Source organism: Vitis vinifera, chromosome 17 (assembly GCF_030704535.1).
Source record: "Vitis vinifera cultivar Pinot Noir 40024 chromosome 17, ASM3070453v1".
Classification (NCBI taxonomy): Eukaryota; Viridiplantae; Streptophyta; class Magnoliopsida; order Vitales; family Vitaceae; genus Vitis; species Vitis vinifera.
Genome location: NC_081821.1, coordinates 12224097 through 12296185, shown reverse-complemented (window position 1 = coordinate 12296185; position 72089 = coordinate 12224097). Strand labels below are relative to the sequence as shown.

At 35.0% G+C, this 72089-nt stretch overlaps 3 protein-coding genes across 3 annotated transcripts; 1 reads left to right on the top strand and 2 right to left on the bottom strand.

Annotated features, from left to right (window-relative positions):
- The first annotated feature begins 41949 nt into the window (after positions 1-41949).
- Positions 41950-45453, top strand: LOC100253525 (CBBY-like protein). Its single transcript, XM_002277614.4, has 8 exons — positions 41950-42370; positions 42817-42887; positions 43040-43198; positions 43802-43868; positions 44256-44351; positions 44663-44709; positions 44928-45008; positions 45127-45453. Exons 1-8 carry the CDS (start codon positions 42041-42043, stop codon positions 45248-45250), a joined length of 975 nt encoding a protein of 324 aa, XP_002277650.1. The 5' UTR covers positions 41950-42040; the 3' UTR covers positions 45251-45453.
- A 1113-nt stretch (positions 45454-46566) lies between these two features.
- On the bottom strand, positions 46567-47677 carry LOC100248419 (uncharacterized). The gene has a single exon (XM_002277655.5). It carries the CDS (start codon positions 47569-47571, stop codon positions 46813-46815), a length of 759 nt encoding a protein of 252 aa, XP_002277691.2. The 5' UTR covers positions 47572-47677; the 3' UTR covers positions 46567-46812.
- A 1381-nt stretch (positions 47678-49058) lies between these two features.
- On the bottom strand, positions 49059-61250 carry LOC100256924 (probable UDP-N-acetylglucosamine--peptide N-acetylglucosaminyltransferase SEC). Its single transcript, XM_002275575.4, has 11 exons — positions 60884-61250; positions 59878-60097; positions 59274-59366; positions 59083-59184; positions 58786-58953; positions 58626-58714; positions 58123-58244; positions 57748-57929; positions 56806-57090; positions 49647-49794; positions 49059-49546 (listed from the first exon to the last, which is right to left on the bottom strand). Exons 1-11 carry the CDS (start codon positions 61075-61077, stop codon positions 49173-49175), a joined length of 1977 nt encoding a protein of 658 aa, XP_002275611.1. The 5' UTR covers positions 61078-61250; the 3' UTR covers positions 49059-49172.
- Between the last annotated feature and the right edge of the window lie 10839 nt (positions 61251-72089).

Below are 72089 nucleotides of genomic sequence, written 5' to 3'. Positions count from 1 at the left end.
TGTCATCTGACTTTCCAACCTGTTACACATTTGATTTCATACTGGGGCATATTTCATTTTCGATCGAGATTTGTAAATCCCCACTGATTTGCATGATCACCACTAGTTACGAGATACAAGTCAAGTTGATGATTCGATTATATTTTGTCATGATTCTCCAATGGAGCATTTCTTGAGTCATTTAGTCAGACTCATACTTTCTAATATCATCGTGATTCTTGGATGTAGTTATATTGGGTGCATAGACTCTCATATCATCGTTTCAATGGAGTACATGTTAGATCTTTTATACATCACCATGGAGTTATTTTTGAGTTATCAGGACAGACCTGATGCACCGATTGTTATACTGGGGCATATTTCCTTCATTTAGCTGTGGAGATGATGGTTTTCTCACAAATCTATTACAATCGTCATTACTCGATTGAGGGATATTTATTTGCTCTACTGGTCACTATTCCTGTGATTTTCGTCGAGACGAGCCTTCAGTAGAGCACGACATTCGGGTGTTGACTGCTCCACTATCTATGACTCCTCAATAGATTGTTGTGTTGAGATCGTGGTGGTTACCCCAACAGACTATTTTCTTGGGACTCCCCATTGGATCATTCCTTTGAGACGACGATGGATTCTTCCAGCAGATCATTTCGAGTTAGAGGCGTCTGACTCATTGTGACATCTCGCTAGGCATCGTGATCTAGTCGGATAGGTTATGAGGTCATATTTATAGTTGATTGGACCATCCTAACTCACTAGCAGAGCATCTTTTTAGACTCATGGAGTCTCATTTAGACCATTCTAGTGGATTGAGAGTTGTGGTGGCATGCTACATTGGGGCATATTTTCCCTTCATCATCTCCTCGCATTTTCAACTTGGCGTTCAGAGCCACCATCCATTCTTGGTTACGATGTTCAGAGTCGTCTTTCTCAACTTGATAATCATAGTTATCAGTTTAGTTTGGCGTTCAAAGCCGTTGTTTCCGCTTGGCATTCATAGCTATTGTTTTAGTTTGGCATTTAGAGCCACCATATCTTCGTAGTTTGGCATTCAGAGCCGCATTTTCAATTTGGCGTTCAGAGCCACATTTTCATTTTGGCGTTCAGAGCCACATATTCTGTTTGGCGTTTAGAGCCGCATTTTTTTCCATTTGACGTTCAGAGTCGCATATTCAGTTTAGCATTTAGAGCCACATTATTCAGTATGATGCTCATAGTTGCGTTCTCAGTTTGATATTCGGAGCCACCATCATCTTCAGTTTGACTTTCAAAGTCATTCTCCTTACGGTTGGCGTTCAGAGCCACCATCACTTCTCAGGTTGGCATTTCGAGCCATATTTTTAGTTTGAAGTTCAGAGCCACCATCCCTTGTTTAGTTTGATGTTCAGAGTCATCATGTCTTCTTTTTGTGTGGCATTCAGAGTCGCACCATTAGTTCGACATTTAGAGCCATCATTGTTTCAGTTTGGCGTTCGAAGTCGTATCTTTAGTTTGGCATCCAAAGCCATCATTTATCTTTAGTTCGACATCTAGAGCTGTCATTTGTCCTTAGTTCGACATCCAGAGCCATTAGTTCAGTTCGGGCATTTAGAGTCACATTTTTGGTAGTCAGAGTTATCAATTACTTTAGTTTCGCATTCAGAGCAGCCATTGTTTAGTATGGCGTTCAGAGACACATTTTCATCTCAACGTTCAAAGCCGCTGTGGACCCGCATTTTTCACGTGCGTCCCCACTCGATCGGCGAGACTCGCTTTTTTTTTTTTTGAAAAATAATTTTTGGAAAAGTCGGAGTCGCCACTTATTTTATTTTTATTTTTGAAGGGAAAATAAAACAAGAAATAAAAACCCTAAAATGTGACTCCATAGTTTTTGGAAAAAGCATGTCTTTGAAAAACCCGAGTCTATGTCCGGGGATCAGGTTACCTATTGGGAAGGTACCTTTAAAAGGTAGCACCCCTCTAAGCCCTATAAAGGTCTCTACTGACGAAGTTGAGGGAGATGTGGCAATTAATTAATTAACTAAGGGTACCTAGGTTGACTAAGGTGATCATAAAAAAATGGCATGTCTGACAAGATAAGATCACAACAAAGGAGAGTTAGGGTGCGTACCTGAACCGCTTCCCGAGCGCTATTATAAAACATCAATGCTTAGTTTAGATGATATATCACACAACATGCATCTTCATCAAATATGATCAAACAATCAAATAAACATCAAAACAATCAAGTATTCTCAAACGTAGGTGTAATTTACAATGACAATCATATTTATAGAATTTAGAAAATAGGTGACAGGGGACGTACCTGGATAGCATAGATATCTCGTAACGTGCTTCCAAAAGACATGAGGGGTTAGATAACAAACAATAAAATAACAAGTCCTAGCATGCTTGCTATTTAATTAGTATCATAGTATACGAAACCATCAACTATCACTTATATCTTCTCTATAATTCCTAAAAAATAAATAAACCTGATTTCACCGAATAGCAAAGGTGGCAACAAGGATGAGTTTCAAAAAAACAAAGAGACTTTATGTTGGGGTTTCACCAATTCCCCAATTGATATACACAAATTTAGCTTAGAATTATCCCATTTGTTTGGGACCACAAGCTTGGATTCATGTCTTACTTGAAATTGTAATTTTGCTCGAAATTTGAGAAAGATGCAAACCGATCAAAACGTGGTTGCGCATTATTTGAGATTTTGATTCTAGGAACTCTAAATAAATTTTTGAAATGGATTTTTAAAGGGAATGAGATTTTGATTCTAAGAATTTTAAATGAATTTTTGAAATGGATTTTTAAAGAGATCTTTTGAGAACAGTGTTATGTTTTAAAGATAAAAGAAATTAATTTGAAAACAGTAAAACGTATGAATTAAAATACCAAGCAAAACAAAAGAGAACAAAATCTCAAAGCAAAATTTTTGACAACCAAGAAAATTGAAGTAGTGAGAATGGAGGCCAACCTTCACTATTTTCCGATGACCTCCGAAAATCAAAGTAAAGATAAAATTATTATAGCAACTAACGAAAGATATTTAAATAAAATAAACTAACGTTTTAACAAATCCAACTTTCAATTTAACACCAAAATTACATGCTAATGTCGAAGAAATTTTTTTTTTTTACTTTCATTCTATTACTAAGAACTAAAAAAAAAAAAAAAAAAAAAAAAATATTCTATTTTTAAAATGAAATAATAATAATAATAATAAACTAAATGAATAAATACAGATTTCAAGAAAAACTTAAACTAGTATAAATAATCAAGAATTAATTGTTGGAATTTCGAATGCGTCTAAACTTAAGATAAATTAATCAAGCGTTTTGAAACAAGTTTTAAAATGAAACTAATAATACGGGATATTCACAATTATCGACTTAGTTTCACAGAAATAATAAACGTTATTGGGATTACCAAAACAACATCTAATAATCTAAAGAACAACATATAATGACATAGATTATCAAAATCAATAATTAACTACTCGGAGACAAACATAAATTAACATGGATCTTTAAAATCAACGGCTAAGGATTCTAAAAAAAAATCGACATGGATCAATCAAAATAACAATTATTAATTTTAAGGACAAACACAAATTTATAGGTCAATCAAGGCTGAAAACTAATAATTTGAGGAGCAATATAAGTTAACATGGGTATTCAAAATTGATAAGAAATATATGTGTTTTTATTTTTTATTTTTAAAAGAAATTAAATTATTAACTGAATATAAAAATAAAGAAAAAAAATGACCATTAGCTCTTCTCAATGTGCTTAATATTTTTATTTTTTCAAATGTTAACACCAAATTCTCGTTACGTGGCTGCACATATTCATTCCCATTAACTTTATTTTATTCAAGCATACATCCAAACCTTTTTTTACATGGGTAATAGCATTATTTTAGTTTATAGATTTTTATTCTTCTTTCAATCAAACTAAATCTCCAACACCAATCTATCCATGGCGACACGCATTGTTTCAATTCAAGGATTTTTTTTTTTGTTTATTTATTTATTACTTTTTATTATTATTATTATTAGTATGTTATTCAAACCACTAAGTTAAAATATAACAACAATTATGCTCACTTATTATTATTTCTTTTTGTTTTTGTTTTAAATTCAAACCACTATATCTTATAACACGTAACATTTCATATATGTAATTAAATTCTTAACATTCACAATGAAATTCATCAACTTATTCATGAGGGAACAAATAACCTAATAAACTAAAAAAAAAGAAACTTCAAAACTTTTGAATTAAATAAAATCAATCAAAAATAAATTCAATGAATTGAAAACATGGATATAACCACATAAGATTAATCAAACTAAATGAAAATAATGACTTGAAAACACGGATATAACCGCATAAGATTAATCAAACTAAATAAAAAAATAATGACTTGAAAACACGGATATAACCACATAGAATTAATCAAACTAACTAAAAAAAGAATTAAAATTTCAAAGCACATAGGCTAAATGGGAATACTTTAAGACTAAATCTAACCACTTGACGGCATGAATATGTTAACATTGGAATAAATTAAATTAAATAAGATTCTAAGCAACTATGAATTGAAATGGTTATTCATGAATGAAAACTTAAATAAAATGAATTAACTTACCTTTTTCACACACGCGTGGGCCACCTTCCACCAAAAATGCTAATAGGATTTTCAACAATTGTGCCAAGAATGCATGGCATGATGGCTTCTGCACAATCCCAAATGCACTGCACGTTAATGGAGTGGAATTTCCTTTGACAGCGTGCACACTTGTGCTCTTGAAGATGAAGTCGTGAAGATCCGTAGAGTGGTGGAAGCCTTTCCCTTAAAATTCTGGTGCGCTTGTGGTGTTCAGGTAGCGGGATTGACAAGCTGGTGTGGATCTCCAATGGTAGTAGGGTGTTACCGGAGATGCATGAGTATGGCACAAGGTGTTGCGGCAACACAAGCAGTGGAGGATCACGTTTCGGAACCCGATTTGTAGCTCTCTGGACAGAAGACTCTCCCCTTAAAATTCTGGTGTGACTGTGATGTCTCTGATGAGAGAAACTGGATCAAAGATTGTCTCCCCAAACCCAGCTTTCTTTTCTCCCCTCTTATTTCCAGTTTCCTTCACCTTCCTCTTGAATGCAAAAATTTCTTTCCTTTCACGGTGTGGCTGCCTCTTCCTGAAATTCCCCTGAGGGTGCGGCTGCACCTTGCACCTCCAGAAGTCGCTTCTCCTCAAGGGTGCGGCTGCACCTGTGCTTGCTTTCCAGCGGTTCCCCTCACGTCCCAGAATGGTGCCGCTGCACCCTATCACCTTCCAGAAAATAATGTCTTTTTCTCCCTTTCCTCCTCTACCCTCTTCTCCTCTCAAAACCAGCCCACTTCATCACCGAATATGCTATCTTTTCCTGCACAGCCTAACTTTCCAAAAACCAGCCTTCCCCATGCATTTTCCATGCACGTTCAGAATTTTCCTTTTTTTTTTTTTTTTTAGACCTAGCCCTCATTCCGTCCACGTACATGCTGAGTCTTTTCTTTTTCCTTTTCACTTGCCAAAACCACTTTGGTAATTTTCCCTACAACCGGCTTCATTCATCCATCAACCCGTGTGCCATTCTCCTTCCTTTCTAAAAAATTCTGGTCCTTCTTTGTATCTTCCCCAAAAAACCATCCTTATTCATCCATTATTTATATTCCGCTTCCACGCCCCGAATCCACCTTTCCAAAAAATAGTGTGGTCCCTTTCCATGAGCATCATCTGCACACCTTCCCGTTGACTCCACCTACATGGAAAAATAACAATAAAAAAAAAATTCCAAAAAAGAAAGCAAGAATCCATGAAGTCAAAACCATTCCCGTCATTCAAAGTCAAAATTCCTTTCATTAAAATTTCAAGAAGTCCTTAAATCCCAAATAGGAGAATATCAATACATAGATAAAAGGATACATACCTAAAAATAAATAAATAAATGGTAGATATATTTAATAATAATAATAAAAAGAATTAAACTAATGCAACATATAATAATAGTCGAAGTGTCAAACTCAAGCCACCAATAATAATAATAATAAAAACTCATTTCATGCAATTATAAAATAAAATAAATAAACAAAAATACAAATAATAATAATGATGAAATAATATAAATATATCAAAACTCACTTAATCTTAAAAGCAATCAATAAAATAAATAAATAAATAAAACAAGAAAACAAATCTAAGTGAAACTAAACCTTGAAAAGTGTTTAAGTGGGCCTAAGGCCGTGCCTAATGGGCCAAGTGCGTCTAATGGGCCTAAGGTGCACTAAGTGAACCTAAGGTGTCTAAATGGACCTAGGGCGATGCCTAATGGGCTAAGTGTACCTAAATGAGCCTAAAGTGTCTAAATGGGCCTAGGATGGTGCCTAATGGGCTTAAAGGGCCTAAGTGGGCCTAGGGTGGTGCTTAAGTGTATCTAAGTCTAAATGGGCTACCAGGAGTTGCAATAGAGTTCGATAAATCCCTCAACCATAGTCCCCAAGGTGGCTTAGAGTAGATAGGCTACACGAGTATTAATAGGCCACCAGGGAATTGCTGTAAACGACATGTGCGAGAAAGACAAAATAGAGGGTCTACAGCCGCATCTCTAGTCTGGCGTTTAGAGTCGTTGCTTGTTTCAGTTCGGCATTCAGAGCCGTATCTTCTTTCCTTTTGGCGTTCAGAGCCGTATCTTCTTTCCTTTTGGCGTTCAGAGCCACACTTCCAGTTAGGCGTTCAGAGTCGTTGTTCATTTTCAGTTTGGCGTTTAGAGCCGTATTTTCAGTTTGGCGTTCAGAGTCGTCATTTATTTCTAGTTTGACATTCAGAGCCATCATACTATTTTCAGCTTGGCGTTCAAAGCCGTCATTTTTTTTTTTTTTTTAGTTTGACATTTAGAGTCGTCATGTCTTTCTTCCATTCGCCCTTCATAGTCACGTCTTCATCTTGGCGTTCAGAGCCGCATCTTCAATTTGGTGTTCAGAGCCATCGTTTGTCCTTAGTTTGACATTCAGAGCCGCATCTTCCTTTTGGCATTCAGAGCCATTGTTCAGTTTGGCATTCAGTGCCACCATCTTTTTTTTGTTTTGGCGTTCAGAGCCGTTTTTCATACCCATTAAGGCATTTAGAGTCGCCATCCTTCCTTCATTTTGGCATTCAGAGCCATTGTTCAGTTCAGAGTATAGTGTCATTATCTTTCTTTAGTTTTGGCATTCAGAGCCGTTGTACATACTCATTCAGGCATTTTGAGTCGCCATCTTTCCTCTCTTTTGACGTTCAAAGTCATTTCTCCTCATCCTTGTCATTTAGAATCATAGTGTAGACCTTCCATTTTGTCATCTTAACAGGTGTGACGCCAAGTGTCTTCCCATACTTCTCTTTTGACTCGTAAGTCACCTCTTAGCTGTCTTTCGAGCTTAATTTAGGCTCACTTAGACACATTTGGCCCGTTAGGCACACTTAGCCCATTTAGGCATGCTTGGCCCATTTAGGGCTTGCTCCAACACTTCTAAGTCATTTGCATGGCTTACTTAGCTTATGTAGCTTGCATAGCTTACATGACTTACGTGGCTTGCATGAATATGCATCACACACTTATATCTATTTATTTATTTGTTTATTCATTTCTTATTCCCCTTTTATGTATGGTCATTGTATATTTTTGTTATCATTATTTTTATTATTATCTCTATTATTCTTACTATTATATTTTATTTTTTATTATTTTACCATTATTATTACTATTATCATTATTATTATTATTATTATTATTATTATTATTATTATTATTATCATCATCATTATTATCATTATTATTATTATTTATTTATTTTATGTTTTTATTTTTATTTTTTTATTTTATTCATTTTTATTTTATTTTATTTTTTAAGTTCTTATTTTATTTTATTTACTTTTAAAAAAAATTGGAAAAGGAAAAAAAAATGGGAAATGAGGAACTGCGTGGGAAAAGTAAAGAAATGGGGGGACAACTGTAGATGCATATCTCGGAACCAACATTGATCGTTCAAAGATGTATCTGGTTTCAATAAAAAAGAAAAAAATGGTGCTGAGGAAATAAAGGTTGGAGTTTTCCGAGAGTAGGGAACAAAGTTTTTTTTAAAGAAAATGAGGTTTTTGAGAACGAAGAGGAAAATGTAGAAAGGATTCTAATATATATATATATATATATATATATATATATATATATATAAACAGAGCAAGAGTGGGAGAAGAGTAGGGGAGAGAAAGGGAAACTGATTTTGCGGTGGTTTGTTGGAGGTTTAAAAAAAAAAACAAAAAAAATAGAGCAACTTGGAGCCTAGTTGTTCTTGTTGGAAGGAGCATTTCCAAGTGCATTTGTTGTAGCTTCTTTGATCATTTTCACTTATTACTCTATTTTTCTTTCATTCTCTCTAGTTATCTCTAATTTTCTAGGCATTATTCAATGGTTTGTGTATGAATTCTCTCTAGCATGGTGTTGTTTATTATTTACATGCTTTTTTTTTATACCTGCATGAATTCAGGTTCATCAACGTTACATGATGTCTTGGGATCATATTCTGGTGTCTGTTAAACCCACTTTTCTGGGTCCTTTCATTTATTTATACTAATCCCGTTGAAAAGATGATGAAATATGACTGATTTGGATATCTTTTATTAAGTTTTCTTCTTCTTTATTTCTCTAGGTCTTTGTTTCCTTGATTTTGCAACCTTTCATGAATGTTCACAGTAAGTTCTATCACTCCTTTTTGCTGGAATGTTCACAGTAAGCTCTGCATAGATCAATCAAACTCACATTTGTTGGTAGTAATTAGCACGTAAATATCCCGTCCTACATAAGATATCGAGAGGGAATTATGGCGAGTAGTGAAGCAACCCAAATGATGTTGGGTTGTTCTTCTTCTCCATGTGAAACTGTTGGGTTGACAGACTGACTTTCAAGTCTTAGAAAGCAATAAATCTTAATAAAGAGAGATGAGAGAGAGACCATGCGGTGATGATATGTGAGGAGCCCTAGGGGCGTGAAGGCGTGAATTTTGCAGTTTCTGGTTTTATGGGTTTTTGTAGAAAATTTTCATTTTTGCATGATTGATTCTATTGCATGTATGGATCTATGGTTTCCAAGTGAAAGAATCAATCTTTGATAGTGGTGTATTGATATTCTGACCTTGTGATGCTTAGTTATATGCAAGTGTAAATGTTTGTGGTCATTATTTTACTTAAGAGAAATATAATTTATGTGACAAGATTGGCAGAAACATCATCCATATTGGAGTGAAAGTCATTTCGCAGCATTGTTTGTGATGTGAGGGATGGGTTTGGGAGCTTATCACGGCGGAGTTTTGATGTTAGGCTTCCTGACCATTATAGAGGGAAATCCCATGGCTCGATCCATGAGTTGTAGGACCAGCCTTTGGTGGTCCAAAACAGTCATTGAGTTGGCCCTCCACCTGAGCTACTCCGTGATGTGATTAAGAGGTTGGAGGCAAGTGAGACTACGTGACCCTCCCGCAAGCATGTTGTTGCATACGCTGCTGTTTGTAGATCCTGGAGGGAAATGTGTAAAGAAATTGTCAAAGGTCCAATGTTCTTTGGGAAGCTTGCTTTCCCCATCTCTTTGAACCTCCATTTAAGCAATCTTATGACATCCTATTTTCTGGTCTAATTTCATATTAACTTTTTACTGGATGTCCATCCCCATAAGTCATTTCTTTCATAGTTACACATTGGGGCCCGCACCCTACATGGCCATGCATGAACCTTTGGGGCACACTTCTCTTTCACTACATAAGACCCACGACCAATGCTTTAAGATAGGAGATTCCTTTTTTGTCTTTAACTATTATAGCATTATAAGGCATCCAGAATGCACTAACTTTATTATTTAAGGGATTATTGATGCATAGTGGACATAGCATTTCGTGAAGACTTATATTATAATATGCATGAAACAATGAGGTGCTTAGTTCATGAACTGTAGTGTATTATTATTTTTATAGGCTCTTGTATTTTAGGTTCTAAGCTATTGCGTGTTTATTATTTATTTAAAGTGTTTAGTTTGATCTCATGGCATAAGAATTTTTGTTTTATTCCTCGTAAATTCATTTGAACATGAAGACAATTAAAATAATTTTTTAACATTCATTTTAATTGCTATTTCTCAATGATCCATGGTAAATTAGTTTTCTTAAATTCTCTCTTTTAATTAATTTTAGTTTGGGTCAAATTTTGAATAATAGTGGCAAATTGGAATTTTTTTTAAAAAAAATTTAGTTTTGATTAATTTTAATAATAATGGAAAATTAGATTTTTTTTTCAATAATAATATAAAATAGGATTTGTTTTTTTTTTTTTTAGTTTTGGTCTATTTCAAATAATAGTGGAAAATTGATTTTTTTTTATTTTTTTTCTTTTTTAGTTTTGGTTAATTTCGAATAATAGTGGAAGATTGAGTATTGTTTTTTTTTAATATAAAAAATTCAAAGTAAATTGATGCATATGCATATGGCCGACCATGAGATGTTTCAAGTATGTCAGTGGTTTGTTTCATTGAATCAAAAATTAAAGTGAATGTGGTGGGTCATGGTGTTATTGGTTTACATTGTTAAAATAAAATTCAAAGTGAGATTGATGTATATACATATGGTTGGCCATGAGATGTTTCAAGTATGTTAGTGGTTTGTTTCATTGAATTAAAAATTAAAGTGAATGTGGTGGATCATGGTGTTATTGGTTTACATTGTTATAAATTTAAAATGAAAGAAATGAAAACTAATATCCATGTAGCTTTATAATATTCATGAAATTTTGTTTGTTTATTTTTTTTCTTCATTTTCATAAAATCATTTGTTGTTAATTTTAAATATCTATGTTAATTTATATTGCTCCTTAAATTTTTATTCTCATTTTTGGTCGATCCACGTTAATTTGCATTGTCATTAAAATTATTAATTGTTATTTTGGTTGATCCATGTTAATTCTTTGTGGTCCTTTGAATTTTTAGTTTTTAATTTGATGACCTATGATAATTTGTATATACCTGGGAGTTTTAAATTGTTGATTTTAATAACTCATGTTAGTATATATTGCTTCTTGAATTTTTAGTTTTTGGTTTGGGTTGATCCATGTTGATATATATCGCTCTTTGAATTATTAATTGATATTTCAGTTGATCCATTGTTGTTCAATAGTTTTCTTTAAATCTTAAGGTTTTAGTTTTTATTTACCTCTTATTAGTTTGGGATTTAAATATCCTTAGATGTTAGTTTTTATTATTTTCTAATTATTCATTCTTATTAAACCTGAATTAGTTCATGTTTTTATTATCTCTAGCATTAGTTTGGTTGTTCCTCATTAATTTAGGTTTTTAATATCCCTAGTTTTCGATTTATTTTAATGTTTCATGTTAGTATATATTCTTAATAATTTTAGGATTAGTTTCCCTTAATTAATTTTCTCATGTTCTGATATTCCAGTTGTTAGTTTTCAATATTTCATATGTAAATAGTATTAAAGTATGTAAGATTGAGATTGTTTTATTATTATTATTATTATTATGTATAAGATATTCCATCCTAGGCCCACACTTTGCATGGCCACCTTTGGCATGCGAGTCTTACCGACTACATTATAACTTTTTTATTTTATTTTTTATTTTTTTTATTCTCATACGTCAAAATATAATTTTCAAAACTCTGATCTTCATGTTTCGATTTTCAAAAAATAATATTCCAAAATTCCAATTTTTCAAAAATTTATATTTTCAAAATAATTTTCCAAAATTTCATTTTTAAGTTTGATTTTCCGAAATTCCATTCTCGAAATTCCAAATTTCCAAATTTCCAATTTTTAAATTTAATTTTCCAATTTTCCAATTTTTAAATTTAATTTTCCAAAATTCCATTTTTTAAAATAATCTTTCCAAATTTCCAATTTTTTAATTTAATTTTTCAAAATTCCATTCTCGAAATTCCCATTTTCTGAAATTCAAAATTTATTTATTTATTCATTTTTTATTTTATTTATTTATTTTGAGATACCATTCTCAAATAGATTTCCAAAATTTCCAAACTTATTTTTTAAAATTCCACTTCCAAAATTCCAAATTTAATTTTTTTTTTTAAAAAAAATCCATTTCCAAAATTTCCAAATTTAATTTTCAAAATTCCTATTTTCAAATTTTTTAAAAATATAAAAATGAAGAAGTTTTCATAATTCCAAAATGATGGAATTTATGAGAATTAATTCATAGCAAAAATAAATTGGGCTTTGGTGGGGAGCCGACATTCATAACATTTCTTTCGAAAATAATTCAAGTAAGGTGTGCGCTCGATTTTGTTTGATTTTGATTTGGTTTTGTATGGGGTTTTTTGCACTTGTCATTGTACACTAACCTTGTTTTCATGACAATGCTTTATTACCTACTACTAAGGTACACTCTCACTCTCACTTTGTTTATTATTTCGTTATCATGACTTATTTTTTTAACTATGATAATTTTGGTATCCATTAATCTCCTAGTTAACTGTCATATCTGCTTCACCTTATTTAGTAGAGACTCTTTTTTATAGGGACTTAGAGGAGTGTTACGGTCTTTACTGTACCTTCCCAATAAGTAACTTGATCCCCGGACCTAGACTCAGGTTTTTTGTAGACAACTCTTCCAAAAAAAAAAAAAAAAATCAGGAGTCCATTTAAGGGTTTTATTCTTACTTGTTTTTCCCTTTAAAAATAAATAAAAGTAAGTGGCGACTCCAAGTCTTTTCTAAATATCATATTTTTCACCAAATAAACGAAAAGCGAGTCTCGCCAATAGAGTGGAAATGCATCATTAAAAATGAAGGGTCCACAAATTGGCAACTCCGTTGGGGATTGAACCCAAAATCTCTGGTTTCATAGAAGATTAAGCTTGAACTTAAGTTGAGGCAGATATGCCCTTTTATTAGGCGATTGATGGATACCTTCTCTTTGTACTTTTCTATGCTTGAGTGATCATTGCACATTGCAGATTTTAATGTGGCGTTTTGTTTCATGTTTGATTGCTATATCCATTTGCGACATTGACATGGTGATGATATTGATTGATTATCTTGCTTGTTTTAGCATATTGATTATGTTCTTGCCATAATTATCCTGCTCACTTTGACATGTATGCTCATATTGTTATATATCTTATTTGTCTTAGTGTTGATTCTTTTGTTTGTAATATTATCTTAATCATTTTTTTTAGTATGTTATCCTTATTGTTATTCATCTTGATTGTCATATTCTCGTTTATCTTGAGTGTGGACATGGATGATATATTTGTGCTTTGCTTGACTGCATGTTGTATGACTGCTCTTTTCCTATGTGATTGCATATTGCTTGTCTATGTAGGTCGTACATCTATCCCCTTACCTCCAACCCTCTGGTTTCGGTCATTTTCTTCCTTTCGGTTCTTATATTTGCAAATGTGAGGCCTTTTATGTGTTTGTTTCTCTGATCGAGCTAGTGGTTAGGAGTAAGGTCTAATGACGGGCTATATCGATGTTTGGGAGCACTCTGAAAAAGGCCGACACACTGATATTGATTGAAGTCCGATCTTTGAAGACCTGCATAGCCTAGAGCTAGGTTTTATGGATATTTGTGTGACCAGTGTGTTTCTTTTTTCTATTTTAGATTCATAGGATTTTCGGATGCACCCACACCACTCACTGTGCACTTTAATTGACTACTGAGTGCTGAGAGTTGTGAGAGCTTTCACAATAGGAAACCCCCTAGGATGTCGAGGTAGTGCATGTGTGGAGGTGATGACCACCTTGCATGGAAGCGCCCTGTCTCTTTGGGGGCGTGCAGAGGGTTGCGTACCGCTGGAGGGTATGATCGCTTCTACTAAGGATCCTTTAACCCACCTTGTTATTTTTAGAGTCACCTTGTTCTTTTAGGGTAAGCTTAGGCCCCATTATGATTCTTTTCCTACACGTGGGTGCATTTGTGGGCCTTTAGAGTCAGGTTAGTAGTGATAGGTTTAGTTACCTTCGTAGTAGTCTCTTCTATATTTACTTAGAATTGAACATCAATCTGAGTACTTCTAGGTTACCTTCCTGCATAGTTGATAGACATTCCTTGTAGAGTTTTCCTTACATTGTATCTTATCTAGTATTTCCACTATTATAGGAGTATTGATACATTCGATCTGGGTTCAGCTTCTTGGATCAGAGTTAGAGGTAGATTGATCAAAGTGTCAGATTAGTCATATAAGACAGATATGGATTCGCAGGTGGTTACAGTTGATCAGTTTGCTGTTGCTATGGCTTCGATCCAGAAGGCCATAACTAGTCTTGGTCAGAGAATGGATGGGCAACAGGCCCAACAAGTTCCAATTTAAGAGAGTGTGCAGTATGATCCCATTATTCTGCCACCTCTCCCGCCTAGTCAGACAGCTCCACAGGACACTCAGATGCCACCATCTTCCCCACTTGGTCAGACAGTTCCATAGCCTTCACCATTTACTTTACAGAGTCAGATTGAGGTTGCCCCACCGCCTGCCATGATGGTTGTTCTGACCTCGGAGGATACCCATGCATGCATGGACATGCTTGAGTAGAGGATGAGACAGATGAGAGTATCAGATGGAGGTATGGCATGGGATGATGTTGATGTACTACTAGTGGCTAGTCTGCCGGTTAAGTTTAGGATGCCAGAGATCGAGAGATACACGGGGATTGGATGCCCCCGCATTCATTTAAGACTATATAGTACTGTGATGAGGGCCCACGGCTTGGATGAGGCTCAGATGATTATGTTATTCCTTATGTTCTTGAGTGGGGCGGCCCAACGTTGGTTTACTTCTTTGGATGTGTCAAGCCGTCGTACATGAGATGATTTAGCCTAGGAGTTTCTACAACAATTTGCATTTAACACTGTCATAGATGTCTCACTGAGGGTGTTAGAGGCCTTGAGGCAGAGGCTCGATGAGATAATGATACATGAGCAACATGAAAAACACTATTTTGAACTTGATCATGAATGAAGTGAAAATCAATGGCCACATGTTTCATGCGTGAATGAAAATCTAGATAGGAGAAAAGATGAGTAGCACCAACATTGTCATAATAAATCATAGGTGTTTGTGGAAGCTTAATACCAAGTTCAATAAGAAGAGAGCACTCCCAATTGAGTTCAACAACTGTAGTAGCAATCAACTTGTATTCAATTTTTTTAGTAGATGAGCATACGATAGTATGCTACTTCTTGAAACTCCACAAGATGGGATTGTGACTAAGATAAATAATATAAGCACTTGTTGAAGTGAAATCATCCTTATTAATGACCCGATCGACATTAGAGAAGGCATGAAGCAATAAAGAAGAGTCACAAAGGAGGAGAAGGGAATGGTGAGAAGTACTGCATAAATAACGCAAAAAGTGCTTCATAGTAGTCCAATGGTCGGTAGTGGGGTGATGCACAAATTGCAAGGGTTTACTCATCACAAAGGATATTTCAGGGCGTGTGAGCGATAAATATTGTAGACTCCCAACAATGGCTCAATAGTCTGTGGGATCAGTGATAATTATAGTGGAACGTAAGTGTTTGGTTAGTGGAAAGAAGTGTGGCAATCGATTTGGCATTAATCATTTTTGTATGAGCAAGTAAATCCTCAATGTATCGGTATTGGGATAGAAGAAGCTCATGTTTGTGCGGAACAACTTCTACACCAAGAAAGTAGGTAAAAGATCCAAAGTCCTTAAGAGAAAATCGTTGGGCCAGTAGGACCACAAAGCTTTGAACCACATTGACACTACTTCTAATGATAATAATGTCATCAACATAAATGAGAAGATAAATAGTATAACTACTTGTGTTGAGAGTAAACAATGAGATATCAACATGAGAATTTTTAAAGCTAAAGACAACAAGGAATTGACGAAGCTCATGATACCAATCACATGGAGCTTGCTTAAGCCCATAGATGGCCATGCAAATTTGCACACATAAGAGGGATAGTCAAAGTTAACAAAAGTCAATGGTTACATCATATACACATCATCGGAAAGATAACCTTGCAAGAAAGCATTGTTAACATCAAGTTGACAAAAAGACTACCCATGACTAAGTACGATACTAAGAACAAGGCGCATGGTGGTGGGTTTAACCATCAGACTGAATGTATCATGATAATCTACTCCTGGTCATTGGTGGAAGCCTTTGACAACTAGACGAGCTTTAAACCTGTCAATAGAACCATCAGAGTGACATTTAGTTTGAAAAACCCATTTGCAACCAACAAGATTTTGTGTGAGGGCAGGTGGAACTAATTCCCATGTCCCATTTCAAACAAGAGCATCATGTTCCTCAAACATGGCTCGCCGTCATTTTGCATCTTTTAGAGCTTTGATCGAAATGGTTATTTAAAGGTCATAGGAGGTGGTGAGATAGGTTGTAAGACTGAGTTTTTGAATGAACTGATAAATATTATTTTGAGAACTACTAGTCATCATGTGGGTATTAGGGAGGTAAGCCGAGAGGGGAAGTGTGCGAAAGGAAGAAGCAGATGGAGTAATAGGAGCAGGGTCGAGGAAGAAAGATATGTTATACAAGTTATGTGGGGATGGATGCAAGTGGTTTGGGGTGGGATGTGGCTTGGAAGGTGCAAGTAAGGTGGATGGTTTGCATGCTGATAAGATGGCGGGTGGGTCTTGTGATAGTACATCACACAGAGATATCTAAATAGGCAGAGTTGTCGATGGTGTTGAGAGTAGTAGTGGCAGATGAGAGGGAAAAGAGATGGTAAGGACATGAGAGACCTAGGTGAAAATAGTGTTAGGTTGAGGACGAGGTAAATGACTTTGAAGACACGCGAAGGGAAACACAAACTCAACCAACTTGACATGACAAAAAACAAGGATTTTGGAGGTGGAAGGATCAAGGCCAAGATAAATGTTTTGAGTGCGAGAGTGCCCTATGAAGACACTTAGTTTAGAATGGGAGGCAAGCTTATGAGTGAAGTAAGGACGAAGCCAGGGATAGCAAAAAGACTACTAAAGACACGAAGTTTGGAGTAATTAGGAAAAGTGCCAAAGATTTTCTCAAAAGGAGAAGAGAGACTAAGGGTCGAATTGGACATGCGGTTTATAAGATAGATAGTGTGGCAAAGGCATGAGACCAAAAGGTAAGAGGAAGAAAGGCATGACAAAAAAAGGAAATACCAAGTTCAAAAATATGACAATGACTTCTTTCAGAATAACCATTGTGTTCAAGGTTGTAAGGGAGAGGAGGGAGGGATGGTGAGATGAGAGATACCTTGGGTAGCAAGAAACTTTGCAAGAGCTTGGTATTGATTTTACGATCAAAGTATTTTTCCACAAGAGGCTTAAATTGAATAAATACATTATGAACTGAGGAATTTTGCTTAAGTGGATAAAACTAAATAGACTTTGTAAAGTGATCGACAAAGATAACATAATACTTAAAATCATTATAAGAGATAACAACAGAAGTCCACACATTAGAGAAAAGAATTTCAAGTGGTTGGGATGAGACAAGTGATGAAATATTGAAAGATAATTTGTGGCTTTTATTGCAATTTCAAGCATGACATAACTAACTTGATGACGTAAAAGATGACAAATCTAAATTGTAACTAAAAACAATGTGTTTCAAAATTGGAAAAGTAGGGTGGCCTAATCGATAATGCCCCTCGGATGAGGTAGTCTTGACACTAGAAAAGCAAGTAAAGATGATGACTTAAGAAGGGAGACCGACTACTCATACACTCCATAGTTTAACCTTTCAAAAGGATTGTCCTCGTGCAAAGTTCATTCACAAGAAAAGAAGAAGGTAATAATTCAATTGATACATGATTTGATCTGCAAAATTAAGAAATTGAAATCAAATTCTTTTTTTTGCTAGGTACGCAAAGAACGTTATTAAAGGAAAGTGTAATACTAGGTGTGGTAAGAGATGTGGAACTGGTATGGGTGATAGGAAGCCTTGTGTGACCAATCATGATGATGTTGGTGCTAGTGTATGAGGAATGGAGGGATAGATTGCTCAAGTCAGCGGTAACATGGTGTGAAGCACCACTATCAAGAAGCCACGATGGAGGGTCGGAAATGGTACTGATAACAAGATGAGCACGAGGTTGCCATGGTGCCGTGGATGTAGTGTCGAAGGGTGGGAAGACGTGGAGGCTTAAACCAGTAAAAGGTGGAAGGAATGACACCTTTTAGCAATGTGACATTGGACACCACAAATTTGACAAAAAGCTTAGTAGGGGCGTGGAGGTAAGTAGTCCCCTTATGATGATATTAAATTTAGCCCGATGTTGGAGGCCACGAGAGAGTGATTGTTGGAGGGAGATGATTAACGCCAACCCCTATTATGGCTAAGGGAATGACATGGGTGCCAATTTGTGTTTTGATAAGTTGGATTAGCATTAGCTGGGAGGTGATCCAAGGTGGCTTCCTTGGTATGAAGAGAAACTTCAAAATTTAGGAGCTTTTCATGGAGCTCATCAAACATGATTAGGGTGTCATGTACTTGAACGACATAGACTAGTTCTTTGTATTCGTTACTAAGACTATCAAGGATTTTCTCCATGAGATTCTCTTCATCTATTGGAGCACCAAGGAGAGCAAGTTCATTGGCACAAGCTTTGATGGTTTGTAGGAAGGTAGTGATGCTTTGCAAACCCTTGGTGGGATTCTTAAGGTGGCTTTTGACTTGTTTAATGTGACCACACGATAGTTTGACATATTTATTAGCAATGATGGTCTATTCTTCATCAGAGGTGTTGGAAGGGCAATGAATGGAATTATCGCGGGTGAAAATGAGCCAATAAGTGCATTTAAGATCAATTAATCTTGACGAAGCCAAGAATAGGTCAAGTTGAGTATTACAGTGTTGTTGGCAATGAGAGTGGTGGGTAGACGAGGTTTGTTTCCATCAATATAGCCAAGTAGATCATAGCCATTAAATAGGGTTTGGAGTTGATGTCTTCATGATATGTAGTTGGTCATGGTTAGTTTTAGTGAGGCTTGAGCATAAACATTTATTGAGATGAGTGTTTGGTGTGACTCATGGGTGTTGTGAATATTGAAAGTATAAGTTGTAGAAGTGGTAGAGTCTTGGGTAGCCATGAGGCTATGAGGAGAAGGAGGAGAACTAGATGGATTTGGCAAAGAGAAAGGGGCAAGAAGGAAGAACAAGTGGTGGTTAGGGTTTTCAGGCCAAGGAGCTTGAATGCTCTGATACCATGTTGAAGATGAATGAGATTGAAAAATTATTGTACGTTATTCCTTTTATTTTGAAGTATATATATATATATATATACACATACAAAGAATATGAATCTTAAAACTTTCCTAATTACCTAAAATCATAACCTAGAATATAAATAATTTACAGTTAATAAGCTATTTACAAAAAGAAATAAATTAATATACAAATGAAATTATGTGAATGAGTTTTGGGATTCTTTGTAAATGGTGGAATTCAAATGGGCTTATGTGGGTACCACTTAATCCACAAATGTGATGAATGACTACAAAGTAAACCATGACAAGTGTTTAAATATAAACTATAATTTTGAAACTTCATTTTTTATGCATTAAAATATAAAATACAAAAATGAAATAGAGATGTAATTAAGTCTTTACATATATATATATATACTCTTTACTTTTTTATGCATAATTATTAATTATAATTAATATAAAAAAAAGGTTATATATATTACAATCATTAATCATTAGACAAGTTGACAATATTTTGAGTCTAAAAAAATATATTATTTTACTTATTTTTTTATATTAATTAAGACCTTATATGTATTTTCATTTTTTCTTTACTTTGTTTGAAGTAAATAAAATTGAATAATTATCAAATAAATATTTAACCTCTATATATAATTAATTACTAGACCAATTGAAAATATTTTCTAGTATAATAAAATTTATTTCTTTTTTACCTATTTTATATTAGTTTGAATGTTATTCTACATTTTAATAGTAAAATATTATTAAAGTATAAATACATTATTATGTATTTATAGAAAAATTAAATAATAAGTGACAAGTGATAATAAAAAAAATATATTATAAGTAAAAGATCTAATCAAGGCAAATGACATAAACTTTGAAATTTATCGTTCAAAATTAGGGTGTAAACCATGAAAATCAAAGTTTAAAACCAAAACCAGTATAAACGCTTTTATTATATAATTATTTTAAAACAAAAAACTTTCAATATACAATGTGAAAGCATTTATTACATATTATTATAACATTTATTTAAAGTAAAACCTTTCAATTTATAATGTGAAAGTATTTATTACATAGTAAAGATGCTTTTTGAAGAACGGATATCTCAAAAACTTTTTTAAAACTTGATTTTACACAAAAAAACACTTTTCAATCGCCATATTTTTTTTGCTTTTAATTTGACGGAAACATTATATATATATATATACACATATAGAGAGAGAAAGAGAGAGAGAGAGGGAGGGATCTATGTATATTGCAGATATTAATTAGTAAAACTAGAACTATAATTCAAATAATTTTTATTTCCCTAATTTATCTGTTTACCCCTTTCACCCCATAAGGGTGAGAAAAAAGACAAATAAATTAAATTGCGAATAAAATGAGAATAGAAATTTAATAGAATTTTCTTACTTTTTATTGCTGAATGTAGAAATTTACAACTGAAGATACAATTGACTATATTTCTCTTTATTTCTCCATTGATTGCTCTAATTGTTTGTTTGCTTTCTCTCTCAGTTTACAACTCATTACAACTCTTTTATAGACAAAATTTTTACAATACAACAAACTAAATTTAATTAGGGTTGTTGACAATTGGTAGATGACAGACAATAATATTTTCAATGTTTAACAAAGTTTTCAGAGGTTTGGTTAACAATAAATGTAAATATGGTAAGATTTATGAAATTTGACTTTTCTTTCTTCTGTACCATCTGTCTAGTGACTTCTTCCTTGTCTTTTATTTTATTTTATTTATCACATGCAGTATACATGGCTTTATTGATTCTGGACTTCTACTGTTACATTAAATTCTTGTAGTTGAAGACGCATTTACTACTTCAATGTTGTCATTGCTGACATCAACGTTCCATTGCATTTTGCATATTATAATAACTTCAGTCATCAAGGTTTTCCCAAAATGATGCATCATTGCTAAGGTAAGAAGATGGTTCTGGTAACTCTACACTGAGTTTGGTTATAAAATCTTATTTTTCAAGAGTAATGAAAGGTTTTGGAACAATAATGTGTTATAAAGGTTTGTTTCTCCATATAGACATGGTTTTTGTTTCTCCAATGAGATGAAATAATTTATTTTGGGTTGGTCTAAGATCATAAATTTGAAAGGCTCTAAAGCGAATAAAAAATTCTGGAAATTTATTTGAACGAGTCATTTCCCATTCTAGTTCTTATTGAAGGATGAGTGGTTCTTTATTGTGTTTTATATAAATATGGTGATAGGTTGGTATTATTGATCCATTGGTTTGAAATAAAGGTGGAATGGTTTTAAAAGAAATGTTGACTTGTTTTTTGGTTTTCAAAAGATATGTTAAAATATCTTTTAATTTTTCTAGAAAATTTTCATGGATTTGAGATACATGGTTTATGAAAACATTTTTTAAAATTCCTTGATCCATAAACTGGGTTACTAGATAAAAAAATTCTTTATTTACAACAGACATATTCACATAAGCTAAATATATAACAAAGAAAAATTCAGGGTCATGATATGCCATATACCTTGTTTTTATCTTGACATTTTTTGTTCTAAAATTTTTGTACAAAAGTTCTTGATTTTTAAACACTTTTTTATATTGGGTTTGCATAAAGAAGGTTTCAACTAAATAGTAGTTATCAACTCCAATTAGGTTTTTAACAAGTTTTTCATATTGTTCAGATAGAAGAATTGATTTCCTAATTAAACTAAGCATTTCGGGGTTGACTATTGAAACAACTGGTTTGATTGTTTAACACTATACTGGTTTTCAAATCTTTTATCATTCTTTCTTGATTTTCTTAGATTTTGAGGTTTTGAAATTTTTGGGTTTCTAAATAAATAAGTTGATTCTAAAGGTTTTGTAAATGTTAGGCCAGAGGTGACATAGTTTTTCCATAAGCATATTCTAGATTTTGGTTTGAAAAACTCTGTGGTTTTAAAGACAAAAAAATTATCTCCAATAACCTTATACTCTTCAAAAAGGTTTTGAGAATATGGAGAGTTAAACCTCAAATTTGGATTTAACACTCCATTCAAACATATGGTTCCAAATTGAAAGGTTCTATCTTTAGTGGGTTTTCTTTGAGCCATGTTCCTGTAGAATAAAATCAATCATTAGCTTTATCAACATTATTAATAATTATTTGTCTACTTAACCAATTTTCTAATATATTATCTTTTCCTTTAATATGTTCGAATTTAGGTTTGAAACCAATTAAAGAGTTTTGAAACTTTATCCATCTTTTGATGGACAATTTTGAAGAATTTTTATTTTCCAAGAAATTTTTAATATTCTCACAATCGGTTCTTAAAGTAAATTGTTCTTGGTTTAAAAATAATTGAAAATTTTCTAAGACTAAGATTATTGCTTCAATTTCTAAGTCTGTAGAACTAAGGTTCTTTTGATAATCATTAAAAGTTTCACTACAATATCTACAAAGTTTTTCTTCTCCAATGTTAGTGACTACTAAAAGTATACATCCTCATCTTGTTTGGTTAGTATCAGTTTGAATTATTTTGTATTTACTTTCTAAGGGTAAATGTAAAGTTGGGAGATGCTTTACAAGTTCCTTTATTTTCTATGCAAGTTTAATATCTTCTTGGTTAAAATATCTCTGTCCTGCATTTTTTGTTTTACTATAAAGGGGTACAACTAATCTACTAAGGTTTTTAATATACGATCTAACATAGTTTAATAATACTAAAAAAACTTTGAAGTATTTATAAGTCTTTGAGTTTATCTGGAAAATTATTTATTTTTTATACTATATGATCTTGCAGTTTTATTTGTCCATCCTCTAATTCTAATACTAAAAATTCTATTTGGGTTTTAAATAATTTCAATTTTTTTTTACTTACTATTAATCCATGACTAATTAGTTTTTCAAAAAGAAATTCTAAATGTTTTATATGTTCCTGAAAAGTATATGAAAAAACAAGAATATCATCAATATATACATTAACAATAGAATATTTACCAAAAATGTTATCCATCATTTGTTGAAATATTTGAGGAGCATTTTTTTAGTCCAAATGGCATTACATTCCATTCATAAAATCCACAAGGACATGAAAATGTTGTCCATGGTTTGATATCTTCTTCTAATCTAATTTGTCAAAATCCACTTTTACAATCTAACTGAGAAAAGTATTTACATCCTGGAATAGAATTAATTAAAGAATCTTTATTTGGAATTTTATAAGCATCGTCATATGTATCATCATTTAATCTTTTATAATTAATAATCATCCTAACTTTTCCTTTTTTTTCTTCATTATGGTTTCTTACTAAAAAGACTGAAGATCTATGGGAACTAAATCTTGGTTTAATGAGGTTATTCTGCAATAGTTCTTCTATTTGAATTTTGAATTCCTTTATATTTATAGGGTTACATGCTATATATGTCGTTTTTATTGTTAAATTTGGGTTTTTAATTGATATTTTATAGGTTGTTTTATTTCTATTCCAATATTTTTGTGGGTCTTCTCCTATAATTCATGTTTTTTCTACTTCCAATATAAAGTTTTTTAACTTATTTTCATTCCTTAATTGTTTTGAATAATCATTAATTATACTATCCTTTTGTGTTTCTACTTTATTAATATGATGAAAGGTTATATTATGACTTTTATTTGATGCATTTTCTATGTTTGTATAAGCAATTGTTGTGGTTTTAGGATAAAAACTAATTTGATTATTTTGTATTGTTATCCCTCCTTATAAGGCACGTACAAAATTTAAACCTAAAATGAAAGGATATAAACTTATAGTAGGTATAAGAGAAGTTTGAGGTAACACTAAGGTTTTGCTTTTACTTATGATTGGTACATTTGAAATATACTTGGTCAATATTAGTTTTTGTTGATTATATTGGACTAATTCTACTGGTTGGACTAGTGCTTGCTAGTCTTCCTGAGGTACTAAAGTTTCAAATAAAAGGTTTTTACTGGCTCCAGTATCTAACATTGCATCTACTTTTAATTCTATGGTTTTTAATTTAATTGTTGTTGGGAAAATGATAGATTTAACTTTATTTGCCATATTTACTTGTTCTATAATTTTGTATAGTTGTTTTTATAGGACTTATTGGTTCTTTTATTTCTTTAGAGTTTGAATTGCCTTTTTTTTTTTTTGAGATTTTTCCTTTGATTATTATTTGTAAGTCTTTCCACATATTATAAAGTTTTGTTTTACTTTGTAAAGGTTGTAGAAGTTTTTCTAAATTTAAAGAAGTTTTATTAGGTTGATTTTCCTCTTTTTCAATAATCATAAAAAGTTATTCTCTTTTAGTTTCACTATCATCTACACTATACACACTTGAAATGTCACTTTCAAAATCTAATTCACTAATGAGTTATTCTTCCTCACTATCTACTCGATACTCATTTATTAGGTTGATTTTTGCTTGAATTTTTCTACTTCGTTCATTTGATGGTTTTTTAAGTTTAGGACATTCAAGTCTTATATGGTCTTCCTGATCACACAAATAACATTTACATTGTCTTTTTCTTTCCTTAGTTCTTTTTCTTTTTATCCAAAACTTTCCAGGTTTTTAACTTTCTTCTTAAAAATTTATTGTAGTTCTTAGGTTTTCAGAACTTAAATTCTCTACATCCTATGTCTAGATTTTCTCATATATGTAATTTTCTACAAAGTTGTTGATTTATATCTTGTTTCTTTATTTGACTTCTTTCTCCTATACTTACACATTCTCTTTCTAACCATTTTTTTTACAAATTCTATTCTAGCACCTATATAAGGAAAGTTTTTATATTTGGAGGTTGAAAATTCATTCCATAATTTAAGTCCTATAGGTCCTTGTATTTTTAATATATATTTATTTAAATATTTAGGGGTTTTACCTACTCTAGCAATGATTGCATATTTCCTAAATTTTTGTTCATATTCTTTTGTATACGAAAGGTTACATAATTTCAATTGTTCTAACTTATGGAGATATTGTAGACCCTCAATTTTATCCCTTTAGCACATGTCTTTAAATCCATTTCCAGTGCTCCATGGTAGTTCCTTGGTGGCCCATTACTACTCGTACAACTTACCTTTTTCTGAGTCACCTCGGAGACTTCGGTCGAGGGATTGCCTGACCCCTTATTGTGACCTTTGGCAGCCCTATTTTGGACTTTGGCTTTTCATTCTTTTTAAGATAACTTTTAGATACACCGGGCCCATTAGACACCACCCTAAACCCACCTAGATTCACCTTGACTTGCACCGAGACACCTCCTCATTTACACACATGTCACTTAGGTCACTTAGACACTTTTTTCAGAATAGGTCCATTTAGACATTTCATTGAGGCTCAACATTTTATTTTATTTTATTTTATTTTATTTTTTATTTATATAATATTATTATTATTATGGCATGTATTTGATAATTACATTTATTTTATCTATTCATTTTTACTTTTACTTTTTATTATTTATTTATTCATGTATTTGATTGTCTTTATTTTTTATTTTATTTATTTTTATTTTATTTATTTATTTACTTAATAAAAAATTGCTTGAATTGTTTATACTTTAAATATGCATGTGACCTTATTATTGAACGAGAAATGATATTAGCTAATCTCTCCTTATTCCCTTGTTTTTTTTTCTTTGAAATCATATTCTATTTTATTACTAATTTCATTAGTTTCTTTAATTTTATTTTATTTTATTTTATTTTATTATTTTATTTTTTTTGATACTATTATTCTATTCTATTTTGCATGGGGAGAGGAATTTTAAAGAAGGATGAAGCTGATGCAACTGTCACGTGAGGAGGGCATGAGAGGTCAGGCATTTTTGGAGGCTCTCTGGAAGTCTCTAGAGAGGATGATCCCTCGTGATGAACACGTGAACATGGAAGCATGCACACCACGTTTGACCATAAAGTGACAGCTGGATATTCCTCCTAGGGAGCTGGGTACTTCAAGACTCGGCTATGGGAAATGCAGGAAGCATGGTAGGAAGCTAGGTCTTTTCCGGAAAGATGCATCTCTACCAACAGCGAGCATCACCTCCACAGGCACACTAGAAGTCTGACACCCACTTCACCGTTCCCAAGACCTTAAACCAAACCCTAACCTTCCATTCCTACAACATCGTAGTCTCAGATTCTCCCTCAACTTCTTCTGCGTTTCCGGTCCACGGTACCGGCCTCCATGTTTGCCGGCGTTGCCCACCTCCGGTGTGTCTTCGCCACCACCGGAGCAGCCCTCCAGACTGCCTCCCGACTTGCTTCAGATTGCGTCCGTCTCTGCTATTCTCTTCCTCGGGTTCGGTGTCCGCGCCTGCTCTGCCACTTCAGGACGTTTTCCGGTGGTTGTAGCCGCCGAGTGTCGAACTGTTCAGGAGCAGAGGATTCAAGATGAGATTTTGGTGTTGGAGTTCTCCGAGGTTCTTCCACTCGAGGTGGGAGTTTTGGCTATTGGGTTTGAAGGAACTCTAAATGACAAAATGAAGGGGTTCTACAGAAGCACTTTTGAGCATAATGGGGAAAAGAGGAATATGGCAGTTACACAGTTCGAACCAGCTGATGCCAGGCGATGCTTTCCATGCTGGGATGAGCCTGCTTGCAAGGCTACATTCAAGATCACATTAGATATGCCATCTGACCTCATAGCTCTTTCAAATATGCCTGTCATAGAAGAAAAAACTGAATGGGCATCTCAAGACAGTTTCCTATCAAGAATCGCCAATTATGTCTACATATTTGGTGGCAGTTGTCATTGGTCTGTTTGATTATGTGAAGATCATACACCTGATGGGATCAAAGTTCGTGTCTACTGTCAAGTTGGTAAGGCAAATCAAGGGAAATTTGCTTTAGATGTGGCCGTCAAGACACTTGGCTTATACAAAGAATACTTTGCTTGTCCATACTCACTACCCAGATTGGACATGATAGCAATCCCCAAGACGCTGCAAGGGCATTGGATGTGTTGAATTTCACTCCTCTCAATGGAAAGCCACTTAGGATTATGTATTCCCATCGTGACCCTAGTATCCGCAAAAGTGGAACTGAAAATATATTTATTAAGAATTTGGATAAAGGGATTGACCACAAAGCATTGCATGACACTTTTTCCGCATTTGGTAACATCCTCTCATGTAAGGAAGCCACTGATGCATCTGGAATGTAAAACGGCCATGCGATCACTAGGATTTGGACACTTACCAAAACAACATGCGGCTGCATCCTTGGGAATCTCCAAGCGAGCCATACTTCCTATATCTACCTACATCTCCAAAAGGAAAAAGGAAATATTCCATAAGGCAAGGCTGCCATATAAATTGAAGAGAGATTTTTTGTTTCAGAGGGGGGAGGATTTTTGGCTTGAGAAGGAGAAAGAAGAGATATTATTTTGAGGGAACAAAGAGAGGCCGGTGAAGGAAGAGAGTAGCAGCCGCACCACCATAGAGGAATTCTGGAAAAGGTAAGTTAGAATTTCTAAGGATTTTAGTTTTAATTTTTTTATTGGATTGAAAGTTAGAGTTTTTATGTATTAATTTTGATTTTTTTTAATCGGATGAAAAAGTTAGAATGTAGTTAGTTTGATTTTGATTCATTGTCTTGGTTTCAAAAGTTAGGTTTTGTTTAGTTTAATTTTAATTCATTATGTTTGTCTCGAAAAATTAGAATTTTTGTTTGATTCAATTTTTTATTCATTGAACTAGATTGAAAGGTTAAAATTTTATTTAATTTATTTTTATTCCTTGCGTTATTTTGAAATGTTTGAATTTTGTTTAATCTAGTTTTGATTTTTTTTTTATATATTAGATTGAAAAGTAAATTTTTGTTTGCTTAATTTTGATTCATTACTTTGGTTTAAAAGGTGAGAATTTTTTGTTTTATTTTAATTTTGATTCATTATATTACATTGAAAAATTAGAATCTTTGTGTAGTTTGGATTTGATTCCTTGCTTAGTTCGAAAAGTTAGAATTTTGCTTAGATCGGTTTTAATAGATTTAATTTTAAAAGTCAGTTTTTTTTAGGAGTCAGCTTTTTATTTAGTTCAAGTGTTTTATAATTTTTAGTCTATTATTCTAATTGATCCTATGTAATAAAGTTTATGTTTTTAAGTTTATTTTGATCATGTTTTGGTTCATCTTATTTAGTTTAGGTATTTTAGAATTTTAGCTCATTAGTCTATTTGATCCCATCTAATTAAATTTATGTTTTTTAAAAAAAAAATTGTAAATCATTTTTCTGATTCATCCTTTTTAGGATTTAAGTTGATTAGTTTAAGAAATATTTGGTCAATTCTTGGTTGATCCACTTTTAGTTTGTATGTTTTCCAAAGTTTTAGACAACTAATTTAATTAACCCTAAGTCGTATTATTCATGTTTTGAGTATACTAATCTTCATTCTTGGTTTATCAATATTTAGTTCATGCTTTTTTTCTAATAGGTTAATTAGTTTAACTAATCTTATGTTATTTTGCTCACGTTCTAAAATTGATGATTCTAGTTTTTGATTAGTTAATATGTTTTAGAATTCTATGTGCTTGTGTTACTATATTCACATTATTATAATTACATGTTTAGGTGTTTGGTTGATTTTAAATTAGTTCTTGATTGTTTATCTCAATTTATGTGTTTGATTGATCCTTATAAATTCCCGATTAATATTTCGTTAGTTTTATTTGATCTAAAGTCGTTGGTTTGTTGCTTTGGTGAATATTTATTAAATTTGATTTTTAGAGGCCATTGGAAAATCATGAAGATTGGCCTCTACCATCACCATTATCATTTTTGTTAGTTACTAAAAAATTTTTACTTTGAGTTCTCATTTTTTGTTTTGTTTGGTATCTTATTTCTTATATTTTATTTTTTCCTAAATTAATTCCTTTTATTTTAAAATAAAATACTTTTCTCAAAAAAATCATTTTAAAAATCTATTTCAAAAACTCATTTAGAGTCCTCAGGATCAAAATCTTTTTTTTATTTTAAAAAATAATATGCAACCATATTTTGTTCGGTTTGCATCCTTCTCGGTTTCTAACAAAGAGTTTGGTTTTGAACAAAAACACGAATCAAAGCTTGTGGTCCCAAATAATGGGATAATTCTGGGCTAAATTTGTGTATATTAATTTGGGGATTGGTGAAACCCCTACATAAGAAAATCTTTTCAAAAATTATTTTTGTTGCCACCTTTGTCACTTGTTGAAATTATGTCTATCTTTTTTAGGAATTGTATACAAGATGTGCGATAATTAATGTTTTCAAATACTTTGATAATTTTTGTTATGCTAATTAGATAACAAGCATGCTAGGGTTTCTTTATTTTATTATTATCTAATCCCTCATGTCTTATGGAAGTGCATTGTAAGTTATCTATGCTATCCAGGTACGTCCCCCCTATCACCTACTTTCTAAATTTTGTAAACAATCATGTCACTGTGAAGTATGCATATGTTTGATAATCCTTAGGTGTTTAGATGTATGCTTGATTCACTATGATTAAATACATGTTGTGTGTTATACTTCTATACTAACTCTGATGTTTTATGATAGCGCTTGAAGAGCGGCTCAGGTACGCACCCTAACTCTCCTTTATTGTGATTTGATCTTGTTTAGCATGCAACTTTTTTTTGAAATCACCTAGCCTACTTAGGTATCCATAATTAACCGATTAATTGCCATTTTTCCCCAATTTAGTTAGTAGAGACCTTTTTAGGGCTTAGAGGGGTGCTACCTCCTAAAGGTACCTTCCCAATAAGTAACCTGATCCCCGGACTTAGACTCGGGTTTTTCAAAGACACGCTTTTCCAAAAATTATGGAGTCATTTTTTAGGGTTTTATTTCTTGTTTTATTTTCCCTTTAAAAATAAAAATAAAATAAGTGGCGACTCCAACTTTTTTTTTTTCAAAAATCAATTTTTCACAAATAAAAAGCGAGTCTCGCTGATCAAGTGGGGACGCACGTGAAAAATGCGAGTCCACAGATATATTACGGGTTCCTTTATATCTACTTGAGTTGTTCCTAAAAAATATAGTTTTAGTACACTTATAAATACAAATATGCTAAAATTATTTCTAACTTCTTGAAAATAACTACTATTTTCTTGTTCCATGTTTGTAAAGAATTGTAATATGGTTCCTCTAAGGGTGCTTTTACAAAATTCATATATTTCTTGTTGATTTTCAAATTATACTACTACACCAGTTGAATTTAAGGATTGTTTCCAATTTTCTATGGTTTTCTTAAGGTCTTGTGTACTATTTATATCTAATATTGCTCCAGTATTCATATATTGGTTGTAAAGAACTAGAAGGTTCTGTTTTGGTTTTCCATTAAGGTTCTTTTAGCTTATTGTATGGCTTGCTATACCTTACTATTTCAATTTTACATTTACAAATTCATTTTCTACATTTATTGTATTTAATGACTCATTTATGTTTCTAGGTGTTCTTTAGCTTTTGGTTGAATAGTAAATTGATTTATTGTTTCTATATCTATAAGTTTTTTTTTTTTTTTTTATCAATTTGGTTTTATAAAGTTGTTCAGTTATTTGTTCGTCTATATAGGTTTTACATATTATGTCGATAAAGTTTTCTTGATTTACCTGTTATTATAGTAATGTTGGGTTACTAAATTCTTCTAACATTATACTAACTAGTTCTTAATTTTTGTATAGATTTTCTATTGTTTCGATGTTTAATAAAATATCTTATTGTATAACATTTACAGATTTTATCTCACAATCTCATTCTACCTCTACATTTACGGTTTTATAGTTTTCTAAAGTTATACTTACACTTCCATCTTGATTTTCATATAAACTACTAGATATTGGATATTTTATTACTGGTTTATTTATTAGGGGTAATTCTCATTCTCGTCCTAACAAATAATCTATCTTTACATGTTTTGCTTCTATCATATTTACAACCTTACTTCCAAAGGTTTTTACTATACATCAAATTCCATCATACATTTCAGACTTAGAGCATTAGTGGTTTTTCCCTATAAATCTTATAGCTATGCTAAGGTTCTTACTTCCTAATTTCATATCATAACCTTTAATATTTACAGTTATTTTTATTTTTTCTGTGAATTCCTTAAGATCTATAAAAAAATTGAGGTATACAGTCAATGACTGCATAATTTTGGTTCATATTAACTTATGCACTAGCTAAAAGAGCTCGTCCTACTTAATTATTTATAGTATCTAAAAGGTTAATATTTATAAGTGCTCCAATTTCTTTACGATGGAGTCCTATTATTCCAGTTAGAATTATTCCTAAATGCATATATTTATCGATTTTATTTTTTAATAGTTTATGTTTTGTGTCTAGATATACTAAGTCTAAATATTTCCTATTGAACTTATAGTATCTTGGTTTAAAAATCTAGTTATTTTAGAATTTTGAACTAATTGTTTTTTGTAAGGTGTTACTTCCTTTACTGTCTTTTTTATTTTTTCTTCAATAAATTCTTTTACATTATCTTTAGGGTTTATAACTTCTACTATTTCCATGGTTTTATTGCTAAACTTTTTGGTTCAAAAGGATTTATTTTTTGTTATGTTCTAATTGTTGGTTTTTCTCCTAAACTAAAGTTTTCAAATTTTTTAAAAAGTTATTTAATTTTTATTCTTCTGATGATCCTGTCTTTCTTTGGTCTAAAAGTTTATGTACTTTTTGGTTAACCTTTTCTAGTGTTTCTTTTAAATTTTGTTGTTCTAACTTTATTTGTTTTATTTCTTTTCTAACAAATTTTTTTTCTTTGACTAATTGTTCTCTAATATAATCTAGGTTATTTCTTAACAAAACTATGGTTCTTAAAGTTTTCCAACTTTTTTTCTAATTCTTAGGATTGTATTTAATTTTTTCTAAGGATTTTCTTTGTCTTTTCTGGATTTCTTCTAAACAATTGATTTTATGTTTGTTTTCTTCCTGAATTTGTTTTTAATGTTCTTGCAATACTACGTTTGTTATTTTTAATTGTGTTTCTACTAAAAAATTTAATTGTTTTACCTCTTGGGTTTGTAGATGAGAGTTCATGAATTTTTAATGTTTTCTAATTAGATGAACTAGCATATAAATTATCAATATAATGTTTTATAATTTCTCTTTTAATTAGGGTTTCAGTTCATCAAAGGATTCTTGTATATCTATTTTGTATTCGTTCAAATATTTAAGAGACGTTAGGTTTTTTATATCCGTGGTTAAATCTTTTACAATAGATAAAATAAAAAAAAAAAAACTCTTTATTGCAAACTCTATGTTGCACCTTTAGAACATTACTTCAAAAAAGACACCAAAAAGAAATAATCAAAGTAAAACTAGCCACACAAAATATTTTATTAAGGAGACCAATGTGTTGAAACTAAATAAATAAATTCCTACTCTATCACCAAAACACTTGAACTATAGTTCCAACTAATATATTATGTTTATCCCAAAATAAGGAAAAAATGTACTTACAAATTTTTAAAAAAAAATTGTGTTTTATTCAACAAAATAAAAGAAATAAATTCTATTTTTATGAGATAACATATTGCATTTTTAGTATAAGTTCACGGTTAAATTAAATCTTTAATAAACTCATAGACATTAGTTAGAGTGAATAAATACACATTAAAATTTTATTATGAAGTATATATAAGACTTGGGGTTGCTTTGTATATATGGACTTTTAATAGTGAACTCTTAAAGCATTCTTTAATATAAGAATAAGAATAAGACCTATAATGCACAATTCAACAAAAAAATACCAAGGTCCAAACACAATGAAAACCACCATGTTATATCACTATGTTATTACTAAATTTTATTTTTAGTTTCTTGTATTATATATTTTATTTATTTGACTAATTTTTATTTTATTTTAGTTCCTTTTATTTTTGTTTATTTTGATAATAAGAGAAGCTTGTAACTTACTATGTGATGCATGATAAAAATCCTAAGATAGGAAGAATAGACTTATTTTTATATTTTATTTCAACAAAACCAAAGAAACATGGCATTTCTTGGCTTAAGATATTATAAAAATCTTATGTAATTATAAAAATAAATAATTAAATAATAAAGTTCCAGTACAAATAGAATTCTATTATCTATTTTTGAGAGAGGAGTTTCAAGTGTTGTGGGCTACCTTTAAAAATAATACAACATATAGGCCTTTAAAGATAATGTCTTATTAGTACTTACTTAACTCCCCACTCCTAGTTGATAATCATTACCTCTTACTTGTCATATAGAATGGTAGGGTTTTTTTTTTTTTTTCCATATCCATTGTCTAATTACTACAACTCATTGCACTGAACAATCATGAAGATATATTATTAAAAAATATTGAAAGTTGGATCTCTTGTTTTTTACTATAAATAAATGTTTTAGAAACTATACAAAAAATTAAAACATGTAGAGGAGAACACAAATTTATTAACCCACATATGGAATGGTCAAGCTTTTTTATTTCCCTACTAGTTTTAGTTGTGGTCAATAAACCATCTAAAGTAACTTTTTGGTCGTAATTTGATTAATGTTTAATACTTAAAAAAAAAAAAACAAGAATAAGGGTTTTTATTGCTCCTTACATAAGCCTTTTTTTTTTAAGTCTTGATAGTTTTGTTAAGTCAAAAATTGACAAAGTAACTAATTTTGGCAATAAATTGATCAATATATTTAATAGTTTCTTGCTTTCCCTAGTTGTGCCAAATGTAAAACACACATAGGCAAGGCTTAAAATGCATGTTAGTAACTCTTATCATTTAACTCAAGAACTTGAAAAAAAAATTGGTGAGTTGTCAATCCAATATATGAAAATGAATAACAAGTTGTTTATTAGTCTAATAATGACATAAGAGGAAGTTTAAATTTATGAATACAATGAAAATAAATAAATACATCTAATTTTGGTTTATAGGTAGATATATGTGAATACAAAAATGTAGTACATACATATATGTATATTTGTAGCAAATACATATAGATGGTAGAAGTTCTTTATTAGTAGTCAAACTCTTTGGAGCCTACAAAGCCTATAAATCATTTGAATGCAAATACAAAATCAAGTCACTCTTGAACAACTATGCAATGATTTTGACAAGTTTAGTGTTCAAGTGTTGAATAAATTGCAAAGAAAAAGCAATTTAAAAGATGATCCCAGTTGAAGTAACAAGAGCAAAAAGGAAAAGACTTCTCCTCCTTTAATAGTTACATAATTTCCACAACAAAATAGAGAAATTCTCCTAGCATTCACACTTCAATTTTTCCCTACATTCTAATTTTAGATTTTTAGTTTCCTTAGAACCAAAATAGAGGAATTCTTGTTTGCTTAATTTCCTTTATTTAATTCTCTTTTTTTCTTAAAAATTAAAGAAAATTGGATGAGAAAATATAGTATATTCACTATAGAACACTATAACCTATTACAAAAAAAAAAAAACCACATGAAATAAGAGGGTAAAAATTTTTAAAAAAAAAAAACTTAGATAAGGGAAATACATTAAAGGTTTTGAGAAAATCACAATAGAAAAATTCCCTTTGCTTCCATTTCCATTAATTAATTCTCATCTCTCTTAAGAACTTAAAGAAAATATATAAGATGAGAAAATATGGCATAATCATCATTAAGTAACACTACAAACAAAAACATCAAACCAAATGAAACAAATGAGTAAAAGGTTTAAAAAAACTCACAGTACTGTAATGGTCATGACCACTATTCTAATCACCAACCTATCAATGGTATCTTTCTAGAGAGTTCTTTTAGTAGTTTTTAAAGAGGTTTAGACAAAATGATTCACACAATTCTTATTAGAAGAAGAGGTATAAATACAGATTTGAGAAATTGAAATTACTCCTAAACTTGTGCTAACGTATAACAACATATGTGAAAATAAAGGAAAGAATGAGCTGTACAGATTTCCTAAACTAGCTGATCAAATGCAGTTATGAATTCTGATGCTGATTTTCTGCATGAATACTAGCTGTCCTTATATGCCCCCTCAAGATGGAGATGCCATCTGCAACACCAATCTTGGATCTTAATAGTTGAAAGTGTTGACGTGAGAGTGATTTTGTAAGGAGATCAATGAGTTGATCAATGGTATGGATGTGTTGAACACGAATAGTGCCCTTTTTGACAAGATCTCGTACAAAGAGGAGGTCAAATTCAATGTGTTTCATCCGTGTGTGCTGGACTGGATTTAAACTGAAATGGTTGGCGCCAATATTATCACAAAACATTTGAGGTGCTTCTCTGAGAGTGAGACCAAGTTCCTTGATAAGAGAATGAAGCCAAACTGTTTCTGATGTGGCAATAGCTAGTGCCTGAAACTCTGCTTCTGTAGATGATCTTGAGACTGCCCTTTGCTTGCGTGCAGACCATGAGATTGGATTAAGACCAATGAATGTGATGAAAGCAGTGGTTGAAACACGAGTGTCCGTATTTGATGCCCAGTCCGCATCACTATAGGTCTTGAGTTGGAATTGATCATGCTTTTAGAGAAGGATACCATGAAACATGGTCCGTTTAAGATATCTGATTAGTCTTTTTGTTGCGGCTCAATGGTTTGTTGTCGGCTTCTGCATGAACTGAGATAATCTGTTGACTACAAAGGCAATATCGGGACGAGTGAGTCCCAAATACTGAAGTGCTCCAATGATCTTGTGATACTCAATGCTGTCAACACATTCAGAATTATCTTGAATTGTAAGCTTGGCTGTAGCGGACCTTGGAGTGAGTGTTTCTTTAGCATTTTCACTGACGGAACCAAAGGTGATGAGCTGTAGTGGTAGCTGCATCAGTTGACATCGGTAGGGGTGGGCAGGTATGAGTGCCATCAACATAGCCAAAGAGGTTATAGCCGAGGAGGAGAGACTCAAATTGGGCATGCCATGAAGGGAAGTTGGTTGGTGTGAGACGTGCAGTAATTTGCTGGGTGGCATTGATGGCTATTGGAAAACTATTAGAGGAAGAAGTGGCCATAGCAGAAGCGAGAAAGACAGGAAATACTCGTTGGAGTTTTGAGGTGTGCTCTGATACCATAAAGAGGTTTAGACAAAATGATTCACACAATTCTTATTAGAAGAAGAGGTATAAATACAAATTTGAGAAACTGAAATTACTCCTAAACTTGTGCTATTGTATAACAACATATGTGAAAATAAAGGAAAGAATGAGCTGTACAGATTTCCTAAACTAGCTGATCAAATGCAGTTACGAATTCTGATGCTGATTTTCTGCATGAATACTAGCTGTCCTTATAGTTTTCTCCATTTCTATCATAGATCTTTTTGTTTTCCTTGAAACCAACTCTCTATTTTCCCTCTCACCAAACACCTCTATAACACCCATAAATATAAAAATTCAAAATTCAAAAATGTAGTTCCAGATCAATTAAAAACAAAAAAAAACAACAAAACTTCTTTCTAAAAATGAATAAACAATACTACCCAAAACACACAATGGGAATTTCCAATCCATGCAGTTATATTTGTGTCCACTACCATGCGCTTTCATGAAATTTGTCTATTTTTGCTCAAATTTTCTCTAGCATGGTGATTACAGGCTTACAACAATTTCAACATGCTAAACTGCAAGCCAGTAATAGTATGTTAAAAATTCAAATGTTATGAGAGTAACTCATCTAATCTGTGATGTCCAAACAACTCTTTAATATAAGGCAACATGATTATATATAACAAATAATAAGATGACAAGAATGTATAAAGAGGTTTCAAATGTTGATTCCAATCCTAACATTCATTTTAACACAACCATAAAACCTCAATTTAAACACTTCAACAATCCAACACATTGGCTTTAAAAAATAATTATTCAAGTCATTAAGTTAACACTTATATTGCTTTTCCTTTTTCTACTATTTTCCCCATTGTTTGGTTGCTAAGAAAATAGAGGATAAAAAAAAAAAAAAAACAAAACAGAGCCTAAAAAAGAAAATTAGAACTTTGCGAGATCTATATATACTCCATCCAAATCTTATATTTCCAAACAAAACAAACATCAAAACACATTAATCACGACATCATAGTTTGTTTGCCTCTAAGAAAATTTAGAGGAAAAAAACAGAAAAATAAATAAATAAAATTTTTCATTGCAACTGAGCCTAATAAAACAAGCAGAAGACAAAGATCCAAAAGCTTCAACATCCAACTACTGTAATACTCTATGGAACACCCAATCATGAACTTTCTTTTCTCTACAACTTAACAATAAAGGCAATAAGAGTTAGGACTTGGGGAAACAAATCATTAATGGATCGAAAACAATTCTCCATCAACATATTAGTCTCACTCTAACGATATCTAAAACCACTACCTGATCCAAACAATAAAAAAACACAGAACATGGAGATTCAAAATATTCTTCTTCTCCCAAATATAAAATAATGAAATGCAATTAATAGTAGATTAGCAATAGAACAAAATCAAAACTTAACATTTCATCATGAAAAAAGAATGAATCATAGAACAAAGGAGTCTTCATCGACAACAACAGATATGCCAATGAGGAGGTAGCTCGTGTTCAAGAGAATTCCTTTGTAAGCAACTGGTAGTGAGGAGGTTAAGCTTCTGGCACTCTTTGTCAGGAATGAAGATGGTCTTGGTGCAAGGCTAGTAATGGTGGATTTTCGGGAGTCTCTAATGGGTTAGGGTTTCATTGATAGGCTTCTAAATATTGTCGATAAAGTCTTTGACTAATGGATGGTGGTCAGCAGTCGTTTGCTGGTGGACCTAGTGGTCGCCCATGTGTTCGAAATCGTCGATAGGTAGCTTTCCCATACAAATGAGGGTTCGTCAGGTTGAGATGGGGTTGGTGAAGATGAGATGCTATTTTAGAAAAGAGAAAATATGGGTTGTATATATATAATGAGAGACAATGACCCTTGTAAAAAGTGCCAATGAATGAAGTAATGTATATGCAGGAGACAATGACACTCGCAACAAGCGTCAAGGATATTCATATTTTACAATGACACATTCGATAAAGCGTCATTATTTTATATACAAAAACGCCAATGTTAATTGAATTTCTTCAAGCGCCAATGTAAATATTCAGTCAGCATCATCCTTGAGAAAGCGCCATTATTGGTTTAATTCATTGACGCCTTTTAAAAATGTCAATAAATTAAGCGTCATTATTAAGTATTTTTGTAGTAGTTCAAATTTGCTAGGTTATTGAAGGATATGATGCGTGAAATTTATCCGGGCTGTAAAAAATATTTTAATTTATCATTCTTGATTAAGTTACTTCATTTGAAGGTGATTAGTGGCTGGAGCAATAAATCATTCAATATGCTACTTCAATTGTTGAAGGATACACTTCCAAATGGTAAGACATTACCAAAGCCTCATTACGAAGTTAGAGAGGGTAATGCGAGACTAGGGCTTAGGTTATGTGTCAATGCATGCAAGTGAAAATGATTGTATACTATTTTGGAAGGATCGTGAAAATGAGGAACAATGTTCAATTTGTGGAGAGTCAAGGTAAGTATGAGCAATGCAAGAATAAAAATAAAATTCCAAACAAAGTATTAACATACTTCCCCCTAACACCAAGATTGCAGAGGTTATACATGTCAAGAAAAACTATTGTAGATATGAGGTGGCATAAAATAAGCATCCTAGGGATGATAATTTATTGAGACATCCTATAGAGAGTGAAAATCGGAAGAATTTTGATAAGAAATATGATTGGTTTGCAAAAGATCCTTGTAATATTCATTTAGGGCTAGCAAGTGATGGGTTCGATCCATTTGGGAATCTATCTAATGCCTATAGCATGTGACCTATAGTTTTGATGCCATATAATTTGCCACCATGGAAATGCACGAGCCATATTTCATGATGTCACTACTCATTCTTGGACCAAGTTCACCTAGAAAGGGTATTGATGTGTATTTGAGACCATTAATTGATGAGCTAAAAAATTTGTGGGAAAATGGTGTGGATATGAATGATGTGTCAAGAAAAGCAAACATTTCAATTACATGCGGTAGTATTGTGGACAATCAGTGACTTTCCTACATATGGATGTTTATCTTAATGGAGCCCAAAAGCGAAGATGGCATGTCCAACTTGTAATAAGGAGACAAACTTTTATTCATTGAAGCATGGAAGAAAGATTTGCTACATGAACCTTTGTCGCTTCCTCCCAAAGTCATCTCTGAATTAATCCGAAGTCAAATTGACATGTATAAGACTCAAGGAAGTGTGTTGCATTCTAATAAGAAAGAAATAAAATAAAATTTCTAACTAAAGTGAATCAACAACAATGATCATCCATAGAATTCCATGCCACATTTATCACAAAACTTCTATTTTATGTTAAGTCATTAGTTAATTCAAAAGGTCGAGATATAAACGATAAACCAAATATGATACCAACATTTATAAATTCTTATGATGAATGGATGGTACTAAAATAGTTATTTATGATACTATACAATTTGTATAAATATGAGAACAAAATTAGCAAACATCTAAATCCTTGGGGTTAATGGGTTTTTTATTTTTATTTTAAATAGACAGAAACTAAATTATGTTTTCCCACAAGAAAAATGTATTAAATAAAATAACAATAGTATCACTTTGAATTTGAAGTGAAAAATTCTTTTATTGTTTTTCAAATCTTAAGTCGAATTAGGCACTAAATTTTTTTTGCCTTGTTAAATATTTGAGATATTGTCTTGAATCTAATGGGTCATCATAGCTTTAAGACACATTTACATAGTTATGAGAACTAGACCACATTGTAGTGTCAAAATTTTATTCTTCTAACTGATTTAAGATATCACAATTATGTCTTACAAGATTGTAAGGCCACTTAGAGTCCAACAATGGGGTCGAAAATTGGTTTTGAAACGATTTGTAAAAACCTACTTGCTCCCATGTAAATGTTATTTGTTTTAAACTCGATGAGTCCTTATAATTTTAAAACGTGTCTACATAGTTGAGATAAGTTTATTACATATATAATGTTAGAAACTTTTTACCGTTATTGATGTAGAATATCATGGAAGTAAACAGTTGAGGTTAGACACAAGTGTCTCCTTTCTCATTTAGATTTTATTTCTCTTACAATTTGCATTTTGGTTGAGCTAGATTTTAGCAAAAGTCTATAATGTTCTAGCTATTATACCAACCATTTAAGATAAAAAAAAAAAGGCACACAATTTTTATTTTTTATTTTTTTTTGTGATAGCATAAATGTCAAGAAGATATTAATCTTGTTTGATTGACTTCTAAGAAGTTAAAATGTTATTTGTAAAATTTGAAAGGAGCTTCCTAAGGTGTTCTTTAAATCAATGTTTTCAAAACCGGAAAAGTTATCGGTTCATGGTTCACGGTTCACTAGTCGGATTGACGGTCAAATCACGGTCGAACTGGTGACATCATAAATATATATTTTATTATTTTATATATTATAAAAAAATTTAAAATTATTAAATTCGTAAATTTTGACAACATCTACCATCAGCAAGGAGGGATACCAGTCGGGGCCGCCTTCCAACGCTGGCTTTGCCAATTAACAACAACAAGGAGCTTTGCCGACTTCCAACACCATGTGGAACTGGGAAGAGCTTCGTCGACTTCCAATGCCACAGGTTGCCGGCCTGTAATGGCTATTGGTGGACGTCGTCTAGGTGTCATGGGCGGTGGCACGTCAGGGGTAGGTGGAGCGGCACACCAACAGCTGCTACAAGGGGAGGACTGAGGCAGCGAGGGTTTCCAGTTTCCAGACTTTCAGGCAACCTATATACCCTCCAAAACGACATCGTTTTGATGCTATGTAAAAAAAAAAAAAAAAATTTACCGTCCGGTTCACCGGTTGGACTGCCAGTTCAAGCGGTCTGACCTCAATTCGAAGTCATTCCGGTTCAATTGGCTAGACCGGCTAGTCCGATCCGGTTTTCAAACTATTGCTTTAAATACAATTCTTATTTTTTATTTTTTATTTTTAAAAACAGATTTTTCTTATAAAAAAAAAAAAACAAGATGTGGATTTACACTCCTTCTAAAAGTACTTTGATAACATTAAAAAAACTTATAGCTTAAAAAAATTACTAAATTTGTTCATGCTTGAATAAAACTTCTAGCATATGAAGATTGTCTTTCTTAACTTACTTTTTTGTAAGCTCACTTATTTATTTTAGCTTTTGTAGAAATTTTTTTCATACTTATATGAAACTTTTATTATACAGATTGTCTTTACAAAACTATGAATTTGACATCAACTTCATCCTCTATCTTAAACTAAAAAAAATGAAAGCTTTCTCAAAGGAGATCGTTATTTTGATACTTTAAAAATATAAAAAGTATCAATATGTTTAATGTAACGCAAGTGAACCATATTTATAATTTCATATTTGAATTCATAAATGATATATGAAAGTGAAAATACTATTGTTTCTCGATAAATATTTTTTAGTAAAGCTATTTTATGTTTAATTCAACTTTCAAGCTACCAAAATTACTCTTTTGCAATTGCGACTTTGACTAGCCTTCTTGCTAAAGACCACAACAAGAAGCCATCCCAAGCGCAAACAATGGTAGATATGGGCCAGTTATTTTTGTTTGAGGGACTTTCGGTCTTACCTCGTCAAGACTAGAAAGATTGGGCCCAGCCCAGCCCAACCCGTTTCTAGAATGCGCCTAGAGTGCGCAAGACGCACACAGAACTCCTTTTGTGGCGCTATGGCGGATAAGTGGGGACACAGGGCCGTTAAAGATGTTGTCATGTTGAGAGGGTGAGTTTTTTCGGGGGAGAGAGAGGGATTCTACGATGGCTTCAACTGTCATTTCTTCTTCTTCTGCGTCAACAAAAGCTTTGCTTTCTCACAGAAAAGCTTCGGTTACTACTCTCCAAAGCCATGAAAGGACCTTCTCTTCTTCTCTTTTCGGTACTAGACCAGGTATTACGAGAAGAGCAATAACCACAACGACGACGACGACGACAACTAGGCCTGTGATCAGAAGAGGTGCGAGGCACAGTGGGGTTAGATTCTCAGTTTGTTCAGCTCTTCCATCGGCTCTCCTCTTTGACTGTGATGGGGTGCTCGTCGATACTGAGAAAGATGGTCATCGCATCTCCTTCAACGACACTTTCGCCGAGGTGCCCTTCCTTCATTCATCCGCTTATTTCTGTTTTTTTTTTTTACCTCTTTTTTTTTTAGTTAATTGGTTTTTTATGGAATGGGTGTGTTATCAGTTGAGAGTCTCAGAACTTTCTCAAATTTTATTTCAATTGGGTATTGTTTGTGCGTGTGTTCCATGTGGATTTTGTTTGGTTGCCAAGAAAGTATTGGAAAATAGAGGAAATCAACAGAGGTTTTGTCTGGACTCTCAATTTTTTGAATTTTAGATTATTTGCTATGTTATTTGCTTTTCCTAATTATATGGAGAGGAAGAATATTTGAGTTCTTTAGTGGAATTTGTACCAAGCAAACAGAGAGATCATGTTTCCTAAAATGATATATTATTTTGATGTAAAGGCTATGCTCTAATATCTGCATTGATGGGTTTCCATGGATTTGTCTCATAATTAATCTGAATGAACAGAGAGAATTGGGTGTTACCTGGGATGTGGACTTGTATGGCGAGTTGCTCAAAATTGGGGGTGGAAAGGAAAGGTAATTTCTCTTCTCAAATAAGCCTAAAAAAGCAGCACCACTACAAGGATCTTTGTTTTATTATTCTTAACTAACTTGTGTGGATTGGAGTTTAATTGTAGATGAACTTCATTCAAGTTGATTTAGTTATTGAGAGATTTGGCTCTTTTCAGGATGACAGCTTATTTTAACAAGACTGGTTGGCCGGAAAAAGCTCCAAAGAGTGAAGAAGAAAGGAAGGAATTCATTGCTTCTCTTCACAAGCGAAAAACTGAATTGTTCATGGTCCTGATTGAGAAAAAACTGCTGCCTCTTCGACCCGGTGTTGCAAAGTCAGTTCTGTTTGATCTTCTGCTTTAATGTGCTATATTTTATTGTTATTATTATTAACATGATTGTTGCAATTAGTCCACCTTGCATCTTTTGGTCGTATCAGAAGTTGAGCACCTTATCATACCAGACCATGCTAAAATTTTCCATTTTTGCTCCCTAAGAAACCTAATTTCGAGAGGAAGGTAAAACTGTTGATGCGGATCCAATTTGTTGTCATAGACTTGTTTGTCAGTTTAGTATACAGATGTTTATAGTCTCTTTAAATGTTCATGACCTTGAATCCCTTAAAATCATGAGTAACATCTTTAATTCAAATTTCTTCCCTAAATTGCTAACAAATTCACAAAGGGCCAATGATTTATTGCCTTTTAGGTTTTATGCATTCTGCACAAAGCATGTAAAATTCAATTAAGAAGGTTTTTATTCCATCTTGAAGTCAGTAGAATGACTGTTTTTTCGGCCTGTGTTGAGTTGCACCTACTAGTTTTACAGCTTGTTGCACAGTTGTGATATGAACAGAACTGCCCACAAGTTCATAGTTTGGGAGATGAGAAAAATGTAGGATTTCCTTTTTGGTAAATTTTTCTTGTTTTGTCGTGCAGACTTATTGATCAGGCTTTAGGGAAGGGGGTCAATGTTGCTGTCTGCAGCACTTCCAATGAGAAGGCGGTATGCACAATCAGGTTCTAAAATTTTAATTGCTCAAAAAATTGATATACCATTTTGAGGATAACGTGCAGCAAATATAAAAATTGCTTGTGTTCGGAAAAGCTGGTCTGAGAAGAAGAGCAATATTCTGGGCCCATGTTTCATTACCTCTTGGGACTTATATGTGCATGGGGCATACTTCAAACTGAAATGATCGAAAAATTACATTAGTGAACCACAAGAAAAATCAATCTCTATTAGATTTGTGGTCAATTTGTTGATGTTGTGGCTATATTCAAGAATTCTTCTCTTGCTTTGTCATTGTCTGATTTCCTTGGCGAATTATGATATTGGTTTTCTGATCTAATTCTCATTTTGATAACTGAATTATATGTGCTAATATCCCAGGTCTCTGCAATAGTTTCATGCTTGCTGGGGCCTGAGCGAGCAGAAAAAATCAAGATATTTGCAGGCGACGTGGTTCCTCGAAAAAAGCCTGATCCAGTAAACTTTTCATCCCACTTAATGTTGATGCAGTCAGTGTAACCACTCATTCAACTTAAATGTTCATGTAGTCAGTTGCTTTCTGGAGACCACATGGAAGTACAACTCAATTTAAATAAAAAAAATAAAAAATAAAATTGAATGCACAATCCAGTACCCGGCCCAACAAAAAAGAAAAAAGGTTTGGGGTGGGGGGGAGCAATTATTTCAATTGCCATGTGGATAATATGCGATGTTTTCATTGCAAGTGCTACTGAAAAAATAAGTTGTTTTACTGTCAATGACTAAACCATATGTGTTCTTTTTGACAGGCCATTTATACGTTAGCAGCTAGCACTTTGGGTGTTGAACCTTCAAGGTATTGCATGATAACACGGCTAAAATGATATTAGAGGATATAATAGTCACCAAAATTAGGTTTCAAATAAATTGCATGCTAGATGAAGTCGAGAAATCAATATATGAATTCATTGTCCCACAAATTCATTTAGTAACAGTTTCATTATTGCCACATTTTTTGTTGGTGCAATGTATGTATTAAAGAAAAAAAAAAGACATATTTTCCGTGTTTTGCAGATGTGTGGTGGTAGAGGACAGTGCCATTGGTCTTGCAGCTGCCAAGGCTGCTGGAATGAAGTGTATTGTAACAAAGAGCGGGTAAGTTGTTTCTTTCTTTATGAATGCTCTATTTACTACACTTGAATGATGAATCCTAAATTTTTATAGCTGTGAGTTGTGAGGTCTTTCAACAAATCTTCAAAATCTATGGTTGCAGATATACAGCTGATGAAGACTTCTTGAATGCGGATGCTGTTTTTGACTGCATTGGAGATCCCCCTGAGGAACGATTTGATTTGGCATTTTGCGGAAGCCTTCTTGAGAAGCAGTACGTTAGCTAGGTGGAAGAATTCACGTTACTCCTCCATATGTCAACTACTATTACTCCATTCTATTGCAAGAGTGTTGTTTTTGAATAATAGGGATAGAGTTGAGGAATCCAAAAGGGATGTAACATTTCTCAATTCCCCACTATCTTAAACCTGGAAACCAGGCCACATCCTTCTCCTAAATCAATGTTATTTCTTCCTCAATTCATTCAAAATGAATGTCTACACTCTATGGTTCTCTGGTTTCTATGTGTTAAATCTAATTTTCTTCTACGTCAATTTTGAGCTCAGGCTAACACGGCCTAAAACAGAGGGCTTAGGCCTACACAGAAGAACGCTTCTGTTCTAATTTTGTAATGCAGACCTTCTATTTTTTAAAACAAGGATAACCTGAGCATAAGGTTTTGGGTCCATCTATAGTATTGAATGATATTTTTTTTGGTAAGCACCAAAGACACCAATCAAGTGGTGTCACATAAATACTTTCCTATTATTTGTATCTTTATTTTTATTTATTTGTATTATTATATCTTGGTGTCATTTATTTGTACTTTTATTTAACGATTTAAATCTCAAAAGATTTCAATAAGGTGTTTTCTTCCTTGCCTTAGCATTTTCTTAACGCAAATTTGGCCCCAAACTCCGAGCATTATGTCTTTTCTTTCATTAAATAGCATTATAAATTTGTGCTAAAAAGTTTAACAAGACAAGTTAAAGATGACAACGGAATGGGTTTGAAACAAGTCATCCTCATCCCAACCTCGTCTTATTTATTTAAAATAATTTACATCTCTATCTTATTAAAAAAAATTAAACAAGATGAAGTTAGGGTGGGGCGGATATGCAAATTTTCAATACCCGTTTTGTCTTGTCTTGTTTAATCTTTTCTTTCAAATTTCTTTTAACTTTTTTGAAAAAAAAATTATTTTAAAATTTTTTAATTACATTAAAATAAATATATTTTATAAATAATTAAAATATTATAATTTTTTATGACTTATTTTATTAAAAAATATTTTATGATATATATATATATATTAAAAATAAGAAAATAAAAATTAAATTAAATTAAATTCTAAAATTAATTTTATATAATAATCAGGAGAGGCGGGGTGGGAGAAGATAATACCCCAACTCGTCCCAAATCCACCCGAACATATCTCGGTTTTTAAAAAAACCTCAAACCCACTTCTAACCTATTATTTAAAATTTCAAATATGTCCGTTAAACAGTCCAAATTTGGCCTTCAATCCTCACGTGATCACACTGACCCTCCCAACCCAACGTATGCCTTCCCTTCCCTTCCCTTATCCATCTCCTTCAAATCCTTTAAAAAACATCCATCTTTATTTTTCAAAAATTCACTATTCCATACATGCCTTATCCTTCATACCCTCTTTTATTTTTATTTCTAAAATTCAAATATAAAATAACAAAAATATGAAAACACTCGCAACACTTCTGATTTCTTTATACACTCTATTATTATAATAAATAAAGAAATGAATCATCACTTACATAGACACGTGTGATCCTATCCACCATAATCACAACAAAGGGTGATATCAGGCCCCTTAATTCTTCTTCTCCTTCTCTTTCTTCCTGAAAACCACCTCAGTGTCCAACCCGAAACCATCAACGTTTCGGACCCCAACCAAATCCGATTTCCGAAACAACTCCACTAACGGCGCCACGCTGTACAAGTCATTGGCCGAGTACTTATCAGCTCGTCTAGACAGCGCCACGTGTAACACACAGATCCCACCGGCTCTCAACGTCCGTTCGATCTCCCTAACGAACTTCCACGGATGCAACGCATGGTCAAATACATTCGAGAATTCAAAATCAAAAGTCTCGTCATCGAACGGCTGGGAATGAAAGTCGCCCTTCAACACCAGTGGAGGGTACGGCACCAGATCCATCCCCACCGAGTCACCCACTCCGACTCGCCTCAACGCCTCCACCTCCTGTCCGACCCGGGCTCCGATGCAAAGCGCCTTCGAGTCGTTAAACAGAAGCTTTCTCTCCTTCAAACCCCGGAAAAACTGAGAGAAAACGAGGACTTTTCGGTCCCAGTCTCGGGTGGTCCATATTTTTCGGAGTTTGGGGTTGAGGGTCTTGTTGAGCTGGTGCTGAATGTAGGAATCGTAGGAGGAGTAACCGGGGCGTATCCGGAGGCCGGGGGAGAGTTTAGGGTTCCGGTGACGGGGCGTTTGGAGAGCGAGGAAAAAGAGGACAGCGAGGGAGAGGAAGAGAGAGAGGAAGAAGGGTTTGAGGAGGAGGAGGGGTAGTTTGAGAATGGGATTTTTCATGCCTGCATGTACGTTTTGCATGAATGTGAGAGAGACGATATGTTCGGGGGGCTCTTGTAAAATATGGTTCCATTGTAAGGCCGTGTTTGTAGTTTGGACGCCAGAGACAACATCTATGCTTAAAAACGACCCCACTTTTTAATGGAAAATATTGGGGGCCCTTGGAAATGCGGTTCATCATAAGGCCGTGTTTGTACTTTGCATGGTTTTTTCTTTTTTCTTTTCTTTTTTCCTTTTTTTTTTAACAATAATCTTAATTGTTTTTAGAAATATGAAATATAGCATTTTTTTGAAAATATGAAAATAACCTTCTTCTTTTTTTTTACAAACATACCCTTTAATATTTCACCTTTAAACACTTTTAATTTATAATTATTTTTGCCAATTGTGAGAATTCAGAATTATCTTATCATTGGTGTGTAAATATTTCAAAAAACATTTTAAAAAAATAATATTTAAAGGCATTTCTCAAAAACCCTTAAAATTTTGTTTCAAAAATTTAAATATAAACAATAATTTTTCAACTTTTTCCCATAAAATCTTGTTCTCCATACAAATAAGATATATTTCTATATAATTAATTTTGTTTTTCAATATTCAATATTTTTAGATTGTGATTTTAAAAAATGTTTTTAATATTTCTAACACTTAAATAATATAAAATTTCAAGTGTTAAAAATATTAAAAATATTTTCTAAAATTACTACTCTTAATACTATTAAGACCAATTGAAAACGCTCTAAATTTATGTCAAAATACAATCTAATACTTCAAAGATATTTCCCATTAAATATATATATATATATATATTCTTAGGATAGAAAACTATTTTTACCATTAAAAAACAATTTTAAAAAACAGTTTTGGACAGACTCTATGTTCTATTATTTGCCTTCCACTCAATTCGAGCACGGAAGTTTGCACCTACATGTAAACATCAGTTGCTATTATTTCCTCTCTTTTAAAAAAAAAAATATATATATTGTTATTTTCAATAATACTTCCAGAAACATTCCACTTGCAGTTTAAAACTAAAAATAGAAGCTGGGCCCCAAGTCCCAGCTATGTTTGATATTCTTAAGCAAAGCTCCAAAAATGCTGACAGGAACCCCGTTCTCACCAGCGTGAATAAAATCACAACTCCCACTTACGTTTTTAATTAGAAAAAAAAAAACCCATGATGCCATGGCACATGCCAGCAAGCAATACGATATGATGTAACAGCAAAAACAGTGGATTAGAATTTTTTTATTTTTTTTCTTTGGTTAAATGGGACCAACCCCTACAAACTTTCACTTAGGTTCTGCTGAAAAATTGGACACAGGCGCTTTCACCAAGAGAGTGGGAAGGTGATACACTTTGCTAGAATGGTATGGATCATGAAACTGTTGTTTTACCAGTATTTAAACTATTCTTTTCCTGGGTTTTTGTCCTGGTCAACATGCTATGATGCTGTTAGACTACAATTATTTATGTTTTATCCATGCTTAGTGCTTCTGGAACGCGTGTTGAGAGAAGAATTTGATAGAAAACACAGAAATCATCAAACACATTCTGATGCATGATGTGAGATTTTACAATCCTAGTTTCAGGATTGAGGAAAGTTAATGACCTTAGGGAAATCAATCTTGAAGCGAACATGAGGAGAGATGCTGACAGACTCTGGACATGGCCGCTGCTTTGATCATGTTGGACTTGGCCGCATCCAGCAGTGGGTCTGCCTGGAGGGCCTTGTTGAAGCAGAATTCGGCTTCCTTCCACCGACCCTCAGCAATGAATACCAGACCTAGATTGTTATATGCAGGAGCATAACCGGGTTGGAGTTCGAGTGACTTTGTAAACATTGCTTTTGCAGATTGGTACTTCTTTTGTTGCCTATATAGATTCCCAAGGTTGGAAAATATTGTATATGCCTGCTGAGGGGTCACCAAGGACAAGGCTCGCTTGTATACTTGTTCTGCCTGCGCTGGCTCCTCTGATAACTGCAGTGAGATACCTATGATTGCATTCAAGACCGTCAGTGGTTTACTAACAAATGGAGAAAATGAAATGAAATAAAATTACTGGAAGAAGAAGAAATATGAATTTGAAGATACCAAGATTGGACCACATATAGCTGCATTCCTTAGAACGGGCAACTGCAGCCTTGAGGTACTTTTGTGATGTCTTGAATTGTTGAACACAAAGATTATGAAGACCAAGCTGGTGCCACTGTACAGCATCATCTGGGTCCTCTGCTATTGCCTGATTCAGGTAAAGATAAATAATTGATATGGGAATATTGGTCACATAAAAGACAAATTTGCTAGACTTACTTCTCAGAGTCACAGAAGATAATAGACATGCTTTAACTAAGTCTGTCTTAACCTTTTTTGGTGGGAATGAGGGTTGTGTTGGGCGGGGATTCAGTCAAGAGGCATCTACTATCAAGTCAAAACAGATTATTTGATTATCTTCAAACTAAATAAACTCTACACCAGAGGTTGCTCTAAGAATGAGACCTGGGTTGTGCCCTTCGTTTTTGCTAGGCACCTTCAATGCATTCTGTTTGCTTGCCTACCAAAAGAAAAATGTTGCTTTAACAATGAGAATCAAGCAGTAGACGAGTCTCTCTTGTTAATGGGGTAAATCATTCAGTCACATTAAATTTTGTTGTTGGGAGCGTGTTTTTTTTTTTTTTTTTTCTGGTGAAAGGCTAACTTTAGATATTGCTATCACCTAAAAATTAGCAAAAGCTGCACTGACTCTGCTGGCCTCTATTAGTATCACATTGGGAATATGCTCATCCTATAATTCAACCAAAGTTTTGGATAAATACCATGCAATAAATGTCTTACAACCTAAGGAAAAAAATATAAAATAGCTTAAAGATTTGCATGCTGGAATACCCCAAGCTTGCCATATAAGTTTTATTCACATAATCATTCAGTGCAATTCTAGGAAAACACATTGTGGGCTCAAGTGGTCAACAAATATTTTTTTTTTGATAAGTAAACACATATATTAGCAAAAGGCAAAACGCCGCATAGCATACAGGGAGTATACGAGGCGACGAGGGCCTCTCAACAAAAAACCCACCGACCCTTAACTGGAGGCTAACCACTCCAAGAAACCTATAAGGGAGCGAGACTCCACACCACTATATAATTTTGCCCACCCCCACACATTACAAACAAAAGAATTCTTAATTTTCTGAATAGCTAACTCCCCCTCCCCCCCTGAATGCTAATCTATTCCTCTCCTTCCAAACCGTCCAAAAAATAAATAACGGAATGAATCTCCAAATTTTCTCCCTCTTTTTACCCACAAAAGAACCCTTCCAGCTAAGAACCACCTCCTTTACAGATTCTGGAAAAACCCACTGGGCACCAAACAAACCAAGGACAATCTCCCACAACACTCTAGCCACTATACAATGAATAAGAAGATGATTAACATTTTCGTCATCACTACCATATAAATAACAACGATTAAGAAGCTGTCATCCTCTCTTTTGAAGCCTATCAAGGGTAAGAACCCTCCCCCAAGTAGCTTCCCACGCAAAGAACGCTAGCTTAGAAGGAACGTTCTCCACCCAAATGCCATTTTTGGGAAACATGAGGACAGTAGGGCTGATCATCAATCCATACGCTTCCTTAACGCCAAACTTCCCATTTTTTCCTTCCTTCCAAAAAACCGAGTCCTCCAAGGTGATTCTTTGACTCCTTAAGATTTGGAGTAATTCACCTACCATGTCCAGCTCCCAATCGTTGAAGCCTCTAATAAACCTAAGATTCCACCCTCCTTGACCAGACTTCTGGTCCCACATATCCCCCACTGTAGCATTCCTTTGGGCAGCCGCAGCAAAGAGTTGAGGGAACCTCAGAGACAGCTCCACATCCCCACACCAAGGATCAGTCCAAAACCTAATTCTGGTGCCCTTTCCCACCTTAAAAGTCATATTTTCCCAACACCAATCAGCTTCCTTCAGGATCTCCTTCCAAACCCCAACACCAAACGCCCCATTTGCCTTTTTAGTCCTCCACCCAAATTCCTCTTGCCCATATTTTGCCACAAGAACTTGCTTCCACAGCTCGTCCTTGGCCCGAGCGAATCTCCACACCCATTTTCCAAGCAAAGCTTTGTTCAAGGGGACTAGCTTCCTCAAACCAAGCCCCCCCTTCTCCTTACCCACACACACCATCTCCCAATTGACTAGGTGGGTTTTTCTTTCCGTACTTCCCCCTCCCCACAAAAAATCTCTTTGCAGCTTTTCTAGCCTTCTTGCCACTATCCTAGGCATACGGAAGATGGACAATTGATATAAAGGCATGCTAGCCAAAGTACTCTTTATGAGGGTGATTCTTCCGCCCTTGGAGATGTATTACCGCTTCCAAAGGGCCAGTTTCCACCTCATCCTTTCTTCCACCCCATCCCACACACAAGAGGCTTTATTGGACGCACCCAAGGGCAGCCCTAGGTAAGTTGATGGCAGCTGACCTATCTTGCATCCCAACTCCACAGCCATCTCAAGGATCTCTTCCACCTCCCCTACTGGAATGATTTCGCTTTTAACCAGATTTATCCTCAGCCCTGAGGCGGCTTCAAACCAACATAAAATCCAGCTCAAGTAGGCCATGTCTTCTTTCCTAGCCTCACAGAAAACTATTGTGTCATCCGCAAAGAGAAGATGAGAAATATTAACAACCTGCCCACTGCCCCTCCGAATTTTGCACCCGGAAATGAAGCCCCCTTCCACAGCCCTCCGAATAAGGGCACTCAGAACCTTCATTCCCATGACAAACAGATATGGGGATATAGGGACACCTTGCCGTAACCCCTTTGAGCTAGAAAAAAACCCAGCTGGCTCTCCATTGACTAATACTGAAAATTTAGCAGTTGAGATACAGCTTCATATCCAATCCCTCCACTTAGCCCCGAACCCCATTTTTTGCAGAACCCTCATCAAGAACTGCCAATTAACGCTGTCATACACCTTTTCAATGTTCAATTTGCATATTAGGCCTTTCTCTCTTCTTTTTTGCCATGAGTCGATCACCTCATTTGCAATTAAAGATGCATCCAAAATCTGCCTTCCCATGACGAAAGCATTTTGATCTGAGGAAACAACTCTACCAATCACGTTTTTAATCCTATTGGCCAGCACCTTGGCCAAAAGTTTGTACAGCCCGCCCAAGAGGCTGATAGGCCTGAAATCCCCCAGCTCCTCCGCCCCTCATTTTTTCGGTAACAGGACCAGAAATGTATTATTGAGGCTCTTGAGAAAGGCATTTTGCTCATGGAACTCCTTGAACATCTCTAAAACCTCCTCTTTCACAAACTCCCAGCAGAATTGCCAAAACGCCACCATGAAGCCATCCGGACTTGGAGCCTTGTCCCCATTCATGTCCATTAGGGCCGAATGGACTTCCTCCTCCATGAAGGGAAGCTCCAAGGTATCCGCTTCTTGCTGACTAATCTGATTCAAAATTAACCCCCCTATATCCGCCTTCCACTCCAAGTCTTCCGTTAGTAACTGTTGGAAGGCGTCCACTATTCCTGTCCTTACCTCTTGCTCTTCTGACAGCCAAACACCACTAACTTTTATTCTATCCATGGTATGCCTCCTTCGGTGTGCGTTTTCCATTCGATGAAAATAACCCGTATTTCTATCCCCTTTTCTTAGCCATATCTCCCTTGATAACTGTCTCCAATGTATCTCCTCCAAATTAACCCACTTAGCATATCCTTCTTTTGCTTCTTTTTTAATGGAGGTTTCCTCCTCTGTCAGTCTCCTCTCGCTTTCCACTTGATCTCAGTATTCCACTTGTTGTAAAGCAACCAATTTATTGCTCTCCAAGCTCCCAAACACCTCCCTATTCCAGGTTTTTAAATTCTGTTTAATCACCTTCAATTTTGTAGCCAGCTTATAGCTAGCCCTTCCACTGACCGACATCCCCTGCCACCAACTCTGCATGAGGTCTTTAAACCCTTCCACTTTCAGCCACATGTTCTCGAATCTAAAAGGTGAAGGACCTCTTCTTATACCACCCCCCTCGATTAGAATTGGAAAATGATCCGAAATAGGCCGAGGTAGTCTCTTCTGGATCACATTACTGAACTGATCGAGCCAGCTGGGAGAAACCATAAATCTGTCCAACCTAGCCCAGGCTTGATTATGAAGCCCTCCACTCCACGTAAAGGATCCTCCTTGTAGGAGAAGGTCAACAAGCTCAAGGTCATCCATAACTTGAGCAAACCTCCTCATAGCTGAGGTAACCCTCCCTTGCCTACTTCTTTCTCCTTGGGATAGGATAATATTGAAATCTCCCCCTACACACCAGGGTTCTCCCCAAATTCCTCTGATTGCCCCAAATTAATCCCAAAGACACTCCTTATCCTCTTTGGTGAAAGGACCATAAACACCCGTGAACACCCAGACTACCCCATTTTCCACATTTCTGAATTTACAAGAAATCGAAAATTGGCCCTCCTCCCACTCCAATATTTCCAAGGACCTTTTGTCCCAGCAAATCAGCACACCTCCAGTTGCTCCAACGCTTCTAGAGCTTTCCAGTCTAAAAATCTCCCCACCCCTAAACTTTTCACCACCCCTTCAGTCATTAATTTAATTTTTGTCTCCTGGATACATAGCAAGTCCACCTTCTGTTTTCTAACAACAGACTTAATTATCCTCCTTTTATTAATGTCGTTTGCACCCCTCACATTCCAACTCAAAAGTTTGAGATTCATTAAACAATCATTAATTGGCCTCCTCTACCCTTTAGATGACTATTCTTCTTGACACTCCCCTTGTATTTGATTGAACACTTCAACCTCTTGAGCTCCCTTTGATTTCTCCAACATCCCTTTGCTATGTATCCTCTCCCGCCTTTTTCTAATCTTGGACAAAAAGCCCATAATTTCCTTCTCTAGGCCTTCTGTTGAAAATCCCAAAAGCTTGCTAAATTTGGCCAGGCTACTCTCCTCCCAATTAATCTCCTTCTCACCCCTAAGATCCTGGGACCCAGCCTGAACTGGATTCCATTCTGGATTTTGAACGTCTATTGCGGCGCAATTGACCTCAACCAAATCCCAGCAGCCCTCTCCACTCACTGTAGACCCCCTTGCAGCTACCAATTTCAACATGTTTCCTTCCTGAAGGTTCTCCCTTATCTCCCCAGAGTGGTCGTAAAACTCCCTCTCTGGAGTCCGACCAAAAAGAATAGAAGAGGAATAAGAGGACCCCGCAACCCTTAAATCACATAAGTTTGAGTCAAACCCATACCTTGAGGCTTCTTCCACTATCACACACTCTGCCCTTGAACACTGAAGTACCGACTGCTGCTTCCCGCTTACCTCCCTCTCTCAGCACTTTATAAAGTCCATCTCCAGCTTAAGGCCCAGACAGGCTACATTGCCTGTGTCATGGAGTTGGGCCTGAGAAGGCCCCAGACAACCCCCCAGCATTATTGCAGGCCCATGAGACAAAAGCTCCTACCCGTCAGAGGCCCGCTCCTCAGACAGCCCACATGCAGGCCCTATTGCAACAACCTCAGCCCCTTTAGAAAGTGACGGGCCTTGCATAGATGGCCCATAGTTCCGCTTCAAGCCCACGGGACCAACACCCGGGCCAAACAGACTCGGCCCATCACCCGCGGATCTTGAACTGTGCCGGGTCACCTGCCCGAGATGGGTCTGATTTTCAAACTCATCTCTGCCCTCACCTTCCACCTTCTCTCCCATCGCATCATCTGTCCGGTGCTACACCTTGGGCCAAGCGCCCGACGTTTCACCCACACGCAACCCCGCGCGTGTATCTCCATCACCCCTAACCTCCCTTTTCTGCTGTCCATACCCGTCTTGGTCATCCCCCTGTTTCTTCCTCAGCGACGGCGAGACCTCCCACCACAGAGACAAGGCGTATATCTCTCCCTCAACCCCGATCTCCAACGTACTCGACAAATCCTCCCCATTGGATTTTATCAGAACCCTGGCCCACTCCAGTTCCTCCTTCCTTTCCGTTAAGGAGTCAATGCCTAAGAACCCGCCGCACACTTCCCCCACTCTCCTCAGAATTGACGGCACCCATAGCGAAATTGGAAGACCCAAAATCCTCACCCAGGCTTCTTTCCTAGCTTCACCCTCTGAAGAACATCCAAATTTCGGGCTCCACATCTCTAACCCCAGCTGAATCCCTCCCACTAATCTCTCCCCCGAGGCTAGAACCCTCTTAGCTTCCTCCACAATCTCAAACTCCATAAGAGCACATCCCTTACCCAGTCTACCCAAACCTAATTTACCTTTCAACCCCCACGCTCTTGCCACCGACCACCCTAATCTCTCCAAATCCTCTTCTCGTGCTGATCTAGGGTTCCATTTTCCTACCAAGCAATGCTCCAATCTACTCATATTTCCCCTTATTTCCTCTCCCTTTACCTCTACTCTGACCCTTGTGGCATCCCTGCACTCCGGACCCTTTACCACTTCCACATACGACCTGCCTGAGACCCTTACTTCTTGGTCGGTTTCCTTCTTTTTGAACCAAAGTCCCACATTCCGTAAGGACTCCACCGTAGAAGCCCATCCCCCCTTCTCCCCCCTACCTTTTGGAATACAAATACCAAATCTCCTCTTCTCCATATCGGTCACCCTTAGGCGGATGAAACACCCAGCCCTGTTGACCTCTCTCACCAAAGAGTAAGTCCTCCCTTTTTCCTTCCAACCCTTCTCCCATCTTCCTTCTTTCCCATCCCTTATGCACTGAGTCAACCCTTCTGTGAACAGCCCCACACTCGCCGGCCCCAGGCGGACCCAAGACAGTAACTCTCCCTTGCTTTCCGAGATAATAACTTGGATCTTGCCTTTTCTCTCCTCGGCTTCTACCTCGAACACCTTCGATTCCACCACAAATCTACTTCCCTTCCTCTTCCCACAATTCTCCACTCGGCTCTCCCCCTCCTCGCCTTCGCTCGCGTGTTCACTCTCGCTCTCTCTCATTTTTTTACTTGCTAGCTTCACTTAATAAAAATCCAAGTGGTCAACAAATATGAAAACAGTACTTTTACAACAATAAGCTATATAAGGTCACAAATAAAATGTTTCACAAATATCCATGTTTGTCAACTAGAGTGTCGCGTTGTTAAAAAAATAGGGCACAGATACGAGCAGAAGATCACACAACACAAGAAGATTCTAGCTTCATTGAAACTAATTGTTTGAACAGAAAAGAAAGCTGCTACTTTATGCAAAAGCAGAAATTGAAAGCCAAAATACCTGCTTTAAAATGTGTACAGCACGCTCTTCCATCTCCATCAACCCTTTATGCTCAGTTTCAAATGCTGCTGCAATTTCATTCTGGATCTTATGAACCATGGCAAGCCCTGCCCATGCTATGGGATGCTCAATGAGAGCAGAATCTCCTTCTCTTAGTATAGAAGCCATTTCATTTCCAGCCCAGGAAAGCTGTTCACTAGGATCTTGATATCTTTCTGCATCCTTGATTTGGTGGACTGCAACAGCATATCGTGTAGACATACAATTGGGCTCTAGTTTTGCTGCCTAAAGGGTAATAACATGGTAAGGTAAACCAATTAAGCTAATTAAAAGCCAGAAAGTATCAACAAATGAGTCAGATGATTGAAAGCCAGAAACTAGTTTTCAACCAATGACACACATGCATGCAGACCCAAATTGATCAACATTACATCACACCTAGGCCCTAGTGTTAAAGCTGGCCAGGCCTATGCATACCAATAACTATCTGTGGGACCTATATTTTGCCAAGACCATCATTGGATTGAATATCCATTCCATGCATTCTGTCATGCTTTGCAAGTACTAAACTACAAGCAATAACATGTCGCCCATGCTAAATGAAAGGCACAACTCTTAAATTTTTTATCAACATGATATTTCCCTAAGTATTCAAAGATGGGCCTAGGGAACTGAGTCCACCCCAAAATTTATGAGGGGGTGTAAACATAGCAACTTCTTTGCTACATATACACGCATACATGCATAAAACTTAACAATAATAGTGAACCCTGCTATCATCAAATCAGACAGGCAAGTTAAAAGACCAAGAAAAATTATTTTGGTTAGGTGGTTTATTGTCAGAAAACCAAGAAGAAAACCTTTTCATCAAAAGAATAAGGAAAACAATGAACAACCTCAAAAAGGTAGCTATAAATGACTGTAGCAATGAGCCATGAGCACCTTCTCGAAGCACTTGCTAGAACTTCTACAATCACCCATCAAATAATAAGCATTTGCGAGATTTGCCCAAACATGTGCTGCTTTGGGTTCCACTTTTACTGCTGCTAACAAACACTCTTTTGCAACATTGGCAGCTATAAGCTGATCCTCAGAAGCTCCTTCACCAGAATTTGCCCCAGCACCTGAGGTATTAGTGAAAATAGCTCAATTGATTAGGGTGTTTTTTTTCTCAAACTGCTCGGTTGATTAACATGATAGAGCAATTAATTGAAACTAATTGAAGTATTTTAACCATTCTAACTACCATTTTACAAGTCCAGTAGTACAATCTTAAGTCAAAGGACAATAGGAATAGGTCATGATATCAAATCATACCTGCAATGATCGAGCCATATTTACACATTAGAACTGCAGCATAGTTGATTAGAGCAGCAGGATGATTTTGATCTTTCAAAATCAAATTCTGAAAACATTTTTCTGCAAGCTCCAAATTCCCACTGCCATTGGTTTAGGAGATAGTAATCAGTACATAAAGTTTAGGAGATACATTTTTAGAACATTACAAATTATCACCTTTATAGGTACATTATAGACCATGCCTGCAATGGGTTCTAGATGTTTCTTAGTTGCCAGTTCTTAAAAAGTGCTTATGAAGGTGCTTCCTATATAAATGTCTTGAAGTTCAGTACAATTCTCAAACTTATTTTAATTGCTTCCTATTTCATCTATTTTCATATTCTCCCTTACAACATCAGCACCCCATTATACTTGATACACACCACACTTTCTCTGATAACTACTGGGATGCTATTCAATTAAAACCAATAATGATAAATACACAGCACATAGCATATAGGACATAATTAGCACTCTCTTACCTTCTAAGGTAAGCAATTCCAAGGTTTCCAAGGCAATCCAAGTTGTCTGGAGCAATGGTCAACAAAGATGACAAAACCGAAATAGCATTCTGGAAAAAATAGGACCATGTTCAATCATGAAAAGACAACAAAATAGCTGCTAATTATAATGTAATTTTACCTGCAGACGGCCAGTTCTAAGAAGTATTAAGCCGAGAGTATTCCACACAGCCGCCTGTCTAATATCTGATTGCATTGAATCCTTCATTTTCAAAAGAATTTCCTCCAATTCTTCAGGTTCAAGTTCTTTGTCTGCGCTATGATCACCTGAACTTCCTAGAAGAAGGCACTAAACACAAGGCATGTATCCAGGTTGAAAACAATTACAGTGATTCACTCAAATTGTTTTGTTGAAAATAAAAGAAAAAGCCTGCTAACATAAAACATTATGATGTATATAGCATATTAATTAATGCACCTGTGCATGATGAATCTGAACTAGTGAAAGCAACTCTGGCCTGTCAATCTCTTCTTCACAGCGGAGCAAGATCTCTGCTGCCTTCTCATATGCAGAAACTGCCTAAAATAAATACCAAAAAAGAATGAGTAAATGGGGTGATGGACAGCAAGCATATTAACCAAAATAATGGGGCAAACTTCAAAAGCTACCTTTTGTGGCTGACCCAACCTCTGATACATTAATCCAAGTATAAAATGAGCATGAGCATTTTTGGGCATCTTCCTTGCTACATGTACCAAACCCTACAAGCATGTACTATGCCAATTAGATAATATACATAAAATGAAGCAGGCATGTGATCCATGTGACCTTAATCCAATTGGTAAAAACATTTTAGCTTCCAATTTTGAGTAAACTGCTAGAAAAATAAAGAGACTAATGAGAAAACCAAAAGAAGAAAAGTTTGGCAAGAACAAAGAGATAAAATACAACTGAAGTATGAAGTGTGCTCTCCAGCCCTGCATGTACTTGCCCAAGGTTGATTCCAAAAGTATCTCCTTTTATGGACCAAATAATTTTATTGAGATAAAAATAAGATAACTAGATTATATCTTTGCAATTCATACAAAGCATATAAAAATTTTTGTATCTCCAAAAAAAATTGAAACGCTCTTTAGTGCTCATCATTAACCCATATTAATAATGCAGGAGCAAAAAGGATAACCCATAAAAGAGAAAAGATAAAACCGAACAAATAAGAAGGGAACTGTTAAGAGAAAAGATAAAATGAACACGTGGGAAGGGAAAACTCACGGTCTTAAGACTGCTGACTTTTTCCTCACGGGATGTGGGAGCCCCTTGACCATGCTGGTCAGCATCTGCATCAGCCCCATAATCAAGAGGGTACTCCACCTTAGTAACTCTTGAACGGGGCTTCCCCAATTTGTTTAACCGTTTACCTTCTCCATCCACCATATCTGTGTCTTTGCTCACTAAGGTACTTTTATCTTGACTGCTATCATCATTGGTCAACCTATATTAATCACAAAAATAGAGAAAATCATTGAAATAACAACTGTTGCATTTGAATTATTTTCCAGAAATTCCTTCTGAAATGATATAATCAAATGTTACTTTGCAGTTATTATCTCAGTTTCATCATGACCATAAGAAGAACTCGAATATTGATCCCCTATGAATTCCACAAATCAGCATGTACTCTTAAATCCTATATTTTTCATTATCCAGGGCCTGCAAGACTTGCTGCTGTATTGAGTTGCTCTGGTTCCTCTTTTGGCAATGGCAAAAAAAATTATTCAAAATTTGCGTTCCATTACAACCATATCAAGGAAACCTAATACCATTTACCAATAATTCCAATTCTGCAATCAATTCACATGTTATAGTCAAGCACAATCTAAAAACTCTTTATCGAGAAACTCAGGCAAAATTCTCATGTTTTCCATTTAGTCCAAGAAAAAAAAAACCCATTTCAAATAGAAACCTTTCCCAAAATTATTATGTGTCCACAAAAATGGAGATTGAATCACTTTTAAAAAAAACAAACAAAAATGTTAACTAAAATGCAATACGGAAGAACCCTAACACCACAAATACAATGAAGAAATTCAAAGTTTCCAATATCAGATTTTAATAGACGTACAAGCCTAATTGAGACAAGATTTCATGTCTCTTACGGACAAAATCACGCATCCATAAAATTTTCAAACTTTTCTCTAATTTTCTTTTCTGTGCTTCAGCAACCAAAAAAGAAAAAAGGGAGAGAAACAATGAGACTAAGGAAGTGAGAAGGACAGACCTGGTGAGATCGGGAGCGGAGACGTGGAGGGAATCGTCGTCGTCAGTCTCAGGAGGGTCGACGTTGAGGTCGGCTAAAACCACCACTTTGGAAATCTGCGGCCGCTTCGAGCTCTCGTCGGCCGAGTTCTCTGTGACACCGACTTCAGATTTTATAGGGAGTGGCTGCGGTTTGGTCGCCGCCGGTTCCGACATTTTATTTATTTATTTATTTTTTTCCTTTCTCTGATTCACCGCTGAGACGATGCAAGAGACTGCTGCCACCGGTTAAGTTTGTTGTGAGAAAGAAAACAAAACCGTAGCTGGCCGGGCCGGTTTTTAGCGGGCTTGGCAGGGTAGGAACCGGACCGTCCCACAAGTAATAAAATAAATACAAATCTACAATTGGGTTAAGAACTAAAAAAGTTCATCAAGTGAGTTAAAACTATTTTAGGAAAACCAAATCAAACTAACCTTAAAAGACTTGTGTTGGTGCACAATCCAAAAGGAGGTGTCTCTCTAGATCCCAAAGAGAGATATGGACCTGTCATAGCATAGTCCCGTATAGACCATTCAAAATGCGGACGAATATATTTCCTGTACAAAAGGGATGCTCGAACATGTTGTTCGAGCACGTCTCTCCAAACCTTAAATAAGAGACTTAACTTGAGCAAGTAAAGGTTTTTTTAGAAAAAAAACAACATACTTTTTTTGGGTTGTGTATGGCTATTTATCTTTGCTCACAATGTCTTTTTAGGTGTCTTAATGACACTTAGTCACGCTTGATTGTGCTTTATAATGGCATTGATTGTTAGTGCATAACGACTGTCTTGTTTTTATGAGCGCCAACATTGGAATTTATCCTCGTAATGACTGCATCAATCATGGCTAGTGCTTAGTGCACAATCAATGCTTGAAGGTGATTAAATGCTTGGAGGTTAGTTAAGTGTCACTCTCATTGTCTTTGTTTAGGATCATCCATTTTCTTTCTGGATATAGATGGACTATTCACTCGACTTTAGGTCCTCCTTCCAGACAACCGCAAATGTGGACGGCTAAGGGGACGACCTTTGCAATGAGAGGCCCACAATACTCCCTAAGTCTTATAGTTGTGCCCAGGTAAGAAGTAGACAACTAGGTGGAAAAGTTGCATCTTCTAAGAATTTGAAACTTTGGCACCAAGTTACACGTGTCCCTTTCTTGTTCGTTGAGGGGTCACATCAATCGAGGTGATGTGTCAGGTGACGCACTCTTTCGAATGCCTCAATCTTTGCAACCATACCTTATATAGGTTGGTTGCTTTTTGGAGATGGTTTATTTCTTTAGCATCACTATTTTTTCTATCTTCCTATTCTCCTCACCATCGACGATGCTTTTGGTTCTTCACGGCCACCATCATCAATGGTTGGCTTTCGGTGAATAGCATCTATAACCACCATAACATTGTTTACTAAGTATGTTATTCTCTTTCGACCCCTATTTTGTGGTCTTTTTTGCCTTTGAATGCATTCTGAACATTGTTTATGCTCATGTTTCCCATATGAATATGTTTGCATAAACCTGTTTTGGTGTTGAAGTCCATTTTCTATTGGTATTCTTTGGTACATGTTGAGTCTTTTAGTGTTCTTAGGCTCGAGCAAGGGCTTTGCTTGTCGTGAGTCTTTTGTACAATCTGGGCATTACTTGCTCAACAAGTTTTGCACTTAGTTCGTTTAGAATAGGAGACGTATCACTTGATGAGTGATGAAAACTGTCCTTAGTTAGGTATCCTTCTAGGTCATCCTTGTGTTGATTGGTTAGCATTTCTGTCGCGTAGGTGTTCATTCAGTCCTTTCTTCCATCTACAATCATGGACAGAAGTGGGGTCGCATCCACAAGTGGCAGATCACAACACGGTGGGTCTAAGTCGTCTAAATTTGGTCATTCCAGGACGAATTTTTCGATTGGCGAGTTGTCCGAACAAGAGTTCCATGCCTGCTACTACATTCCTGATTCGATCTCCATTCAACTACCAGACAAGAAGGTTTCGTCTACAGATGGACTTCCTCATAACATGGTTTATTTTACCAAGGAGCAATTTGCAGAGGGTCTCTGACTACCTATTCCGTCCTTGGTTAAACAGTTCTTCATTTTTTCTAAGATTCCACCCACTTTTATCCATCCCAATGTCATTTTGATCTTGATGGAATGTAGTGTCTTGGATGCACTTTACCAATTGGATCTGTCCTTGTTGGAAGTCCTTTTTGTCTATACGAACAAGATGAGCCCTAAGGAGCGTTTCATCTTATCAGCTCATATCTCATCCTTACAATTTACAATCGGCTTACCTGATTACAGCAAAGGTTGGGCGAAAGTACACGTATTGGTGTCGACCTATGGAGTGGATTAACTGAGGGTCTGGATAAGCTTTTCAAGCCCACACAATCCCTTGAGATCCCAAGTACTCTTTTTCTTTGAATGCTATTGTTCTTACTGTACATAGGCTTTCTGCGGGTTGACTTAATAGTTGCTTTGTGCATGTAGGCAAAGAGACACAGGGTCACTTGGTTGAGTGGGTGGAGAAATCTTCCTTCACTCGTCTAAACAAACTATTCAAGATTGATCAAGCCAAATGGAACCATACCGTGCTACTTATAGAAAATAACCTAAAGGTTGTTCTTGCACACCCGAAGTCGTCTGTGATACCGGTTTTCCCTCGGCTAGCACCACCAACTCTAGTGACGGGTGAGCACTTTGTTTTGAAAGACTTGCCTTTCTAGGAAGTTGCTCTACTTGTGGACAGTGAGGCACAACAAACCCGATTAGACATTCATGAAAAAAAAGCCAAAAAGGAACCTTACGTCAAGCTCCAGTCTCATCCTCCCAACCAGCGTCAAGCCCTTCCCCCCGGCCAGCTAAGAAACGTTTCGCCCCTCGCCTATTAGCTCACAAAGTCGTAATTAGCCAGAACAAAGTGCCTAGAGTTGGGTGGCAGAATAGAGCAGGACGTCCAAACCAATTGTCTTGCCTATAGTTGAAGAGGCGGACGAAGAGGAAGAAGAGATGACCACTAATATGCAAGTTGGCTTTCGTGAGAGACAGTAGAAAAGACTGTTTGAGGCCATCGAGGTTAAGCCCTTAGCCAATAAACAGAAGGTGGGAGGCAAAAAAGGCTCGTCTTCCAAACTTGTCGCTACTCTTCCTACAACCTTGATTCCTTCATCCCCATCTATACTCAAGTCAGATGATGTGGAGAGTATCCCATTCCACTGTCTAAGGGAAACGATCACCGTCTCAAATGATGATTCCACGCCTAGCACAACGTCTGCTAGCTATCTCTGTTGATGTGCCCAATTGGGAAGAGCTAAATGTTCTATTAGAGCGCTTTCCTACATTCGTCAATATGGAGCCTTTGACGTCTCATATGAACGAACTCTTCTCAGTTATGGAAAGAATTCCAATGGACGTATCTATCGACCTCTAGCAAAACTTCATAGCTTGCATGGGACTTCAAATGAGACTATCGAGGCGATCATGTGCCTAAAGGACTACATGGTCATGCAGATGACAGAAGTGGTATGACACTTTTTGTACATGAGTCATCACACTTTTCATTTAACTTTATTTTCTTCACTTCTTCTCCTTGGTTCTTTATTGCAGATTGTAGCTAAGGTCCAAAACCTGATGAGGTAGTGCTCTCATCTCTTCGAGCGACTGTAGGTGGCCAAAAAGATTAGGGCCTACATAATCTAGAATGTGGATGGATAGTAGGAGTTGTGAGCCAACTTGGAGACGACTAAAGTTGCCAAATCTGCTACATGGAAAATAGCCGATGAGGAGACGAGCTTGCTGAAGAAAATGAAACTAGAGAAGGAAGTCCTTCAAGCTGAAATCGTCAACTGAAGCTGGACCATGCTGCTCTAGGGATGTCCAAGGCAAAAACAAAAGAAGAAGATGTTTGGCTAAAAATAGAGCTCGAGCATATCAAGACCGAATTTGCCAAAGAAAAGAATGAGCTAGAAGTGGCATACCAACAATAAGTAGATAACATGTCATTCTATGACTATTGTTGTTATATGAAGAAACATGACATCATTGATGATATCCTTAGTATTCCTTTTGATGATGAAAACGAAGTTGTGCTGGGAGATGGAGTCGTGCAAAGAGACCGTTTGGCAAAAGGAGAGGGCTTTGCAACAGTCCACAACGAAGTTCAAGATACTCCCTAATAGTGTTGCCCTTGTTTTCCTTATTTTTGGTCTTTTAGGCCTTTCATTGTAAACAGTTTGGCCTTTTTTGGCCTATAATGACTTTAAAGTTTTTGGCAATATTAATACAACATTTTGAGGATTTTCCCCTCTAGTAATAGTGTATTATTGTTTGTCTTTGTGTTTGCTTTACCTGATGGTTGCCATTTAATTAAGGATCCGCTATTTGGCACAATTAGTTTTTTTTTTTTTTTTAATTTTTACTTTTAATTACTTAGCCTTAAATTTTACCAACTATCTTAGGCCATTTTGGTCTTCTCCCATAGGAGCTTATTACTTGGCTCTAAGGGTTATGTTGCTTAAGCCATGCCTTCATGTCGTTTGGATTTGTGGCTCACGCCATGTTAGCTATGCCACAAAGATGTTGCCACTTGGCTTCCTCTTACAGGGTATAATCCAGCTCATAGCCACTTAAGCATCAAATACAATTCGACTTATAGTTGTTTGCACAAAAGATATACATAACTTGTTTATTGATAGTACTTGTTAAAATTTGCTACATTCCAAGGATAGAGCAATGGCGTGTCGTCCATTATTTGTAGATGGTACGCCCTTGATTACAACATAAGAATCTTCCTAATTGGCCTGAAGCTTCCTAGCTCCTATCTCAGTCGTATTCTCGAAGACCAGTCTCAAGAGCAAATCTCCTAGACGAAACAATCGTGATCGTGCTTTCTTGTTATATTGAGTAATAGCTCTTTGGTGATAAAAAGCCATTCAAATAGTTGTGACCTCACGGTTTTGATCCGGCCCAATCCAAATGTATTTCTATTTGTGCACCATTATCCCCCATTTCTTATACAACCGTTTTGACAGTGGGCATTCCTATCTTGGTTGAGATGATGGCCTCCATGCCATATGCCAAAGCAAATGGGGTGACTCTTAGAGATCATCTACTAGTCATTCGAAAAGCCTATAAGACATTAGGCAGTTCATCTACCCATTTCCTTTTTGTTCATTATAGTTGTTTCTTCAAGGAATTTAACAATGTCTTGTTCGTCACCTCTACTTATCCATTACTTTGTGCATATTAGGGCGTCAAATAGAGGTTCTTGATGTTCATTTCCAAACAAAATGTCCTAAAAACACTGTTGTTGAATTACGACCCATTATTTGTAACAATAGCATGAGGAATTCCAAACCAACACAATATTTTTCCAAATGAATTTTGTCACATCCTTGTCCTTGATAGACTTCAACTTCCACCCATTTACTGAAATAATTGATAGCTATGAGTAAGAGCTTCTTCTGAGTCACGCCAATTGGTAGTGAGCCGACTATGTCCATTCCCTATTGGGTAAATGGCTACGAGTTGGTCACTGTATTGAGACAGTCAGAGGGCATCTGAGAGTGTGGACTTGCATTTTTCACGTGCGTCCCTATTTAATTAGCGAGACTCGCTTTTATTGGTGAAAAATTAGTTTTGGAAAAGTTGGAGTCACCACTCATTTTATTTATTTAAAAAGGAAAAAAAACAAGAAAAAAAAAACCCTAAAGAAGTGACTCCATAGTTTTGGAAAAGCAAGTCTTGAAAAACCCGAGTCTTGGTCCGGGGATCAGATCACCTATTAGGAAGGTACCTCTAAGAGATATCACCCCTCTAAGCCCTAAAGAGTTCTCTAATGACTAAGTTGAGGGGAAAGTGTCAATTAATCAATTGATTGAAGGTACCTAAGTAGGCTAAGATGATTTCAAAACTAGCATGCTAAAAAAGAAATCAAATCACAATCACAAAGGAAGGTTGTGATGTGTACATGGACTACCTCTCAAGCGCTATCATAAGACATTAAAGTTAGCATAGAAATATAACACACGATATGTATTTAATTAGAGCAAATCGAACAAACATCTAGGCACCCAAGGGTTACATCAAACATAGATATGGCTCACAATAACATGCATTTTGATAAAAATCTGAAAAAGTAAGTAATAGAGGGCGTACCTGGATAACATGCATAATTTATAAGATTCCTTCAAAAACGCTAGAGTGGTTAGGACAAGTATAAGTTATATAACATCTCTATTATGTCTAATATACAATACCAAAGCCAAAATTGAGCCAAGGTAAGTCAAATGACTCCAAAAATAATAACAATTCAAGCAATGTACAAGATCATCAGCATGCAATTGGTAAAGGGAGCATCACAAAATAATTTCTAAAAAAATATCTTGGAGTGGGATTTAATTACAAAAAAAATTCAGGAAACAACTTCTACACATCTAGGACAAGATACCAAAAACCGAACACTCATTCAAAGGACAAATTGCAGCAAAGACACCCCACAATTTCTATAAAGTCTAGATTAGGTAAAAAAAAAGTGGCATGCATAAAAGAATTTTTTAAAAAAATAATAAGAGATCACATAAAATCATATAAAAATCACACACATCTTTCAAAGTGTATATATCCCAAAAAATAAATCCAAGGTTGGAGAGTACTCAAAAATATTTTTAAAACACTTCAACTAATCAAATGTCCAGATTCCATTATGCACAGTAGGTACAAATTTGAAAAATTACATCTCTCTTAAAAATACATATTTTTTTTAAATATTTTATATGTCTAAGATCAATTTCAAGAAGTCTAGAATTAAGAAAAAATATTGAGTCAAATTTGAAAGTCACCTGTTATTTTATTTGTACAAAAAGATTTCGGGTGTCCAAAACTGGGTGAAAACAAAGCCCTCCTAAAAACTCATTTATATCTTCTATTCCAGAATTGCTTTCTACTCAAATGAAATTTTAAGTTCAAGTTCAAGAAGTGAGAAACCATACAAGTTTTGGGAATTTTTTAAAAATATTCTAAAGTTGTTGAAATGAATTTTAAAGCTAAAGGGTTAGTGATTGAGTGAAAACTAATAGCAAAGAAGAGTTTTGAAAAATTTTCTTATGTAGGGGTTCCATCAATTCCCTAATTGATATACACAAATCTAGTCTAGAATTTTCCCATTTATTTGGGACCACAAGCTTGGATTCATATCTTACTCAAAACCATAATTTTTATTGAAAACTAAAAAAGATGCAAACTGATCAAGACATGGTTGCATGTTATTTAAGAAAATGAAATTTTGATTCTAAGGACTCTAAATGAATTTTTAAAATGCATTTTAATGAGGAACATTTCAAGAAAAGGTTTCTTTTCAAAAGGAAAGAAATTATTCGTAAACAACAATATACAAGGATCAAACAAAGGCAACCTAGAAGAAGACAAATTTTCAAAGTAAAATTTTTGACAACCAACCAAAACCAATATGGTGAGAGTAGGAGCCAACCTTCATGAGTTTTCGATGGTCCCCAAGAATTAAATTTAACGAACAAACTTCAAAGCAAATAACTAAACAACCTTAGATCAAATAAAGTCAACCAAATATCAATCAAGAACTAACAAGGATTAATCAAGCGCATAAACTAAAGATATAATCAATTATTAAATTAGATCAATCAAACACACAAACCTATGATTAAGGTAATGTAAAATATAGTACCATAAGCGCTTACATTCTAAAACACTTGAACTGAGTAAGGATCAATCGAGAACTAGAGATTAACACACTTAAAACATGAATATAATGACAAATGGTCAGATAAATTAATTAATTAAAATTCTAAAGACTCGTAAACCAAATATTATCAATCCAAAAAAAAACCAAAATTAACAAACATAGTGATAATGATATAGAATCAAATGAATTAATCATCTAAAAACCCAAAACATCACATGAATCAACTAAGATGAAATAAAAAAGAATAAAATAACATTAAAACATGATGATAATGACATAAAATCAAATAAATTAATCCAATAAAATTCTAAAGCATCACACAAATTAATTAGGATGAACTCGGGAACTAAAATTAAATAAAAACAAGATGGTGATGACATAAAACCAAATAAATTATTCGACTAAAATTTTAAAGACTCGAAAACGAAATTGAATAAAAAAATTAACAAACAAAACTCTAATTTTCAATCTAATAAAAAAATAACTAATAAACTAATAAATAAATAAATAAGAAATCAAAAACTAAAGAACAAAGAAACTCACTTACATTTTCGAATAGGTGCGTGAACTGTTGCAATGTCTTCAAGTTGTATGTGTGTGGTGCCTCTTCTAATACCGATGAACTGCTCTTTCAATGTGGCTCTGTGTAGGCCATTTTGGAGAACAATTTGATTGCATCCCGTATCCTTCCCAATGGTTGCTAGTGTGCTCCTTCCTCAAAATCTATTTTTCCTTCTCACCTGTCATCTGTGTGGTGCTCTATATGGTGTTGTGGTGGCCTACCCTCTCTCAAAGCAGTGTGATATTCCAATCCATGTCAAAATGGTGGTTGTTGTTGGTGCATCTATGGAATGCCAATGGTGATGACGCGCACCATCTTTCGAACAAGAATCTGGTGTGTGTTGATGTTTTTCCCTAAGGTCCATGGATGGTATTCTTCATATGCGGGCAAAGTGTTGGAGACGTCCATGGTGTGCACTCTCCATGGTGCGTGATCAATCCCAAATTGAACTGTACATCCATTGAATTGCAGTCCGTGGAGGTTATGGACTAGCAGCAGAATGAAGCCTTTATTCATGCGTGTTGCCTTGTCTTTCCTTACCTTTGGAAAATGCAGCCTACTCGTTTCGGATTAGTGGCGTGCATGGTTTTCTTGAAGATACCATGGATATCTTATGGAAATTGGGATGTGGACCCCTCAAAAGTTGCAGCAGTAGGGATGCTTGTGCGTGGACTGAATGTCTTCAACTCATAGTTGCAGCCCACTTGGAGATGCGTTGGACTTTGTGGCCGCCATATACTAAGAGGCAACCCGTTTTTTCTTTGAGAAGATATGGGCATTGTCTTATCTATATCCTAAGTGGTGTGCCCTTTTAAAATTCTAGTAGTGGTATCCTTGAGGATGGAAACCCCCTTAGATCAGTGTCATCCTAAAGATCCCCAAAAGGTGCAGATCATGTCCTAATCCCTCCCATGAGTGCGTGGCGACTTTCTTTTATTAATCATGCCTCCTCTCTTGAAGAATCAAGCATTTCCCTTTTTGCCTAAGTGGCAGCTGTCCTAAGAAATCTGCAGTCTCAGTGATGCGTGATGTTCTCCAAATGCATCCAATCCACATATCAACCAAGATGCCACCCTCCAAAATCCCCTCTAATCTTCTTTTCATATGCTCTGGGATATGCTTCCTTAGAGAGAATTTTCAAAAATCTTGCTGAGTTACTCGAACTCCTTCTTCAATATGGCAACATATTATTATTATTATTATTATTTTTGGAAACTTGCATTTTGATTTTTATATACGAAGTCCTTTTTCTTTTGTAACGGAAAGTGGTGTTTTATTGGAAAGTGGTATTTTAATTTTCATGGAAAGCGGTATTTTAAATTTCATGGAAAGTGGTTTTCTATTTATATACATCACAATTCAAAAAAATTAAAAAACTAAAAAATTAAAAAAAATAAAAACTTTAAATAATAATAATAATAATAACAACAACTTATCAAATTGGCATAAAAAAGATATGTTAAAACACCTTTTTTTTTTAAAAAAACAAAAAACTTAACTTACCAAAATATATTAAAAGTACTTTAAAAAATAAAAAATAACTTACTAAAAATTTATTTACATACATATTAGTAAAAACATTTAATAGTAATAATAATAATAATCATAAAAAGAGATAAGATAATTGATCACATGCAATTTCTGAAAACAAATAAATAGACAAAAGTAAACAAATAACTAAATAGATAATAAATAAATAAGAAATCAAGCACATGCAAGTGTTAAAAATGCAAATCATGTGAACTATGTAAGCCATACAAGTCAAGCAAAGAATGCCTACAAGGCGACCCAAGTGTACTTAAGGTGGGCCTAGGTGGGCCAAGTGTGCCTAGGTGAATCTAAGTGGGCCAAATGTGCCTAAGTGGGCCTAAGTGAACCTAGATGGGCTTAAAGGTGGTGCCTAGTGGGTCAAGTGTGCTTAAGTGGGCTTAAGTGACCTAGGTGGGCCTAAAGTGGTGCCTAATGGGCCAAGTATGCCTAAGTGGGCTTAAGTGACTTAGATGCTATCCTAAAAAGGAAAGAAAAACTTAAGTCTAAATTGTGGCTGCTAAAAGTCACAATGGGGGTTAGATAAATCCCTCAACCAAATTCTCCCAGGTAGCTAAAAAAAGGTAAGTAGTATGAGTAGCAATGAACCACCAAGGAGCTACTGTGAAGCATTGGAAGTGAACTTAAAGACATGTGCTAAAGGGACAAAATGGAGGGTCTACATAGATATTGGTGCATGCATCTGGCATTGATCACATTTCTTAACGTAGTTCTCTGCTTCTCTCTTCATAGTGGGATAGTAGTAACCTTAAGAATAGGCGTGATGTGCTAACATCCGTCCTCTTGGGTGGTTGTCACATGCAACCTCATGTAACTCAACTGAAATATATTGGGCTTTCATATCATTCAAACATTTCAAATAGGGCATCCCGAATGACCGTCTATAAAGTTGATCATTAATCAAAGTGAAACCGGCGGCTTGAATGCAAATCTTGTGGGCTTGTTTTCCATTTTTAGGGACTTTACCAATGCGGAGGTAGTTTACAATGCTTTGCATCCATCTTAAATTCATTTGGATTACTTCGTTTGTCTGTTCTGATGCAATGGAGAATGTGGCCTTGACGTAGACTGACAACATTATGGATTCGTATATTGGAAAGGCGACAACTACTTCGACCAACACATTTGTTTTCTTATTCTCCTCTCGTAGAATACGTTTAATTCTCTATTTGTCTAGCACTCTCAGACGAGCTTCCACAATAGCGAGGTAGCAGGCCATATGCTCATCTCTGGCTTCATATTCTCGTTGAATCCATGTGACCACCAATTGGGAATCACTTTTGATTTCCACTTTTGTTGTTGCAAATATCAAATCAAGATCAAGGCCAACTATCATTACTTTGTACTCGGTCTCATTATTAAATGTTG

Bases quoted from the DNA above. Each gene is read 5' to 3' on its own strand.
- LOC100256924 (XM_002275575.4), bottom strand. From the start codon at position 61,077: ATGTCGGAACCGGCGGCGACCAAACCGCAGCCACTCCCTATAAAATCT. The intron at 59,185-59,273 runs GTAGCTTTTGAA...TATTTATTTTAG, and splicing joins GGTTGGGTCAGCCACAAAAG to GCAGTTTCTGCATATGAGAA. The intron at 58,715-58,785 runs GTAAAATTACAT...TATTTTTTCCAG, and splicing joins TTAGAACTGGCCGTCTGCAG to AATGCTATTTCGGTTTTGTC.
- LOC100253525 (XM_002277614.4), top strand. From the start codon at position 42,041: ATGGCTTCAACTGTCATTTCTTCTTCTTCTGCGTCAACAAAAGCTTTG. The intron at 42,371-42,816 runs GTGCCCTTCCTT...CTGAATGAACAG, and splicing joins TCAACGACACTTTCGCCGAG to AGAGAATTGGGTGTTACCTG. The intron at 43,869-44,255 runs GTATGCACAATC...CTAATATCCCAG, and splicing joins GCACTTCCAATGAGAAGGCG to GTCTCTGCAATAGTTTCATG.
- LOC100248419 (XM_002277655.5), bottom strand. From the start codon at position 47,571: ATGCAAAACGTACATGCAGGCATGAAAAATCCCATTCTCAAACTACCC.